Source organism: Pseudophryne corroboree, assembly GCF_028390025.1.
Source record: "Pseudophryne corroboree isolate aPseCor3 chromosome 3 unlocalized genomic scaffold, aPseCor3.hap2 SUPER_3_unloc_9, whole genome shotgun sequence".
Taxonomy (NCBI): Eukaryota; Metazoa; Chordata; class Amphibia; order Anura; family Myobatrachidae; genus Pseudophryne; species Pseudophryne corroboree.
Genome location: NW_026967585.1, coordinates 2,740,899 through 2,812,987, shown reverse-complemented (window position 1 = coordinate 2,812,987; position 72,089 = coordinate 2,740,899). Strand labels below are relative to the sequence as shown.

At 48.8% G+C, this 72,089-nt stretch overlaps 1 protein-coding gene across 1 annotated transcript; it reads right to left on the bottom strand.

Annotated features, from left to right (window-relative positions):
* Positions 1-25,463: 25,463 nt before the first annotated feature.
* Positions 25,464-68,474, bottom strand: LOC134984888 (oocyte zinc finger protein XlCOF22-like). The gene is made up of 6 exons (XM_063950363.1): positions 68,401-68,474; positions 29,803-29,989; positions 29,290-29,368; positions 29,073-29,170; positions 28,454-28,946; positions 25,464-27,410 (listed from the first exon to the last, which is right to left on the bottom strand). Exons 2-6 carry the CDS (start codon positions 29,866-29,868, stop codon positions 26,350-26,352), a joined length of 1,797 nt encoding a protein of 598 aa, XP_063806433.1. The 5' UTR covers positions 29,869-29,989; positions 68,401-68,474; the 3' UTR covers positions 25,464-26,349.
* Between the last annotated feature and the right edge of the window lie 3,615 nt (positions 68,475-72,089).

Below are 72,089 nucleotides of genomic sequence, written 5' to 3'. Positions count from 1 at the left end.
GCATGCTATGCGTTTTCCCTGGTTACCAGCTCTGTAATGACAGAGACACGTGATGTTTCCAGCTGTACAGGCAGGTGACGCAAGCAGGAATCAAGGTGGCGGGTAAGTCAGTGTGCGGGGGGTATTTAAATTGGATTTGTGTGTGTGTCTGTTGTGGTCTGTATTGAGGTCCTGAGGAAGGGGGAGACCCTGAAAACGTTAGGTTAGACCTACATCTTGAAATACAGTGTTTTTATCTGCTGCATGTCTCCTTGAGTGCCTCATTTTGGATATATATATATATATATATATTGTCCCATCTATAGAATGTATTCTGTGGCTGTACCCATGCTATATGCCCCAGTAACCTATCAGGATTATTTTATATATGCTTACATTTCTTTATTGATTGTTTTTAGCTTGACATAAAGCTACACGCCAGAAGCCTCCATACCAAAGAACTAGTGTTGAGTTGGATTTTGTTTCATGCTTCAAAATGGCAGCTTCCATTGTGAGCTGGTGACAGGGGAATTTTAAAGGCAAGCTCACAGGGATCTGAGGAGTACTTCTCATACAAATCTGTCCTACAAGCACACACGGGCTGGAGTGTATACTTCATTGAGTCTTTATTACTTATTTTTTCTATAGTCAGCTATAAATAGAAGCAGATTTTATTCTACAGTCACTCAGTCGTGAACAGTGGGATCATTGTTTAGGTTCATCTGCTTTGCCATGGCGTCTACAAGTAAAAAGCATAAAACAAGTGAATGTTCCCGGCTTTTTAATCAAAGGTGGACCAATTTGTACTTTTTTGTGGAGATTGACGATAAGCCAGTGTGTTTAGTTTGTCGTGAGTCATTGTCAGTATTAAAAGAATACAATATAAAGCGACACTATGAGACAAAACATGCGTCCAAGTTCAATCACCTTCAAGGGCAACCTCGTGTGGATAAAGTGAACGATCTCCAAAAAGATCTAAAACGCCAGCAGGGTACTTTTAAAAGGCATATGGAAGAGAGTGAAGCGTGCGTCAAAGCAAGTTATGTAATAGCTGAAAAAATTGCTAAAAAAACAAAAGCCTTCTTGGACGGTGAGTTCGTAAAAGAGTGTCTCATCGCTGCTGGGGAAATTCTCTATCCAAAGAATAACGAACTGTTTAAAAAATTGAGTTTGTCTGGTGTAACTGTAGCACGACGTGTCGAAGAACTTGCCAATGACATTGAAGGAACTTTAAAAAAACGGCTGTACGCATTTAAGTCATATTCACTTGCTTTAGATGAGAGCACAGATGTGAAGGATACAGCACAACTGGCTATCTTTGTCCGTGGCATTGATCAACACTTCAATGTGACAGAAGAGCTGCTAGCGCTTGTACCTATGAAGGGAACGACGAAAGGCACTGATATTCTGGAAGCCACCAAGAAAACACTCCAGCGTTTCGACTTCAGCTTATCCAACCTTGTGGGAGTGGTAACTGATGGTGCCCCTGCTATGGTGGGAAGGAATGAAGGGTTTGTTGCACTTTTAAAAAAAGAACCGGAACTAGAAGGAAAAGATCTCATCCAGTACCACTGTTTAATCCACCAGGAGAATTTGTGTGCGAAAACGATTGGATTTGAGAATGTAATGAAAGTTATTGTGTCTGTAGTCAACTTTATTAGGGCACGAGGATTGAATCATCGTCAATTCCAAGAATTTTTGACACAAGAGTGCCAAGCGGATCACGGCAACGTGGTTTATTATAGTGAGGTGCGTTGGTTGAGCAGAGGGAAGGTACTTAAGAGAGTCTTTGACTTAAGAAGTGAAATAGAAGAGTTCATGCATACCAAGGGGAAGCCGATTGCAGAATTTAATGATCCAAAGTGGATTTCAGATTTTGCCTTTGTGACCGACATCTCCTTGCATATGAATGACCTAAATACGCGGCTACAATCCAAGGATCAGCTGGTGCACACTCTGTTTAATCACATTAAAACTTTTGTAGAAAAGCTCAAACTTTGGGAGGCACAACTCACGAAAAAAGACTTTACACATTTTAAGCTTCTCGGTGAGTCCAACTGTTTGTCTCCTGGTGATTACGCTACAAAATTAAGCATGATGCGAAGTGAGTTTGAAGACAGATTTAGTGATTTCCGTAATCAACAGTCTTTTTTCGATTTATTTTCTATGCCTTTTACTGTCAATGCTGCCAATATGCCAGGCTCAGTACAAATGGAGCTGCTTGATCTCCAAAACAACTCATCTTTGCGAGAAAAATTCTTCAATGTGCCCTTGTTTACGTTTTACAAAGACTACATTTCTCAGGACACATTCCCTTATCTCTGGCAGCACGCTTTGAAGATGTGTGCTTTGTTAGGAAGCACATACTTATGTGAGCAATTCTTCTCAAGGATGAAGAACGCAAAGTCCAAGACAAGAACTCAGCTTACAGACCAACATCTTGAGAATACTCTGCGCATAGCGACTTCTAACATTGATGCCAACATCGACAAGCTGGCCAAGCAAAAACAATGCCAAGTTTCCCACTGATATGAACTTATTATAATAACAAAGGTAAAGTAGACCATGTTTCATTCATTAAATTACAATAATTATCTTTTGAAGTCTTTTTTATGGTCTTATGAGTCTAGAAAAGGTCTCATTACAATCATAAATTAAAATTTAGATTCTAAATACCGCAGTATAGCTTAGTGGCCCTCGGCTTCGTTTCATTTTTTTATGTGGCCCACACTGTCTTAAAGGTTGAAGACCCCTGCTCTAGTGTTTACTATAGGGTCTGGAAAAAATTCATCTCTTGGTCTGGATCAAGATTTAATCCATTAAAAGCAGAAACTTCTCAAGTTTTGCAATTCCTGTTTGAAGGTTTTGAGAAAGGATTGGCAGTGTCCACTATTAAGGTTTAGATATCGGCTCTGAGTATTCTGTTGGATCGGAGATTGTCTGAGGAAGACTTGGTCAAGAAGTTTTGTCAGGCAATTAAAAGAATAAGACCTCGAGTTAGGCCAACTCTTGCTCCTTGGGACTTAAATTTAGTTCTCAATTCTTTGATGCTGCCTCCGTTTGAGCCTCTGCAGGATATTTCGCTGAAGTTCTTAACTTGGAAAGTTGTGTTTCTGGTAGCCATCACAACGGCCAGAAGAGTTAGCGAATTACAGGCTCTGTGGTCGGAAGAACCTTATCTTAATTTTTTCCCAGATAAAATTGTTCTGAGAACCAATCCAGATTTTTTGCCAAAAGTTGTGTCGGAGTTTCACCTCAGTCAGGACATAGTGTTGCCATCTTTCTATCCGGATCCGCAGAATGAGGAGGAAGAAGCAATGCATAAGTTAGATCTGATAAGGGCAGTTTCGATCTATATGGAAAGAGTTAAACAGTTCCGTAACACAAAACATCTGTTCGTGCTACACTCTGGTGTGAAGAAAGGTGAAAGGCCAACAAAGCAGACCATTTCCAGATGGATTACAGAGCTTTTGACATTTGTATATGAAAGAAGTGGTCGCAGAGTCCCAGAAGGTTTAAAGGCACACTCTACTAGGGCCATGGCAACTTCTTGGGCTAAGAAGGGTCGCGTGTCGGCGAGAGACATTTGCGCAGCAGCCACGTGGTCTTCGATGCATACATTCTCTACTCATTATGCTTTAGATATTGTTGGGAAGCAGGTCCTTCAAGGGGCTTTGCAATAAATAAGTATTATTTTCAGCATCAAAGCAAGGCTTCCTGTGTATTATATTGCCCTCCCTATACGAGCGTTGGTATATCCCAGTAGTTATGGCTGCCATGAAGTAGCGTAGAAGAAAGAAGCAAATTATACTTACCGATAATTTCATTTCTTCAAGATACTTCATGGCAGCCTACAAAATCCCTCCCTTATTGGGTTTCTCAGAGAGGCTTGTCGTAGGAGACACTCAAAAGACTAAGGAGGAAGGGGTGGAGTGCGATTATATACCCATAGTGGGTGGGCCCTAGTGGATTAAGAAAACTCCCTGTCTAAAGTTAGGAATAGGGATACAATCCCAGTAGTTATGGCTGCCATGAAGTATCTCGAAGAAATGAAATTATCGGTAAGTATAATTTGCTTCTTTCCAGTGCTATCCTTCATGTTCCTGTCCCACCTGAACCGGCCTTTTGGTTGTTGATCCATTCCACTACCCCACTCTCTACCTATAAGTCATCTCTACTACGACACCTTGGCAATGCCGCCCGGGCAGTAATTCCCACTCTGTGGAGGTCCTCCAATCCTCCCACGTGGCATACCTGGTTCTCCAGACTGGATTATTCTATGAATATGGAAGATATATTACTGAGTGCTGGAGATAGACGGTCTGAGTTTATTGCTATATGGCTGCCTTTGATAGAATAGAAGACCTCTGAGTCGTACAAGACCCATAATTCTTCTGCGAAATGAGATGAGAATCTATTTGTCATTTGTCTCGGGTTTGCATATTTGAATATATCTGTTCTTTTCACGCATCCTTTCCTTCTCTTCTTTGCATTCTCGGCTCGGTCACCTTTTTCTCTGTTATTTTCTTTTTTCCATCCTGTGTCTATTTTCTTCTAATGGCTCCTGTCTCAAAAAATGTTAGTGCAGACTTTGTATATACTGAACACGCTGCTACTACCTCGTTTATACTACTGTACGCCACTATATTAAGCCGTTTTCTAAGTGTCAGTTAATGTGTTCTTACGTGTTTATATATTGGCACATGTCTGTATTATATTCAATAAAAGCAGATTATACGGAAAAAAATGGGGGTGGCCGAGATTGGGAATCTCACTCAGTGCGTGTCGTGCATGATGTATGCGCACCTGACACAACAGTCCAAGTGTGGGTATATCTGTGCGAGATGTGACCGTACGGCCGCCCTGGTAGCCCAGGTAACTGATCTAGAGCGGACCGTTATGCGACTGAGGAGCATTCACAATCTCAAGCAAAGGTTAGATAGAATGGTGGAGGAGTTGCAGGGGGATCACTGGTAGATGAGGAAGATCAGGTAGACAGCTGGGTCATGGTTAGAAGGAAGAAGAGGGGGAGGGGGAGACAGGACATCTCCAATCTGCCAAACCCCAATAAATTCACCTGATTGGATGAAGATTCTGAGGATGGCAGTGAGAAAATGATGGAACCGGAGGAGACAGTTTCCTCTAGCAACCAGAGGAGCGGTCCCTACGATGCAGATGGGAAAAAGATAGTGAAGTACCTAGTCAGATTGTGGTGGTAGGGGATTCTATTATCAGGAAGACAGGGCAACCTACTACCGTGACTGTGATCACCGTAATCTGTCTTCCGGGTACTCGGGTACGACACATCATGGACAGGGTAGATAGATTGTTGGGAAGGGCTGGTAAAGACCCGTCAGACTTGGTGCATGTTGGCACCAATGACAAAGTTAGTGGTAGGTGGGTTGTCCTTAAGAAAGACTATAGGGACTTAGGCAAGAAACTTAAGGCAAGGACATCTAGGGTAATATTCTCTGAAATATTACCAATACCACGCGCTAGCCCAGGGAGGCAGAGGGAGATCAGGGAGGTAAATGTGTGGCTTAGAGACTGGTGTAGGAAGGAGGGGTTTGTGTTCCTGGAACCCCGGGCGTTCTTCTCAGTCAAGTGCCATCTTTGTTGCGATGGATAGCAACTGAATGAGGAGGGGCTGCGGTGCTGCATGGTCAGAAGGTTGGAGCTTTTAGACTAGGAGCCTGGGGGGAGGTTTTAGTTAGAAGCTGCGGGTTAATTAGGGAAAGCAGTAAGGATGGGGGTAGTGAACATTTTGAGGGTGGAGAAGGGGAGAGTGTAAGATCAGATGGCAAGGGTATTTGCATGGGTATTGACACCAGAAATACTGACACATGTATTGCCAAGATATTCCCAATGTATTACCTAATGACAAATATGGCTTAGCAACACAGTATATAGAAAATAATGTGCATAGCATAAGGGAGGATAATAACATCAGGGGGGGGGGTTAGAAAGTCTTATAGGTCAGATAGAGATAGTAGAGAGGAAAGCTGCATTAAGCATGATGGGAGGAAAGGGAGGGAGGAGAATAACAGTCAGTAAGGGTAAGTCTAGAAAGGCTCTTGTAAATATAGATAAGATACCACTAAAACAAATGGCCAATGGAGAGGCTAAGCTAAGATGTATGCTTGTGAACGCAAGAAGCCTATCGGGTAAAATGGGGGAATTGGAATGGCTTGTATCAAAGTCTCAGTATGATATTATAGGTATTACGGAACCATGGTGGGACGGACTCACGACTGAGTTGCGAATTTGGAGAGATATTCTCTTTTCAGGAGGGATAGGGCTACCAAAAGGGGAGGAGGGGTATGTCTCTTTGTTAAACCATCTCTAAAACCAAACTTAATAGAAGATATTTACAGGGAGGCTGGAGATAACGTGGAGTCGCTATGGGGTGAGATCACAAGTGGGGGCACAGAGGCAAAGAAACTAGTCATTGGCACGTGCTACAAGTAACCGGATATTAGTGTACATGACGAGGAACAACTCTTACACCAAATTGAAAAAGCTGCGGGAATGGGGGACATCCTAGTGTTAGGGGATTTTAACTATCCTGATATAAATTGGAGTAACGATTCATGTGTAAAAACTAGGAGCAGCAGGTTCTTAAATACATTAAAGGATCAATACTTAACTCAATTAGTCGAGGACCCAACTAGAGGTAAAACTATTCTGGACCTAGTTATTACCAATAATGTGGACATTATATCAAACACTAAAGTTGGGGAGACCTTGGGAAACAGTGATCACTATATGAACACATTTGACATCAGTTTCAAGAAACATAGCTATAAGGGAACAACTAAACATTTAACTTTAGAAAAACTAATTTCAATATGCTGAGACAGGCACTAAATGACATTGATTGGGAAGTTTTGTTTCATGGTAAAGACACAACGGAAATGTGGGATGCTTTAAAAGGGTTGCTTGATAGCAATATTCACAAATTCATTCCCATGAGCAGTAAACGCAGGATTACTAAAAACAAACCAATGTGGCTTAATAAGGGGGTCAAAGAAGCAATGGCTAAAAAGAGGCGTGCTTTCAAAACATTTAACTCTAATGGAGGGGAGGAGTCATTCCAGCATTACAGGAAATGCAATAAAAAATGCAAAAAAGTAATAATCGCAGCAAAAATTATAAACGAAAAGCAAATCACTATTGAGAGTAAAAGCAATCCTAAAAAGTTTTATAAATACATAAACAGTAAAACGTTAAAGAAGGAGAACGTAGGCCCATTAAAAGATGGATTGGGAGCTTTGATAAACGATGATAAAATAAAAGTGAGGATCAGTCAGAGAAAGTAGTGCATAAAGATAGTGAAGGTAATGACTCTTGGCTGGATACTTGTTGTCCTTGAGAGACTAAGCAAAATAAAGATTAATAAATCACCAGGCCCAGATGGTTTTCATCCGAGGGTTATTACAGAGCTTAGGTCATAGCTAGCAAAACCCTTATACTTGATTTTCCACAGTTCAATCAGATCAGGCAAGGTACCTAAGGATTGGCGCATAGCGGAGGTAGTGCCTTTATTTAAAAAGGAAACTAAAAATAATCCTGGTAATATAGACCAGTTAGCTTAACCTCTATATTTTGCAAATTATTTGAAGGTATCTAGAGGGATAGCATAGAGGATTATCTGCAGGTTAATAAGATTATTAGCAAAAGTAAGCCTGGGTTTGTAAGGGACAGATCATGTCAAACTAACTTAATTAGTTTCTACGAGGAAGTGAGCGAGAATCTTGATCAGGGAAAAGCAGTGGATGTGGTGTATTTAGATTTTGCAAAAGCCTTCGATACAGTGCCTCACAGGAGACTGATCATCAAATTAAGGGAACTTGGTCTAGGATATACTATTTGTATATGGATAGGTAATTGGCTGGATAACATGACACAATGAGTTGTGGTCAATGGGATGTTTTCCAGCTGGGCACCAGTAGTCAGCGGAATTCCACAAGGGTCCATACTTGGTCCACTACTGTTCAATATATTTATCAACGATCTAGGAATACGCTTGGAAAGCACAGTGTCAATCTTTGTGGATGATTCTAAGCTGTGTAAGGTAATTAATTCAGATAGCAATGTGGAGTCTCTACAAAATGACTTATTTAAACTTGAAACCTGGGCGTCTAAATGGGGAATGAGGTTCAATATAGAAAAATGCAAAATTATGCATTTTGGGACAAAAAACACAATATTGTGTTAAATTTTGGTCACCATATTATAAAAAAGATAAGAGAACTAGAAAGGGTTCAAAGGTGGGCTACTAAATTGATTAAAGGGTTAGAGTCTCTGGAGTACGCAGCAACTAAGAGGTGACATTAATATCTTCACATATGTAAAGGGTCAGCACAAGGAGCTAGCAGCGGATTTATTAAAAGGACCCTGTATAGGACACATGGGCTCTCGCTGAGGCTAGAGGAGAGAAAATTCCATATACAACGTAGGAAAGGGTTCTTCACGGTAAGGGCAATAAAAATGTGAATCTCCCTGCCGGAGAAGATAGTAATGGCAGACTCTGTAAATGTATTTAAAAACCGATTAGACACATTTCTAACTGGAAAAGGAATCCAGGGTTATAGCATTTACCACAGTGACATTAAACTGAGAGTGGTAAGAATCATTGTTGTCAATTGGTACTAAGCCACTACATCAGCAGGTACATTATAATATGATCAGCTGATCACAGAATACAGGTTGAACCCAATGGGCATTTTGCCTCTTTTCAACCTCACTAATTATGTAACTATGTAACTATTACCTTATATAGGAGTTTAACCGTATTCAGACGCATAGCAAAAGAAACAACAGTAATAATTATTAGACTCGTATGCATCCGGCACTTATCCAACTATTCGTACTCAAAAGGTAGTTAGATACTTAGTGCTGTATTACCCGGCTCAGTAGAGTGTGATACAGGGAGACTCATCCCGCTTCCAGGACTGATCAATACGTTAGCGAACGCTGAGTGGATCCAGACACTAATAGTGTACACACTCGCCCCGTGACCTACAGTGAACACAGACGCACAAGAGAACACTGCCGCACCAGTCACACAGCCGCCTATGCTGCGACTGGGTCCTTTTAGATACACAGTGTCTCAGACGGAAGCCAGAAAACCATTCATGGCAGGAGACTCTGAGGAAACTGGTCATGAACCAGGGGAGGGGCAGCCGGGGGAGAGTCTGACTCTCCACTGCTGACATCAATCCCAGGGATCGTGGCCTCAAACTACCTCTGGAGCCTATGATCCCAAAGGCCTAGTACTATGATCATAGGCCTAGCCTATGATCCTGAAGGCCTAGCTACCACCCTAGGTGGCAGCCACATCAGTGACTGTTTGGTAGTCGCCTCCAAAACAGTGCAGCTGTGTCCATGTTCCCCCTCTAAGCAGAACTGATGCCTTACCTTCTCCCCATGCTCCGGCCACAGCCGGGTAACTTCTGCTGGACTTGCTAGTATGGTGGTCATTCCCAGTTGTTCGCTCTGTAATTTTTTTCGCATTGCAGCGATTTTCCACTTATTGCGCATGCGCAATGTTTACACTGCGACTGCGCCAAGTAAATTTGCTATGCTGTTAGGTATTTTACTCACGGCATTACGAGGTTATTTCTTCGTTCTGGTGATCGTAATGTGATTGACAGGAAGTGGGTGTTTCTGGGCGGAAACTGGCCGTTTTATGGGTGTGTGTGAAAAAACGCTACAGTTTCTGGGAAAAACGCGGGAGTGGCTGGAGAAACGGAGGAGTGTCTGGGCGAACGCTGGGTGTGTTTGTGACGTCAAACCAGGAACGACAAGTACTGAACTGATCGCACTGGCAGAGTAAGTCTCGAGCTACTCAGAAACTGCACAGAGAAGTCTTTTTGCAATATTGCGAATCTTTCGTTCGCAATTTTAAGAAGCTAAGATTCACTCCCAGTAGGCGGCGGCTTAGTGTGTGCAATGCTGCTAAAAGCAGCTTGCGAGCGAATAACTCGGAATGAGGGCCTTTATGTATCAAAGTTAACAATCAAGAGAAGACTTCACAAGAGTGAATATAGAGGGTTCACCACAAGATGTAAACCATTGGTGAGCCACAAAAACAGGAAGACCAGATTAGAGTTTGCAAACAACATCTAAAAATAAGATTTTACTTACCGGTAAATCTATTTCTCGTAGTCCGTAGTGGATGCTGGGGACTCCGTAAGGACCATGGGGAATAGACGGGCTCCGCAGGAGACAGGGCACTCTAAGAAAGAATTAGGACTACTGGTGTGCACTGGCTCCTCCCTCTATGCCCCTCCTCCAGACCTCAGTTAAGGAAACTGTGCCCGGAAGAGCTGACATTACAAGGAAAGGATTTTGGAATCCAGGGTAAGACTCATACCAGCCACACCAATCACACCGTATAACTCGTGATAAGCTTACCCAGTTAACAGAATGAACAAACAGAGCATCAGATAAACTTGATGCAACCATAAATTACCCCTTATATAAGCAATAACTATATACAAGTATTGCAGAAGAAGTCCGCACTTGGGACGGGCACCCAGCATCCACTATGGACTACGAGAAATAGATTTACCGGTAAGTAAAATCTTATTTTCTCTAACGTCCTAAGTGGATGCTGGGGACTCCGTAAGGACCATGGGGATTATACCAAAGCTCCCAAACAGGCGGGAGAGTGCGGATGACTCTGCAGCACCGAATGAGCAACACAAGGTCCTCCTCAGCCAGGGTAACAAACTTGTAGAACTTTGCAAAAGTGTTTGAACCCGACCAAGTAGCTGCTCGGCAAAGCTGTAATGCCGAGACCCCTCGGGCAGCCGCCCAAGAAGAGCCCACCTTCCTTGTGGAATGGGCCTTTACTGATTTTGGACGTGGCAATCCAGCCGCAGAATGAGCCTGCTGAATCGTGTTACCGATCCAGCGAGCAATAGTTTGCTTTGAAGCAGGAGCACCCAGCTTGTTGGATGCATACAGGATAAACAGCGACTCAGTTTTCCTGACTTTATGTAGCCGTTCTGGCTACATAAACCTTCAAAGCCCTGACTACATCTAATAACTCAGAATCCTACAAGTCACAAGTAGTCACAGGCACCACAATAGGTTGGTTCATATGAAAAGATGACACTACTTTTGGCAGCAATTTCGGACGAGTCCGCAATTCTGCCCTGTCCATATGGAAAACCAGATAGGGGCTTTTATGTGATAAAGCTGCCAATTCTGACACACGCCTAGCTGAAGCCAAGGCTAACAGCATAACCACCTTCCACGTGAGAAATTTTAACTCCACGGTTTTAAGTGGCTCAAACCAGTGTGATTTCAGGAAACTCAACACCACATTAAGATCCCAAGGTGCCACTGGAGGCACAAACCGGTTGAATATGCAGCACTCCCTTTACAAAAGTCTGAACTTCAGGAAGAGAAGCCAGTTCTTTCTAAAAGAAAATAGATAGGGCCGAAATCTGGACCTTTATGGACTCCAATTTTAGGCCCAAAGTCACTCACAACTGTAGAAAGTGAAGGAAACGGCCCAGCTGGAATTCCTCTGTAGGAGCATTCCTGGCCTCACACCAAGCAACATATTTTCGCCCTATACGGTGATAATGTTTAGCCGTCACGTCCTTCCTAACCTTTATTAGCGTAGGAATAACCTCATCCGGAATCCCTTTTTTCTGCTAGGATCCGGCGTTCAACCGCCATGCCGTCAAACGCAGCCGCGGTAAGTCCTGGAACAGACAGGGCCCCTGTTGCAACAGATCCTGTCTGAGAGGCAGAGGCCATGGGTCCTCTGTGAGCATTTCTTGCAGTTCCGGATACCAAATCCTTTTTGGCCAATCCAGAGCAATAAGTATTGTTCTCACTCCTCTTTTCCTTACGATTCTCTGCACCTTGGGTATGAGAGGAAGAGGAGGAAACACATAAACCGACTGGAACACCCACAGTGTCACTAGTGCGTCTACAGCTATCGCCTGAGAGTCTCTTGACCTGGCACAATATCTCTGTAGCGTTTTGTTGTGGCGGGATGCCATCATGCCCACCTGTGGCAGTTCCCACTGCCTTGCAATCTGCGTGAAGACTTCTTGATGAAGTCCCCACTCTCCCGGGTGGAGGTCGTGCCAGCTGAGGAAGTCTGCTTCCCAGTCATCCACTCCCGGAATGAACACTGCTGACAGTGCTCTTACGTGATTCTCCGCCCAGTGAAGAATTCTGGTGGCCTCCGCCATCACCACTATGCTCCCTGTGCCACCTTGGCGGTTTACATGAGCCACTGCTGTGATGTTGTCTGACTGAACCAGCACAGTTTTTTTGCGAAGCAAGTTCTCTGCTTGACTTAGGGCATTGCATATGGCCCTTAATTCCAGGATATTTACGTGAAGGCAAGTTTCCTGACTTGACCTCCGCCCTTGGAAATTGTTTTCCTTGTGTGACTGCCCCCAACCCTCAGAGGCTTGCATCCGTGGTCACCAGGACCCAGTCCGGAATGCCGAATCTGCGACCTTTGAGAAGATGGGCACTCTGCAGCCACCACAGGAGAGACACCCTGGCACTGGGGGATAGGGTAATTAACCGATGCATCTGAAGATGTGATCCAGACCACTCGTCCAGTAAGTCCCATTGGAAGGTCCTCACATGGAACCTGCCTAAGGGAATGGCCTCGTATGATGCCACCATCCTTCCCAGGACTCGAGTGCAGTGATGCACTGACACCAGTTTTGGTTTCAATAGATTCCTGACCAGTGTCACGAGCTCCTGAGCTCTCTATAATCGGGAGATAAACCCTTTTCTTGTCTGTGTCTGGGATCATGCCTAGAAGAGGCAGATGAGCTGTAGGAACCAACTGCGACTCTGGAATATATAGAATCCAGCCGTGTTGCCGTTACACTTCCAGAGAAAGTGATACGCTGTTCAGCAACTGCTCTCTCAATCTCGCTCTTATGAGATCGACCAAGAACGTGATAATAGTGACACCTTGCGTCCGCAGGAGCACCATCATTTCCGCCATTACCTTGGTAAAAATTCTCGGGGCCTTGGAGAGACCAACCGGCCACGTCAGAAATTGGTAATGACAATTCCATACCGCAATCGAGGTACGCCTGATGAGGTGGATAAATGGGGACACGAAGGTATGCATCCTTTATGTCCAGAGACACCATAAAATCCCCCCCTTCCGGGCTTGCGATGACCGCTCTGAGTGATTCCATCTTGAACTTGAACCTTTCCAGGTATATGTTTAGGGATTTTAAATTTAATATGGGTCTGACCGAACCTTCCGGTTTCGTGACTACAACATGGTCGAATAATAACACCCTCCTTGTTGAAGGAAGGGAACCTTGACCACCACCTGTTGAAGATACAACTTGTGAATTGCAGTTAACCCTGTTTCCCTCTCGCAGGGGGAAGCCGGCAGGGCCGTCAGTGAGGGGGCATCTTATCAATGTCCAGCTTGTATCCCGGAGACACAATATCTATTGCCCAGGGATCTAATAGGGAGTGAACCCACTTGTGGCTGAACTTACGAAAGTGTGTCCCCACCGGGCCTAGCTCCGCCTGTGGAGCTCCAGCGACATGCGGTGGATTTTTGTAGAGGCCGGGGAGGACTTCTGTTCCTGGGACCTAGCTGTGTTGTGCAGCTTCTTTCCTCTGCCCCCGCTTCTGGCAAGAAAGGATGCACCTCGGACTTTCTTATTTCTTTGTTCGGAAGGCTGCATTTGATAATGACTTGCTTTCCTAGGCTGTGCAGGAATATAAGGCAAAACATCAGAATTACCAGCTATAGCGGTGGAGACCAGGTCCGAGAACCCTTCTCCACACAATCCTCAGCATTCTATATGCCTCTTATGACGGCATCCTCTGTCCATTGCATATTGTACAGGACACGTCAAGTAGAAATCGACATAGCTTTGACTCTAGGACCCAGTATACACATGTCTCTTTTGGCATGCTTTATTATATATATATATCTTAAGACAGCATCTCCTATATATTTGCCTTAATCTGCGACTCTGTGCTGTAATGCTGGGCGGAGTTACAGTGCTGGGTGGAGTTATTCAAATGAGTCACAGAACTGGGCAAATCTATAGGAGACCAGCAGCAGAAGCAGATGGTATGGGCATGGCACAGGCAGGGGTGCATACCTCCCCAGCACTCTTCAGACAGAAGGAGGGACACACACACACACACACACACACACACACACACACACACAAAACACCACACGGCGAAAAGGGGGCGTGGTCAATGAAAGGGCGTGGCTTCACGGGAGGGCACCCGTTTTCGTCAGTGAGGGGGCATGCCCAGCGCTCTGTGAGCTGCTGGCATGCCCCCAGGGGCAGATTATGAGTCTGGCGTGGAGGAGCGTCACTTTCTAGCACACTCCACACTTCTTAGCTGCAGTTTTGTGGGGCACCTGCCGCTGTGCAGGTTCCTTACTGCCTCTGTTATCTCCAGCCCCGGCAACCCCACCGCTAGCTGCAGTGCTGCCGCCCGCAGTGAGGTTCGCCCAGATCCTTCACACACTTTAGCTGGCGGGCAGCGCTGCAGAAGTCTGCGCTGCTTGCAGGCTCCGACCCCCTCCTCCCTCCAGCCACAACGTCTCCTGGGGGCTAACCAGTCACTCCCAGTCTCCCCTTACCACAGTGCCCGGCAGCTGCGCAAGGTCTGCGGTGTGTGACTGAGGAGGGGGGGATGAATGCGGACGGGCAGAGGAAGCAGGACTCCAGCCTGAGAGAGTCAGCCATGCCAAGTCTCCACCAGCAGCAGATCCCAACAGGTTGGAGTGGAACAGCAGCAGCCAGCAGCAGTGACTCCGGTAAGACACATCTGTCTGTCACCACTGTTCTGTCCCTAATACCAATCTCTCCCGTGCCCCGTGTTCTGTCATGTCCCTGTCACCCCTGGCCTTGCCCTGCCACCCTTATCCTGGCCCTGTCACCCCTGTGCTTGCCCTGTCAACCCTATACTGGCCCTGTCACCCCTGTCCTGGTCCTGCCGCCCCTACCATGGCCATGTCACCCCTATCCTGTCCCTGTAATTTCTGTCCTGGCCCTGTCGCCCCTGTTCTGGCCCCGTCACCCCTGTCCTGACCCGGTCACCCATATTCTGACCCTGTCACCCCTGTCCTGACCCTGTCCTGGCCCTGTTACTGCATACCCTCCAACTACCTTTTTGGCAGGTACAGTACCCGTAGCGCCTCCAGACCCCTCCCCAATGCACCAAACCTCCGCACCTTCCCCTCTACCACATGCGGCACCCCACCCCTCCACCACCCACAGCACCTCCAGACCCCCTCCACCATCCATCCCCTATATATGTCTCCCCGCACACCTGCCTCCACCCGCAGCATCTGCAGACACCCTCCTCCATCCGCGGTGCCCCCCTCATCCACCCCTCGCCCACCTGACCCTCCACCACCTGCAGCACCTCCGGACCTCCTTCCCCATCCGCCGCACCACCTGTACCTGCCCCTCCCCTACTCACGGCACCTCCGGACTCCCTAATTGATCTTGAGCAGCACAAATCGTTAAATACATCTGCACATTGAAAAATTAACATATCTCTATATTTTATATATATTTTATTTATATATATATATATATATATATATATATATACATACATACATATATATACATATATGTTCATACTAGGGTCTCAATTAATCCACGCCGCCACAGCGCTATAAACCCATGCCGACCCAACCACCGTTCTGAGTAGTTTACCAGAATGTGTACGCTATCTGCAGGATCCCTGAGAATAGCTGTTACGTCAGGGTTACCTTTTGGGCAAACGTGACACCCTAGGGGAATATTCCCATCATATCCTGGCCCTAGTGGGGAAAGGATACTGCCTGAGAATTCTTTGTGGGAAGCTGCAGCTTCTTGTCTGAAGATTCCCGCTCTTTTTCCTCATGAGGAGGGACATTTACCTCAGCTTTCTTCCCCTTAAACATGTGTACCCTTGTGTCAGGGACAGATGAGTCATCAGTGATATGCAAATCATCTTTTATTACAATAATCATATATTGAATACTTTTCTGCCATTTTGGCTGTAACTTTGCATTATCGTAGTCGACACTGGAGTCACACTCCGTGTCGACATCAGTGTCTATTATTCTGGATAGTGAGCATTGTGAGACTCCGAAGGTTTCTGCTCCATAGGGACAGACATGGGTAGATTTCCTGTCTGTTCTCTAATCTTTTGTGCAATAAATTCACCTTAGCACTTAATTACACATATCCAAACAGGTGTCGGCGTTGTCGACGGAGACACCCTCTCACACACATATTTGCTCCATCTCCTCCTTATGGGAGCCGTTTACCGCAGACATGTCGACACACACGTGCCGACACACCACACACACAGGGGGTGCTCTATTTGAAGACAGTTCCCCCATAAGGCCTTTTGGAGAGACAGAGAGAGAGTATGCCAGCACACACCCCAGCGCTATATGTCCCAGGAATCACACAGTAACTTAGTGTTAACCCAGTAGCTGCTGTATACTGTTTTTGCACCAAATTTATGTGCCCCCCCCTGTCTTTTTACCCTCTTCTACCGTGCAGGGGAGAGCCTGGGGAGCTTCTCTCTGCGGATCTGTGGAGAGAAAATGGCGCTGGTTAGTGCTGAGGAAGAACCCCCTCCCCCTCAGTGGCGGGCTTCTGTCCCGCGGTTTTGTGTAAATACTGGCGGGGGCTCATGCATATATACAGTGCCCAGCTGTATATATGTCCTATTTTGCCAGGAGGTACTCAATTGCTGCCCAGGGCACACCCCCCCCCCCCCCTGCGCCCTGCACCCTACAGTGACCGGAGTCTGTGGGTGTAATGTGGGAGCAATGGCGCACAGCTGCAGTGCTGTGCGCTACCCATACTTGCCTACTCTCCCGGAATGGCCGGGAGGCTCCCGAAAATCGGGTGACCCTCCCGGCCCCACGGAAGAGCAGGCAAGTCTCCCGGAAACGGGGGTCCCCCCTGCCCGTCCGCCCACTTAGTATGTAAAGTGGGCGGTCCGGGCAGTTGATGACGCGATTCTTGCAGAATCGCGTCATCATAGCCACGCCCCCTGCCGTGTAATGCCGGTGATCGCGGCATTACAGAGCGGGGGCGTGGCTTAAAGCGGGTGTCAGCGTGACCCCGCCCTTGCTCCGCCCCAGCCCCGCCCTTGCTCCGCCTCCGTCCCGCCTCCTCCCCACGTCATATCCCTCCTCTGCCCCCTTGCTGAGCCGACCTGGCTGCTCTCTCCCGCAGAGAGCAGCCAGGATGTCGGCAAGTATGGCGCTACCTCATGTGAAGACAGGAGTCTTCTGCCACCGATTTTGACATCTTCTTGCTTCACCCGCCGGCTTCTGTCTTCTGGCTCTGCGAGGGGGGCGGCGGCGTGGCTCCGGGAACGGACGACCTAGGTTAAGTTTCTGTGTTCGATCCCTCTGGAGCTAATGGTGTCCAGTAGCCTAAGAAGCACAACCTAGCCGCAGTTAGTAGGTTTGCTTCTCTCCCCTCAGTCCCACGTAGCAGAGAGTCTGTTGCCAGCAGAAGCTCTCTGAAAATTAAAAACCTAACAAAAAACTTTCTTATTAGCAAACTCAGGAGAGCTCACTAAAATGCACCCTGCTCTGTCCGGGCACAGATTCTAACTGAGGTCTGGAGGAGGGGCATAGAGGGAGGAGCCAGTGCACACCAGTAGGCCTAATTCTTTCTTAGAGTGCCCTATCTCCTGCGGAGCCCATCTATTCCCCATGGTCCTTACGGAGTCCCCAGCATCCACTAGGACGTTAGAGAAAATAAGATTTTACTCACCGGTAAATCTATTTCTCATAGTCCGTAGTGGATGCTGGGACTCCGTAAGGACCATGGGGAATAGCGGCTCCGCAGGAGACTGGACACAACTAAAGAAAGCTTTAGGACTACCTGGTGTGCACTGGCTCCTCCCTCTGACCCTCCTCCAGACCTCAGTTAGGATACTGTGCCCGGAAGAGCTGACACAATAAGGAAGGATTTTGAATCCCGGGTAAGACTCATACCAGCCACACCAATCACACCGTATAACTCGTGATACTATACCCAGTTAACAGTATGAAATATAACTGAGCCTCTCAACAGATGGCTCAACAATAACCCTTTAGTTAAACAATAACTATATACAAGTATTGCAGACAATCCGCACTTGGGTTGGGCGCCCAGCATCCACTACGGACTACGAGAAATAGATTTACCGGTGAGTAAAATCTTTTTCTCTCTGACGTCCTAAGTGGATGCTGGGACTCCGTAAGGACCATGGGGATTATACCAAAGCTCCCAAACGGGCGGGAGAGTGCGGATGACTCTGCAGCACCGAATGAGCGAACTCCAGGTCCTCCTCAGCCAGGGTATCAAACTTGTAGAATTTTGCAAATGTGTTTAACCCCGACCAAGTAGCTGCTCGGCAAAGTTGTAAAGCCGAGACCCCTCGGGCAGCCGCCCAAGAAGAGCCCACCTTCCTCGTGGAATGGGCCTTCACTGATTTTGGATGCGGCAGTCCAGCCACAGAATGCGCAAGCTGAATCGTGCTACAGATCCAGCGAGCAATAGTCTGCTTTGAAGCAGGAGCACCCAGCTTGTTGGGTGCATACAGGATAAATAGCGAGTCAGTTTTCCTGACACTAGCTGTCCTGGAAACATAAATTTTCAGGGCCCTGACTACGTCCAACAACTTGGAATCCTCCAAGTCCTTAGTAGCCGCAGGCACTACAATAGGTTGGTTCAAATGAAAAGCTGATACCACCTTAGGGAGAAACTGGGGACGAGTCCTCAATTCTGCCCTATCCATATGGAAAATCAAATAAGGGCTCTTACATGACAAAGCCGCCAATTCTGATACACGCCTGGCCGAAGCCAAGGCCAACAGCATGACCACTTTCCAAGTGAGATATTTCAAATCCACGGTTTTAAGTGGCTCAAACCAATGTGACTTTAGGAAATCCAACACCACGTTGTGATCCCAAGGTGCCACTGGAGGCACAAAAGGGGGCTGAATATGCAGCACTCCCTTAACAAACGTCTGAACTTCAGGCAGTGAAGCCAATTCTTTCTGGAAGAAAATCGACAGAGCCGATATCTGGACCTTAATGGAACCCAATTTTAGGCCCATAGTCACCCCTGACTGTAGGAAGTGCAGAAAACGGCCCAGCTGAAATTCCTCCGTTGGGGCCTTCCTGGCCTCACACCACGCAACATATTTTCACCATATACGGTGATAATGGTTTGCGGTCACTTCTTTCCTAGCTTTAATCAGCGTAGGGATGACTTCCTCCGGAATGCCCTTTTCCTTCAGGATCCGGTGCAGAAATCGACCCAGCTGAAATTCCTCCGTTGGAGCCTTCCTGGCTTCACACCACGCAACATACTTTCGCCATATGCGGTGATAATGCTTTGCGGTCACATCTTTCCTAGCTTTAATCAGCGTAGGAATGACTTCCTCCGGAATGCCCTTTTCTTTTAGGATCCGGCGTTCAACCGTCATGCCGTCAAACGCAGCCGCGGTAAGTCTTGGAACAGACAGGGCCCCTGCTGCAGCAGGTCCTGTCTGAGCGGCAGAGGCCATGGGTCCCCTGAGATCAGTTCTTGAAGTTCCGGGTACCAAGCTCTTCTTGGCCAATCGGGAACAATGAGTATAGTTCTTACTCCTCTTTTTCTTATTATCCTCAGTACCTTGGGTATGAGAGGAAGAGGAGGGAACACATAAACCGACTGATACACCCACGGTGTCACTAGAGCGTCCACAGCTATTGCCTGAGGGTCTCTCGACCTGGCGCAATATCTTTCTAGTTTTTGTTTAGGCGGGACGCCATCATGTCCACCTGTGGCCGTTCCCAACGGTTTACAATCAGCTGGAAGACTTCTGGATGAAGTCCCCACTCTCCCGGGTGGAGGTCGTGCCTGCTGAGGAAGTCTGCTTCCCAGTTGTCCACTCCCGGAATGAACACTGCTGATAGTGCTAACACGTGATTTTCCACCCATCGGAGAATCCTTGTGGCTTCTGACATCGCCATGCTGCTTCTTGTGCCGCCCTGTCGGTTTACATGGGCGACTGCTGTGATGTTGTCTGACTGAATCAGTACCGGCTGGTTTTGAAGCTGGGGTCTTGCCTGACCTAGGGCATTGTAAATGGCCCTCAGTTCCAGAATATTTATGTGTAGGGAAGTCTCCTGGCTTGACCATAGTCCCTGGAAGTTTCTTCCCTGTGTGACTGCCCCCCAGCCTCGAAGGCTGGCATCCGTGGTCACCAGGACCCAGTCTTGTATGCCGAATCTGCGGCCCTCTTGATGATTAGCACTCTGCAGCCACCACAGCAGAGACACACTGGTCCTTGGAGACAGGGTTATCAGCCCATGCATCTGAAGATGTGATCCGGACCACTTGTCCAACAGGTCCCACTGAAAAGTCCTTGCATGGAACCTGCCGAATGGAATTGCTTCGTAGGAAGCTACCATTTTCCCCAGGACTCGCGTGCAGTGATGCACCGACACCTGTTTTGGTTTTAGGAGGCCTCTGCCTAGAGATGGCAGCTCCTTGACTTTCTCTTCCGGGAGAAACACTTTTTTCTGTTCTGTGTCCAGAACCATCCCCAGGAACAGTAGACGTGTCGTAGGGACCAGCTGTGACTTTGGAATATTTAGAATCCAACCGTGCTGTTGTAGCACCTCCCGAGATAGTGCTACCCCGACCAACTGCTCCCTGGACCTCGCCTTTATCAGGAGATAGTCCAAGTACGGGATAATTAAAACTCCCTTTTTTCGAAGGAGTATCATCATTTCGGCCATTACCTTGGTAAATACCCTCGGTGCCGTGGACAGACCGAACGGCAACGTCTGGAATTGGTAATGACAATCCTGTACCACAAATCTGAGGTACTCCTGGTGAGGATGGTAAATGGGGACAAGCAGGTAAGCATCCTTGATGTCCAGTGATACCATGTAATCCCCCTCGTCCAGGCTTGAAATAACCGCCCTGAGCGATTCCATCTTGAACTTGAATTTTTTTATATAAGTGTTCAAGGATTTCACATTTAAAATGGGTCTCACCGAACCGTCCGGTTTCGGTACCACAAACATTGTGGAATAGTAACCCCGACCTTGTTGAAGAAGGGGCACCTTGACTATCACCTGCTAGGAATACAGCTTGTGAATTGCCTCTAGCACAGCCTCCCTGTCTGGGGGAGTTGTTGGCAAGGCAGATTTGAGGAAACGTCGAGGGGAAGACGTCTCGAATTCCAGCTTGTACCCCAGAGACACCACTTGAAGAATCCAGGGATCCACCCGTGAGCAAGCCCACTGATTGCTGAAGTTCTTGAGACGGGCCCCCACCATAATTGGCTCCGCCTGTGGAGCCCCAGCGTCATGCGGTGGACTTAGAGGAAGCGGGGGAGGGCTTTTGTTCCTTGGAACTGGCTGTATGCTACAGCTTTTTCCCTCTACCTCTGGGCAGAAAGGACGCGCCTTTAACCCGCTTGCCTTTTTGGGGCCGAAAGGACTGTACCTGATAATACGGTGCTTTCTTTGGCTGTGAGGGAACATGGGGTAAAAAAGCTTACTTCCCAGCTGTCGCTGTGGAAACAAGGTCCGAGAGACCATCCCCAAACAACTCCTCACCTTTATAAGGCAAAACTTCCATGTGCCTTTTAGAATCTGCATCCCCTGTCCACTGCCGAGTCCATAACCCTCTCCTGGCAGAAATGGACATTGCACTTATTTTAGGTGCCAGCCGGCAAATATCCCTATGTGCATCTCTCATGTATAAGACTGCGTCTTTTATATGCTCTATGGTTAGCAATACAGTGTCCCTGTCAAGGGTATCTATATTTTCCGACAGGGAATCTGACCACGCAGCTGCAGCACTGCACATCCATGCTGAAGCAATAGCTGGTCTCAGTATAATGCCTGAGTGTGTATATACAGACTTCAGGATAGCCTCCTGCTTCTTATCAGCAGGCTCCTTTAGGGCAGCCGTATCCGGAGATGGTAGTGCCATCTTCTTTGACAAACGTGTGAGCGCTTTATCCACCCTAGGGGATGTCTCCCAACGTGACCTATCCTCTGGCGGGAAAGGGTACGCCATCAGTAACTTTCTAGAAATTACTAGTTTTTTATCGGGGGAAGCCCACGCTTCTTCACACACTTCATTTAATTCCTCAGATGGGGGAAAAACCACTGGAAGCTTTTTCTCCCCAAACATAATACCCTTTTTTGTGGTAGCTGGGTTAATATCAGAAAAGTGTAACACATTTTTCATAGCCTCATTCATATAACGTGTGGCCCTATTGGAAGTTACATTAGTCTCATTGTCGTCGACACTGGAGTCTGTATCCGTGTCGACATCTGTATCCACCATCTGAGGTAGTGGGCGTTTTAGAGCCCCTGATGGCTTTTGAGAGGCCTGGGCAGGGACGAGCTGAGAAGCCGGCTGTCCCATATTTGGTATGTCGTCAAACCTTTTATGTAAGGAGTTGACACTTTCACATAATTCCTTCCATAAATCCATCCACTCAGGTGTCGACCCCGCAGGGGGTGACATCACATTTATCGGCACCTGCTCCGCCTCCACATAAGCCTCTTCATCAAACATGTTGACACAGCCGTACCGACACACCGCACACACACAGGGAATGCTCTGACAGAGGACAGGACCCCACAAAGCCCTTTGGGGAGACAGAGGGAGAGTATGCCAGCACACACCAGAGCGCTTTATAACACAGGGATGAGCACTATAACTGAGTGATTTTCCCTTATAGCTGCTTATATATCACTACTGCACCTAAATTTAGTGCCCCCCCTCTCTTTTTTACCCTTTTGTAGCTTGACACTGCAGGGGAGAGCCTGGGAGCGATCCTTCCAGCGGAGCTGTGAGGGAAAAATGGCGCCAGTGTGCTGAGGGAGATAGCCCCGCCCCTTTTTTGGCGGGCTTCTCCCGCTTTTTTCTGGAACTCTGGCAGGGGTATTTTTCACATATATAGCCTCTGGGACTATATATTGTGATTTTTTTGCCAGCCAAGGTGTTAATATTGCTGCTCAGGACGCCCCCCCCCCCCAGCGCCCTGCACCCATCAGTGACTAGAGTGTGAGGTGTGCATGAGGAGCAATGGTGCACAGCTGCAGTGCTGTGCGCTACCTTGTTGAAGACCGAAGTCTTCTGCCGCCGATTTTCAGGACCATCTTCTTGCTTCTGGCTCTGTAAGGGGGACGGCGGCGCGGCTCCGGGACCGGACGATCGAGGTCGGGCCCTGTGTTCGATCCCTCTGGCGTTAATAGTGTCCAGTAGCCTAAGAAGCCCAAGCTAGCTACAAGCAGGTAGGTTCGCTTCTTCTCCCCTTAGTCCCTCGTAGCAGTGAGTCTGTTGCCAGCAGATCTCACTGAAAATAAAAAAACTAAATTATACTTTCTTTTCTAGGAGCTCAGGAGAGCCCCTAGTGTGCATCCAGCTCAGCCAGGTACAAGATTCTAACTGAGGTCTGGAGGAGGGTCATAGGGGGAGGAGCCAATGCACACTATGTAGTCCTAAAGCTTTCTTTAGTTGTGACCAGTCGCCTGCGGAGCCGCTATTCCCCATGGTCCTTACGGAGTCCCAGCATCCACTCAGGACGTCAGAGAAAAGAGTTGTAGATTATCTCAAATCCAGCAATTCACAGAATCCCAAACAGCATGGATTCACTGATAGGAGATCATGTCAAACCTTATTGACTTTTTGACTGTGTGACTAAAGTGATGGATAAAGGTGGAGCCGTAGATATAGCTTATCTAGACTTTAGCAAGGCTTTTGACACTGTTCCACATCGTAGACTGCTAAATAAACTCAAAAGCTTGGCATTGGATACTAAGATTGTTGAATGGATAAGATCTTGGTTACATGATAGAAAACAGAGAGTTGTAGTAAATTGAGTGCATTCCCAGGAGGGAAATGATACCAGTGGAGTACCCCAGGGATCTGTACTTGGACCAGTGCTTTTTAATATCTTTATTTGTGAGATTGCAAATGGCATTAAATCATAGTTTCTGACTTCTGGGCTGCTCTCTCTGGGAGAGAGAAGTCCGTCGGCTCTGCGGGATGGGGCGGGCAGTGAGCTGACGTGACAGGCCAGAGGTGGAACGTAGCATTATACAGCAGGGGGCGTGGTTACGATGACGTGATTCAACAAGAATCGCGTCATCGCCTACCCGGACCGCCCACTTTACTCGTTAAGTGGGTGGAGGGCAGGGGGTGACCCGCGGATATCGGGAGACTTGCCTGCTCTTCCGGGGGGCCGGGAGGGTCACGCGTTTTTCGGGAGCCTCCCGGCCATTCCGGGAGGGTAGGCAAGTATGCATTAAATACATAGTAGGCCTTTTTGCAGATGACACATGCAACAGGGTAGATACACCGGGAGGGATAAAACAAATGACTGAGAATCTAGGGAGACTAGAGGAATGGTCAAGAGTATGGCAATTACAGTTTAATGCCAAAAAATGCAAAATTATGCACTTGGGTCTCATAAATCTGAAGGCTAAGAACAGTATCACTTTTTCAGGTGACATAAAGACAGATAAGCAATGTAACAAAGCAATGAGGAAGGCTAGTCAGATGCATGGCTGCATTGGGAGAGGAATCAGCAGCAGAAAGACGTACAGGAAAAACTCAGAAAATTAGAATATCGTGCAAAAGTTCATTTATTTCAGTAATTCAACTTAAAAGGTGAAACTACTATATTATATAGACTCATTACATGCAAAGTGAGATATTTCAAGCATTTATTAGTTATAATTTTGATGATTGTGGTTTACAGCTTAAGAAAACCCCAGATCCCAAATCTCAGAAAATTAGATCACATAAAATCAATAAAAAAAGGATTTTAAATACAGAAATTTTGGCCCTCTGAAAAGTATAATCCTACATATGTACTCAGTACTTGGTTTGGGCCCTTTTGCATGAATTACTGCCTCAATGCGGCGTGGCATGGATTCTATCAGCCGGTGGCACTGCTGAGGTGTTATGGAAGACCAGGATGCTTCAATAGCGGCCTTCAGCTCATCTGCATTGTTCAATCTCATGTCTCATCTTTCTCTTGGCAATGCCCCATAGATTCTCTATGGGGTTCAGGTCATGTGAGTTTGCTGGCCAATCCAACACAGAAAACAAAGTCATTGAACCAGGTTTTGGTACTTTTGGCAGTGTGGGCAGGTGCCAAGTCCTGCTGGAAAATTACGTCCGCATCTCCATAAAGCTTGTCTGCTGAAGGATGTATGAAGTGCTCTAAAATGGCCTAGTAGGAAGCGTCTTACCTGGGCTAAAGTAAAAAAAGAACAGGTCTGTTGCTCAGTGGTCCAAAGTCCACTTTTCTGATTTGAACACATTTTGCATCTCATTTGAAAACCAAGGTCCCATAGTATGGAGGAGGAAGAAAGGAGAGGCACAAAATCCAAGATGCTTGAAGTCCAGTGTGAAGTTTCCGCAGTCTGTGTTGATTTAGGGAACCATGTCATCTGCTGGTGTTGGTCCACTGTGCTTTATTAAGTCCAGAGTCAACGCAGCCGTCTACCAGGCTTTGGGAGTGCTGTGCCCAAAGGCTGATTACTGCATCTACAACAGATATAGGGGCTTATGTGACAGCCTGTGAGATACAGATGTGGGGTGACACTGGTACAGCTGCACATATGTAAAGTGGCACTCATTATTAGGCAGAGAAGAGGTGTGTACCAGGAACGTGACAGCCAGACCGTATCCCCATCATTAGGTAATAGGCACTTACCCCTTCATCACCTCCAGGATGGTACTCCCACACTCCTCTGGGCGATCCAATTCCAGAAACTACCACTCATGCTAGAAAGTGACCCCCCTCCCTCCCCCCACACACACAATGAGAGCAGGTGATCTTACCGAACAGATAACAGGGAAACAACAGAAACATAAAACTACAGGTATAAGATGTAATGTGACACAAGTGATAGATGTGAGAGGTCACATAGAGCCGGGATCAGGATACGTTGTGTAATGAGAGGTCAGACAGAAGCTTCCCCCATGTTGGTTGGTAACGCTGTAGCCCTGCCTTTTGTAGGTGAGACGCTATCATAAGGACATGTTTCACCACAACTGGGTCACAGCCAACTGGTATCACCCACACCTGGAGCTCAGCTAGACAGCCGCTTAGGATTGGTATTGGGTTCCGAGTACACAGAGCAAAAAAGAGGTCATCAGGACAGCAGTAGTAGACCAGGGCATGACGTCTGATTGTTTCACTCAGTAGCAGCATGTATATTGCAAGAAGCATAGAAGATAGGACAGGACCTTGAGGAACACTGCATGGCAATGGTGATTAGATTAAAAAGGTTCCTCACCTGTGTGATGTCTATTGTGTGAAACAGCTGATTTACTTCTAACACTCAGAACATGTGTGACTTCTCTCATGTCTAACGAGATGTGATTTCTGTGCAAAACATTTCCCACACTCAGAACATGGAAATGGTTTCTCACCTGTGTGACTCCTCTGATGTGCAACAAGAACTGATTTCTGTACAAAACATTTCCCACACTCAAAACATGGAAATGGTTTCTCACCTGTGTGACTTCTCTGATGTGTAACAAGAACTGATTTGTGTACAAAACATTTCCCACACTCAGAACATGGAAATGGTTTCTCACCTGTGTGACTTCTCTGATGTGCAACAAGAACTGATTTCTGTACAAAACATTTCCCACACTCAGAACATGGAAATGGTTTCTCACCTGTGTGACTTTTCTTATGTATAAAAAGAGCTGATCTTTGAATAAAACATTTTCCACACTCAGAACATGGAAATGGTTTCTCACCTGTATGACTTCTCTCATGTCTAACAAGTTGTGACTTATATATAAAACATTTCTCACACTCAGAACATGGAAATGGTTTCTCACCAGTGTGACTTCTCTCATGTATAACAAGAGTTGATTTTTGAATAAAACATTTTCCACACTCAGAACATGTAAATGGTTTTTCACCAGTGTGACTTCTCTCATGTATAACAAGACGTGATTTTTGTATAAAACATTTTCCACACTCAGAACACGGAAATGGCCTATCACCTGTGTGATATCTCTGATGTGTAACAAAAGCTGATTTGTATGTAAAACATTTCCCACACTCAGAACACGGAAATTGCCTCTCACCTGCCTTAGCTGTCTGAGGGTTAATACGCTTTGTGTTCTGTGTAAAACATTTGGCATCTATAGCACATGGAAACTCTGTATCTACTGTCAGAGCTGTAACAGATGCACCAATATCAGAGTGATCAGGAGAACATTTCCCAGGATCAGAGGGATCAGCTGATAGAGCTGGATGTATAATTGGGGTAATGGGGTTAGCTCCTGGAGAATCCTGTCTACTGTCATTATCTTTTATGTCACAATCCGGGGATAACATTAGATGTCCTTCTGAGATATTCCTGCTTGTGTGTCCATCTGCTGGAAATAAAATACATTATGGAAATGTGTCATTTTCTGGAACAATATTAATCTTGTAAAGATTATAATTGAAAATGGCAAATTACTATAAAACGAGTAAACGAGACCCATGGTGTTACAGTGTATAATATACAACTCTATAAATGACATTATTACCTGTAAGCATTGCTTTTATGTTTATTTATTTTATTAAAACTAGGATGATTGGACTGGAGTATAACACTGAGAGATCATGTGGGATTACTACAGGTGACATGAGCTGCTGCCATAATGTCTACTTGAAGAAGCCCAAATCTTTCTATCAGTAGCTGGAAGACTTCCTGATGTAGGGACCAGGCCCTTGGACCATCCTGCCTCTGTCTCAGCTATTCGGCCACTGTATACTCTTAGCCTGCTACATGGAACGCGTGAGGTGACTCTCTCTACACAATATATCAGCTTTCCCACCTCTGCCACCTTCCCATTGCTTTCCTGGCACACTCGTTGTCTGAGAATACTCGGAGACTTTTCTCCAGTAACTACTGATGGAAACATTGATCAGTGTCCATACTGTTCTAACTTACAGGACATTTATGTGACGCTTCTCTTCCAGTAACTATATACCTTATACTATCGTCCTGTAACACACAGTGATATGATGTGAGGGGGAGAGCAGGAGTATAATAGGGGCTGATGTCTCCTGATGTATGAGATACACCAGAGAGTGTTGGGAGGAGACTGGTCAGATCTCTGGGCTGGTAACACAGTGACATGATGTGAGGGGGACAGCAGGAGTATAATAGGGGCTGATGGCTCCTGATGTATGAGATACACCAGAGTGTGTGGGGAGGAGACTGGTCAGATCTCTGGGCTGGTAACACACAGTGACATGTTGAGAGGGGGAGAGCAGGAGTATAATAGGGGCTGATTGTTCCTGACTCCCCCACTGGCAAAATACATTAGTCTGTACTGACAGAGGAGGGTGCAGGATAAGAGATTGCTGTAGTGACTGAAAAAGGAGAATATGTGACTCTTTTGTATAATAAGTGTTTATTACTCACCTGTGCTGATATCTGTAGGGATCTCCTCCTCCTTACACTGCTGATCACCCCTCACATATGTCTCTTCTTCTCCCTCTATATCTTCTGTCTTCATATCAGTCACATACGTCTCTTCTTCTCCTTCTGTATCTGCTGCCTTCATATCAGTCACATACGTTTCTTCTTCTCCCTCTATATTTTCTGCCTTTATATCAGTCACATACGTTTCTTTTTCTCCTTCTATATCTTCTGCCTTTATATCAGTCACATACGTCTCTTCTTCTCCCTCTATATCTTCTGCCTTCATATCAGTCACATACGTCTCTTCTCCCTCTAGATCTTCTGCCTTTATATCAGTCACATACGTCTCTTCTTCTTCCTCTGTATCTTCTGCCTTTATATCAGTCACATACGTCTCTTCTTCTCCCTCTGTATCTTCTGCCTTTATATCAGTCACATACGTCTCTTCTTCTCCCTCTATATCTTCTGTTTTAATAACAGACAAACGTTTTACCTAAAAACACAAAAATTAAACTGAGGTGAAACAGTATAATATCAGTGTATAAGACACACAGCTTCTCTACAGATCACATAGTGACAGTCACTTTGGTATATTGGAGAGACCCTAAATCCCACCTACCTGATCCTCCTGTGGGATCCTGTGATTCTCCTCTGTAGAATCCTGGGAATACAGAGGACGGGGACATCTCTCTGGAGAATCTCTGTTACTGGGCCCATCTGTAGGAGACACACAGTGACTGAGTACAGTGTATATATGTGATTATCAGATGATGTGTGTATATAGGGGGCCCCCATACCTGCTCTACCCTGTACAATACATGACAGTGTCCTCTTACCCAGTGATGTGAGGGGCCGGTGATTCTCCATCATCACGTCCATGTAAAGACCCCTGTGTTCCTCTATACACTCTCCCTCCTGCATGGAGACATAGACAGTGACATCCTGACACACACAGTGATACAGTCATCACCCAGACACATCCCCTGGTATTACTGTATAATGTCCCATTCCCAGCAGTCACCCCTCCAGTCATCACCCAGACACGTCCCCTGGTGTTACTGTGTAATGTCCCATTCCTAGCAGTCACCTCTCCATTCATCACCCAGACACATCCACTGGTGTTACTGTATAATGTCCCATTCCCATCAGTCACCTCTCCAGTCTCACCCAGCACGTCCCCTGGTGTAACTGTATAATGTCCCATTCCCAGCAGTCACCTCTCCAGTCATCACACAGACACATCCCCTGGTGTTACTGTATAATGTCCCATTCCCAGCAGTCATCTCTCCAGTCATCACCCAGACACATCCCCTGGTGTTACTGTATAATGTCCTATTCCCAGCAGTCACCTCTCCAGTCAGCAGCTGAATGATCTTGTTAGGGAGTTCCAGGATCTTCTGGTCAATGTGTCTCATGTGTCAGTGAGTGAGGTGGAGGCACCGTGATAGGGTTCTGGGTCCTGCGCAGTCCTCCTGACACACGGGGATGGCTGCTCGGTGTCTCACACTCACCGGATGTCTTAACTGCTGTGTAACTCTGCGAAATGGGGGAGACATCACTGTAAATACTCACAGATCCCCTCACCTACCCAGTTATGTCCCTGTATTATTAATATAGATATGTGATGTCACTGTGAACCTCCCAGGTCCCCTCACCTCACCAGTCATGTACCTGTATTATTACTATAGATATAAGTGATGTCACTGTGACACTCCCACATCCCCTCACCTCCCCAGTCATGTCCCTGTATTATTACTATTGTGCCAATAGACACACTCATCCCAACCCACACAGTGCACCTGTCCTGTAACGGGCACACTTACCTCTGCATTATGGTTACCTCCTTTCTACTCAATGTACCTACCAGACATACACACCAGGGACATGCGGTGAGGTACATTTATCAGGAGGCACTGGCTAGTACCAGAGCCAGATTTACACACAATATATGAGCCCAAGGATTACACACAGGTGCAGGAAGTATATACACGTGGGCATTAGACCCAGGTGCAGGAGGTATATACACGTGGGCATTAGACCCAGGTGCAGGAGGTATATACACGTGGGCATTAGACCCAGGTGCAGGAGGTACATACACGTGGGCATTAGACCCAGGCGCAGGAGGTATATACACGTGGGCATTAGACCCAGGTGCAGAGGTATATACACGTGGGCATTAGACCCAGGTGCAGCGGTATATACACGTGGGCATTAGACCCAGGTGCAGCGGTATATACACGTGGGCATTAGACCCAGGTGCAGCGGTATATACACGTGGACATTATACACAGGTGCAGCAGTATATACATGTGGGCATTATACACAGGTGCAGCGGTATATACATGTGGGCATTATACACAGGTGCAGCGGTATATACATGTGGGCATTATACACCGGTGCAGCGGTATACACACGTGGGCATTATACACCGGTGCAGCGGTATACACGTGGGCATTATACACCGGTGCAGCAGTATATACATGTGGACATTATACACAGGTGCAGCAGTATATACAAGTAGCATTATACACAGGTGCAGCGGTATATACATGTGGACATTATACACAGGTGCAGCGGTATATACATGTGGGCATTATACACAGGTGCAGCAGTATATACATGTGGGCATTATACACAGGTGCAGCAGTATATACATGTGGGCATTATACACAGGTGCAGCAGTATATACATGTGGACATTATACACAGGTGCAGCAGTATATACAAGTGGACATTATACACAGGTGCAGCATGTGGGCATTATACACAGGTACACAGTGTATAGCTCCTAGGCCCTGGTTCTTCTTAAAAGCCTGCAGTGTTTCCCCTGGGAGCCTCCCAGGGGAGGATGGATCCTCCTGGGGAGGAGGATGACGGAGAGTCCCTGGCTGCAAGGCCTGAGGGAGGCCCTGGGAATTCTGACCTACCGATTGCAGTGGAAGCCTCAGTGCTGGAGGATTTGGACAGTACAGCGTTTCCAGTAATTGTGGGTCCGGTGATGAAACAGGATCCCCAACTGGAGACCCCCAAACCACAGGATGCCGGCTCTCTGAGTGAGGTAACTCAGGGAGCTGATAAGGTGAATGAACTTGCCTGTGGTGAGGCGGGGGTTAGTGCTGCAGGTGGAGATGCTGAGGTTTCTGATTGCAGCCTGGAGGATTCATCATCCTCTAGTGATAAATACATGAATATGAGTCTAGAGGCATTAAGAATGGAGCAGAACCGTATATACTCCCGTATTACTTATAAAAAAAAAGAAGGCGTAACAGTAGCAGCAGATGGGAGAGAGTTGCCCTGAAAGATGAACTTTGGGAGCTGAATGACACTTTGGCTGCAGTTAAAAAGAGGATTAAAATGTTGCAGGATCAGGCTCTATTGCAAAAGGAAAAAGCACTGCTAGAGTCCATACCAGAACGGGTTCTGTGGCGGCATCTGGGCTCATAGTTCCAGTGGAAGACATGGAGGTGGGCAGCCAGACTGCGGAAGAAGTGATGGATATCGTGGGCCATGATGGAGGTGAAACTTCTGGGATTGTGTCTGGTGCCATGGATACAGAGGGGAACCCTGCGATGATGTCATCCTGTGCTTTCCATGAGGGGGAGGCGTCTCTCCCAGAGAGAGTGCTGGGTGGTGGCAGTGCAGGGGGCATGGTGGCTGCCGGGGTGACGGCGGGTGCCGGAGCTCTGGTGGCTGCTACTGCTTCCTGTGGACTTGCTCCCGATGCACTTGTCTCTGAAGCTGCGGATATGGGGACGGCGCGGGACATGGTAGATGCTGAGGCTGGTTCTCCCTGTAAGCCAGCAGCGACTGGCTCTGGCTTAGTCGCTGTGGTGGCTGAGGGGGGCGGGGCCAAAGACGCATCATGTGTGACATCACGAGTGACATCATTAACTGCATCAATGTGAATTCCGGAGTATGAAGCCATATTAAAAACTGGCCAAAGATTGGCCCAAAGACTGCCGGCAGTTGATAAGAGCAGCTTAACCCCTGAGGAGACTACACTAGAAGAAACAGTTTACGGAGATATGGATATGCCTGTGGGGGCTTTAGCGGCCGTAAGCTTGATCCAGGCAAACCAAACTAGGATGGCTGGTGGGGCTGGTAGTGCGGGTATAGAGGTCAGTAAGAAGGTAAATGTTCAAGCACCCAAGGGTCTCCCTGTAATCTCTCCTGTGTTTAGACCAGGATCTGGTTCATATGCCAAAACTTTGGAGGGCTCTGGTTGGGCTAGTACTGGTCCTCAGCTTGGGGTAAGTGGGGGTCAGCCTATAAAAAGGCGTAATGTGGTTCAGTTTAGATGGGTAGGGGAAGGGGAGGCTCCTTTAAAGTCGGAGTTCTTGGAGATAGTATTCTCGCTGGGTTTTAGGGCCGCAGACCTTTTTGTGTGCATCCATCCGGTGAGAACTCACGACTTTGATCTGAGCTTCCTCTCCCTGAATGGCTTGCAAGCTTTTGGCTCCCAATGGGAGAAGAACAAGACCAAGGAGCCGTACTGCCATTTTAAAACCAACACCATCTCCAGGCAGGATAGGGTAAAGATTACTGTTCTGGTGCGCAATGAGTCACTACCGTCTGCGGATATCGTATATTGGTTGTCCAGGTCCTGCACAGTGTTGTCCCCACTTTAGAAATCTGATTACACTAAGGTGGTCTGGGGTGGTGCCTATTCGACCTTTGTGAGGTTGCACCAGGTAGGTGCTGAGACTAAGCACATACTATCTGCTGCTTATATTGTCCGTGACCGGCTTCAGTGCTTCTATCCTGGGCAGCCCAGAACTTGTCACAAGTGTGGTGACTTTCGCCACCTTAGTAATGATTGTACGGTTGTTAAATGTGCTGTGTGTGGCCAGATGGGGCACGGGTCCCGTGAGTGTAATAGGGTGATGTGCAATCTCTGCGGAGCGGATGGCCATCCCTATAGTCGGTGCCCTAAAGCATTGCATAATCATGATGCAGGGGTGGTTGAGGAGGCACTAGAAATCAGGCCCAGTCATGAGGATAACATGGTGGTTGCTTTACAGCATCAGGATATGTTGAGGAAACTAGAAGCTGGTGGGGTAGGGAAAGTACAGGTCGAAAGGGGGGAAGCATCTTTTCAGGCAGTGAGTAAAGGCAGGAGGAAGAAGCTGAAAAAGAAGGGGGTGGACGTTGTATGCTCTAATAGGTTTGACGTTTTGTCCTCTGCTGATGATGAGGGGGAGGTAGTCATGGTTGGGGGAAAAGAGCTAGTGTTTGTTCCGAATACTTCTAAAAGTAAAAAGCCAAAACAGGCCTCTAATCTGTCTGTTGATGGGGTGGCAGTTACGGTCAAAGCTAAACAGGAAAAGGGGGGATGTGGTAAAGTTCAGAGCAAAACCAAGCACTTAGATAGTTCTCAGGGGGATCTAGAGTGGGATCCTACAGGGACAGAGTTAAGCCAGCCCTTGGTACCGTTATTAAATAAGGTTGAGGTAGTGCAGAGTTCAGAGGGGAAGGCCCCTCAATCTCCAGGAGAGGTGATGGAGGAGACTCCTAGCCTTGAGGCGGGGAACCTTAGCTATTCTCCTTTGGCATCCTCTGGTGGGGATGATCCTGGGGGCGGTTCTTGTATTATTGCCCCAAAAGTCCCTGATCCTCCCCCAGACAGGGTTGCAAATGGGGAGGGGTGTGATATTAGGGAGGGTGTTGTTGTACAGGGATCTAAGGGTCTGTTCTGTGACACTGCGGTCTCAGTTGTTGGTGGGGTGGAGGAGGGGGAGGTGGAAGAAATCTCTTTGTCCGATGAGGATGTTCTTCCCTTCGGGGTTACGTGTAAAAGAGTAGGATCCTCGGATGAGGATTCTAAAAGACAAGCAAAGAAAAAGTGAATGGGGTCCTACCTCTATAATCCAAGAAACCTGGATCCCCAACCTATACGATGTGCCACCATTAATGTGGCTTCCGTGTTTTCTGAACGTGCTCGTTTCTTGGCCTTCGATTTTTTCAACACGGTTGATGTTGACTTTTTATTTTTGCAGGAGACCAGGGTAGGTGACTTGGCCACACTCCATCGGGCCAAGTGTCAGTGGAAGCGGGGGCCTTCCTTCTGGTCTCTTGCGGCCGAGGCGTCCAGTGGGTTGGCAGTGCTTTTTACTGATATGGTAAACGTGCACAGGATTATAGATTTACAGGTAGGTAGGTGCATGGTTTTAGATGTCAACCTGAGAGGACATGACCTGAGGCTAATAAACATCTATGGGCCCCATTCAAAGTGGGACAGGAAATGTCTTTTCAGGGAGATAAAACGGTTTCTTTTTACGGCCCGGCAGATTGTCTTTGGAAGTGATTTTAACACCGTCATTAGGCCAAAAGACAGAGGGGACACAAAGGCGACCCTGGGCTATGATTCCAATTTTCTAGTTAGCATGGTTAGAGACGCTGGTCTGGTGGATGTGCACTTTCGCCATTTCCCAGACCTCACAGGTTTCACCTATCATTGTGGTAGTCGTAGGTCTAGGATAGATAGGTTTTTTGTTAAGGAGTCCTCGAAAACTTTGCCTCCTGAGACAAAGCCAGTAGAGTTCTCTGATCACGTTTTTCTGTGTGTTGCTTTGAACATCTCAGAAACCCCTCAGAAAGGGCGAGGCCTTTGGCGTTTGAATTCCGAGCTCCTAAAGGAGGAGGGAGTTAGACAGTCCTTTAGAGACTTTCTTCAACTATAGGAAACACTTCTGGAGGCTGGTTGGAGTAGGTCTGAGTGGTGGGAGGAGTGTTAAAAGAGGACTTGAAGGCTTTTTCAAAGGCTGGTAGCCAGGAAAAACTTGACAAAAAGATGTATCTACCAGAGCCTGAGAAAGAAACTGGATTTCTTGATCTCTGAGCGTGGAGATAGTGGGGAAATCTCCCGGGTGAAGGCTCAGATGAAGGAATATCAGTACGATCGCCTGGCTTCTTTGATTCTGGAGAGGGATTATGGAAAGTACCACTCGCCTGATCCCTACCAGAGTTGCAGAAAATCAGTTGATTTGAGGGAGGTCCGGGGCCTGTTTGATGACCAGGGTACTCTTCATGAAGACAGGGAGGGTATTTTGGGAGTCATCAGGTCCTATTACTCCAGCCTTTTGTCTGAGCAGCCACTCATCAGAGAGATGATGGGTCAGTTTCTGAGGGAGACACCTGGGCTTGAGCAACTTGATCCTTCTTTAGACTCTTTGGGCAGTGATGTGACAGTGGAGGAGGACAAGAGAGCCATAGACGGTTTGTCTATAAAAAAATCTCCAGGCCCAGATGGGTTAACATCTGAATTTTTTAAAGCTTTTTCAGACATCTTGGCTCCTCATCTCATGGAGGTATTTAATGAAAGTCTGGGTAAGGGATCACTCCCTCCCTCTATGAGATCCTCTGCTCTAATATTATTGTCTAAAGGTAGGGACCCGGTGCGTGTTGAGAACTGGCGCCCCATCGCTCTTCTCAATACGGACAGAAAGATTCTGGCAAAGGTACTTTTTAATCGGCTGATGGAAGTTTCCGGGCTGTTACTTTCTCCGTCTCAGCAATGCACTGTAAAAGGCCGAAGCACCTTTAGTGCTGTCCTTGGCATCCGGGAGGCTCTGGAGCAATGTCGTGCTGAAAAATGGGGTAAGATTTTGCTGGCATTGGATCAGTCCAAGGCTTTTGACCGAGTTAATCACCAGTACCTGTGGGCTGTGCTGGAGAGGTATGGTCTTCCAGCGAGGGTGGTAGATTGGCTACGTGTCATTTACAATCAGGCTGAGAGCTTCCCACTTGTCAATGGCTGGGTAGGCCCTGCTTTTGCGGTCGACTCGGGTGTCCGTCAGGGGTGTCCCCTGAGCCCCCTTCTATATGTATTTGCAATTGATCCTTTTGTGCGGAGGATTGAGAGCGGTGCTGTGGCAGGGGTTCAGCTGGGCCCTGGGTTGCCGCTGAGGGTGGTGGCCTACGCAGACGATGTTACTGTTGTCCTGTCATCTGTGGCAGAGGCACGTGGCATGGAACATCTCATCAGTGAGTACTCTGAGGCTTCGTGCTCCAGAATCAATCAGGATAAGTGTGAAGCTTTCTGGATGGGGGAGGAAGGTGATGAATTTACCCTTCCGGATAGCCTCCCCCGCGCCAGTCCAGAGATAAAAATTCTAGGTATCAAATTTGGCCATGGTGATTATGCCACTCAGAATTGGGAGAAGAGGCTAGAAGATGCTACCAGGAAGGTGCAGTCCTGGAGAAGGTGGCAACTTTCTCTCAGGGAGAGGGTTGACTTATGCAAAACCTATCTGATTCCGCTTTTTCTGTATGTCAGTTATGTGTGCTTCTTGCCACAGTCTTTGTGGACCAAGATGAATTCTTTATTCTTCCTGATGTTATGGGGGAATAGAATGAATCTGGTCAAGAGGGATCACCTACAGATCGAGGGAACAAGGGGGCCTGAGTATGGTCAACCCTGTGGTGTTTTTTGCTACAACGTTTTTAAAACTGAATCTAGGGAGTTTGTTTCTAAGAACTCCCCCTCGATGGGTAGAGAGTTTTAGGGCCTGGGTGTTTCCCTTCCTCAGGTTATGGATGGATGGTGGCCAAGTAAAAACCTTTCGAGTCCGGCATGGCTACCTCCCGATCTACGTTATACTGTGCTTGAAGATGACGAGGCTTTGGGGGCTGGAGGTGGGTGAAGTCAAAAACTTCTCTAGAAGGGAGTTGGAGAGAAGAATTTTGCGGACTCACTTTTATGCTCCGCTGTCGTTGAGGGACTGCCCAGGCAGTGTCTGCTCAGATGGGTTGTCTTTGATTAATTCTCAAAGAATCCCACTGAAGTTCAGAGATATTGCCTGGCTTTCTTTCCAAGGGAGGCTTTATGTGCAGGATAACCTCAAGTGTCGAAGGGCCAATGATCGTGGCTGCCCACATGAGGAATGTCTAGGGGAGGTGGAGACAATGGACCATTTCCTCCTTGAGTGTCCCTTCAATATAAAGGTTTACAGAGCGGTATCAAGGGCCTTACGCATCCCGTGCCTTTCGGGGCTTAGTTACCCTGAGTGGGTTTATGGGGCATTCAAAGGGTATAGAAGGTTTGATTTAACCACAATTTTTATAGTTAGTTTAGCAGTTAGGTTTCACACATGGGGTGCACGGTGTCAGGTTTCCCTCAGAGCAAAGGTCCTCCCCTGTGAGGAGGTGGTGGGAAATATTCTGCACGAGGTTGAGGATGATGGATATGGATAGGAAGAGGTTGGATGCAGTCAGGTGGTCCAGGCTCAGGCGCCACCTGAAACCCCCTTGAGTGGGTAGCAGAAGTCCTTTTCTTGTTCATCTTATGGCTTCATATCCTTCCCCATTCATCTTTTCATTGATTATGGTTATGAGATGTGTTGTTCGAATACAGTAGGTTGTTTTTTGCTTAGATGTTAAGCAATATTGACATTGCGTATAGTTATACAAGCTTTGTTGTTTTTTGGTTTGGATTATTGGGCAACAATTCAATGTATATTGTATGTCCTATTTTTATGAGTTTTACCATATTTATGTAATGTATGTTGCAATTTTTCTTAATAAAAGATAGCAGTATATACATGTGGACATTATACACAGGTGCAGCAGTATATACATGTGGACATTATACACAGGTGCAGCAGTATATACATGTGGACATTATACACAGGTGCAGCAGTATATACAAGTAGCATTATACACAGGTGCAGCAGTATAAACATGTGGGCATTATACACAGGTGCAGCAGTATATACATGTGGGCATTATACACAGGTGCAGCAGTATATACATGTGGGCATTATACACAGGTGCAGCAGTATATACATGTGGGCATTATACACAGGTGCAGCAGTATATACAAGTAGCATTATACACAGGTGCAGCGGTATATACATGTGGACATTATACACAGGTGCAGAGGTATATACACATCTGGGCATTATACACAGGAGTAGTAGTATACATTTGGTGAGTGCGGGTAAGGTAGGTGGAGGAAGGGGGGGGCACTGCCTCACCTACCATAGAATTTTAACTTCAGACTTCTGACTACAGAAATGATTAGAATAATACAAAGATGATATTTATATGTTCTTTGTATTTTACATATACTGTATACAGTCAAAACTGTGGCGTATATGTTAGTATGACAGGAACAGCTCTGTCTCCCCACACGTCACTGATACACAGGTACACCCAACCCCATGTGTGCGGAGCGTTCTACCCTCACTTCTACTGTGCACACTTCTCCCACCACAACCTAACTGTGATGTGTGCGCATCCTACCCTCACTGATGTGCCTACTGGTCACCTACCCCTCCCCCATGCAGCCACCTGACACCCCCCTCTCCCCCATGCAGCCACCGGTCACGCCCCCCTCCCCCATGCAGCCACCGGTCACGCACCCCTCCCCCATGCAGCCACCGGTCACGCTCCCCTCCCCCATGCAGCCACCGGTCACGCTCCCCTCCCCCATGCAGCCACCGGTCACACATCCCACCCTCACTGATGTGCCTACTGGTCACACACCCCACCCCCATGCAGCTACAATCACACATCCCACCCTCACTATGCTGTGCCTGCTGGTTATACCCCAATGCAGCCACCGGTCACGCAACCTCACCCCCATGCAGCCACAGGTCACGCAACCTCACCCCCATGCAGCCACCGGTCACGCAACCTCACCCCCATGCAGCCACCGGTCACGCAACCTCACCCCCATGCAGCCACCGGTCACGCCGACAGATGACGGCCAGGGGAGGGGGGGAAAGGGGGGCGACAGGTGACGGCCAGGGGGACGGACGACGACAAGTGACGGCCAGGGGGGGGAACGCCAGGTGACACGGCAGGAGATGAAAAGGGGGTGGCAGGAAAGGAAGATGTGTCAGGGTACAGCCAGGCAGATGCAGGAGAGGCAGGTGATGAGTAGGGGGCTGCAGGTGAGGCAGCAGGGTGCAAGCAGGAGAGCCAGGTGACGGACATGTGGGTGGCAGGAGATGCAGGTGGTGGAAGATGACGGGCAGGGGGTGGTAGAAGAGGCAATGGAGGAAAGGTACAGGCAGAGAGGCACAGGTAAGACAGGCGGTGGCAGGTGAAAGACAGCAGGTGGTAGTAGAGACAGGTTACAGGCAGGAAAGTGGCAGGTGATGGGCAGGGGGGTGGTAGGAGAGGCAGGTGGTGGCAGGTGACAGACAGGGGGTGGTAGGAGAGGCAGGGGGCAGCAAGAGTGTCAGGCAACTGGCAAGCGGCTGCAGACGACTGGCAGGGTACAGGACAGGGTGGTAGGGTATAGACTGAGGACGGCAGGTGGTGGCAAGAGAGGTGAGTGATAGACGGGGTGGCAGGGGGTGGTAGAGGCAGGTGGTGGCAGGTGACAGACAGGGGGTGGTAGTAGAGGCAGGTTACAGGCAGGAAAGTGGCAGGTGATGGGCAGGGGGGTGGTAGGAGAGGCAGGTCGTGGCAGGTGACAGACAGGGTGGTAGGAGAGGCAGGGGGCAGCAGGAGTGTCAGGCAACTGGCAGGGTACAGGAAGAGGGTGGCAGGGTTCAGGACAGGGTGGTAGGGTATAGACTGAGGACGGCAGGTGGTGGCAAGAGAGGCAGGTGACTTACGGGGTGGTAGGGTACAGGCAGGGGGTGGCAGGAGCGGTGGGTGACAGGCAGTGGGTGGCAGGGTACAGGCAGGGGGTGGAAGGAGAGTGGGTGACAGGCAGCGGGTGGCAAGGTAGAGGCAGGGTGTGGCAGGAGAGGTGGGTGACATACAGGGAGTGGCAGATGACATGCAACGGATGGCATGAGAGGTGGGTGACATGCAGGGGGTGGCAGGAGAGGCAGGTGACATACAGGGAGTGGCAGATGACAGGCAGTGGATGGCATGAGAAGTGGGTGACAGACAGGGGGTGGTAAGGTACAGGATGGGGTGGTAGGGTATAGACTGGGGGCAGCAGGAGAGGCGGGTGACAGACGGGGTGGCAGGGTAAAGGCAGGGGGTGGCAGGAGCGGTGGGTGACAGGCAGTCGGTGGCAGGGTACAGGCAGGGGGTGTAAGGAAAGGTGGGTGACAGGCAGGGGGAGGCAGATGACATTCAGGGGGTGGCATGAGAGGTGGGTGACAGGCAGGGGCTGGCAGGGGTGGCAGCAGAGGGGAGTGACATACAGGGAGTAACAGATGACAGGCAGGGGATGGCATGAGAGGTGGGTGACAGGCAGGAGTGGCAGGGTAGAGGCAGGGGGTGGCAGGAGAGGCGGGTGACAGACGGGGTGGTAAGGTAAAGGCAGTCGGTAGCAGGTGACAGGCAGGGGGCAGCAGGTAAGAGGGCATTAGGAGATTGTGAGGGGCAGCAGGTGAGGATTAGGAGAATGCAGAGGCAGCAGCTGAGGGGGCATTAGGAGAATGCAGGGGCAGCAGCTGAGGGGGCATTAGGAGAATGCAGGGGCAGCAACTGAGGGGGCATTAGGAGAATGCAGGGGCAGCAGCTGAGGGGGCATTAGGAGAATGCAGGGGCAGCAGCTGAGGGGGCATTAGGAGAATGCAGGGGCAGCAGCTGAGGGGGCATTAGGAGAATGCAGGGGCAGCAGGTGAGGGGTATTAGGAAAGGATGCGGCAGGATAGGGGGTATTAGGAGAGGATGGGCAAAATAGGGGGTATTAGGAAAGGATGGGGCAGGATAGGGGGTATTAGGAGAGGATGGGGCAGGATAGGGGGTATTAGGAGAGGATGGGGCAGGATAGGGGGTATTAGGAGAGGTAGGAGGCAGGAGAGGGGGTATTAGGAGAGGTAGGAGGCAGGAGAGGGGGTATTAGGAGAGGTTGGGGCAGGAGAGGGGACATTATGAGAGGATACGGCAGGAGAGGGGGTATTAGGAGAGGATAGGGCAGGAGATGGAGTATTAGGAGAGGTTGGGGCAGGAGAGTGGGTATTAGGAGAGGTTGGGGCAGGAGAGGGGGTTTTAGGAGAAGTTGGGGCAGGAGAGGGAGTATTAGGAGAGGTTGGGGGCAGGAGAGGGGGTATTAGGAGAGGTTAGGGGCATTAGTAGAGGATAGGGCAGGAGAGGGGGCATTAGGAGAGGTTGGGGCAGGATAGGGGGCATTAGGAGAGGTTGGGGCAGGATAGGGGGTATTAGGAGAGGTTGGGGCAGGAGAGGGGGTATTAGGAGAGGTTGGTGCAGGAGAGGGGGTATTAGGAGAGGTTGGTGCAGGAGAGGGGGTATTAGGAGAGGATAGGGCAGCAGAGGGGGTATTAGGAGAGGATAGGGCAGGAGAGGGGGTATTAGGAGAGGATAGGGCAGGAGAGGGGGTATTAGGAGAGGATAGGGCAGGAGAGGGGGTATTAGGAGAGGTTGGGGGCAGGAGAGGGGGTAATAGGAGAGGTTGGGGGCAGGAGAGGGGGTAATAGGAGAGGTTGGGGGCAGGAGAGGGGGCATTAGGAGAGGATGGGGCAGGATAGGGGGTATTAGGAGAGGATGGGGCAGGATAGGGGGTATTAGGAGAGGTTGGGGCAGGAGAGGGGGTATTAGGAGAGGTTGGGGGCAGGAGAGGGTATTAGGAGAGGTTGGGGGCAGGAGAGGGTATTAGGAGAGGATGGGGGCAGGAGAGGGTATTAGGAGAGGATGGGGGCAGGAGAGGGGGTATTAGGAGAGGTTGGTGGCAGGAGAGGGGGTATTAGGAGAGGATGGGGGCATGAGAGGGGGTATTAGGAGAGGATGGGGCAGGAGAGGGGGTATTAGGAGAGGATGGGGGCAGGAGAGGGGTATTAGTAGAGGTTGGGGCAGGAGAGGGGGTATTAGGAGAGGTTGGGGCAGGAGAGGGGTTATTAGGAGAGGTTGGGGGCAGGAGAGGGGGTATTAGGAGAGGTGGGGGCAGGAGACAGGTGGGATGAGGGGACATTACCTGGAGGATAAGGCAGCAGCTCACACCCTGGCCTGGACGGAGGAATGTGTACCGGAAGTGGGCGGGGCGGAATTTCCGTGGGATCATCAGCATAACGCATGGGATTATGGGTAGTGACTACCACGGTAACTCGGCAACCAGGAGCAGCCCCGCCCACTCACTGCTCATAGGTCGCAGCTTCCGGTCACAGTTAAACACAGCCCCGCCCTTACTTCCTCTCATAGGCCGCAATACTCCGTCACTCATTTACCTCCAACCCCGCCCACTCCCTGCCCATTGGACGCAGCGTCTCGTCACACAACAACCGCACCCTGCCCGTCCACTCTCCCGCCCATTGGCCGCTGTAGTCTATCACTCTCCTGTCCATTGGCCGCGGCCACGCCCACTCTCCTGCTCATAAGCCGCAGCTTCCAGTCACTGTTACACCCAGCCCCGCCCTCTCTCCTAGGCCGCAATACCCCGTCACTAAACTAGCTCCAGCTCCGCCCACAAAATGCAGATTCCCGTCACTCAGCCATCATAAGCCCCGCCTACTCTCTGGCCCTGTCTCCCTGCTACGTCATTATCAGAGCTAGCTCAGACTAAGCCAACATGGCGTCGCCCATAGGGAGTCGGGAACATGGCGCCTGCCCCGTCCTGATTCTGTGATGTGTGTATAAATAAGAATTTACTTACCGATAATTCTATTTCTCGTAGTCCGTAGTGGATGCTGGGACTTCCGTAAGGACCATGGGGAATAGCGGCTCCGCAGGAGACTGGGCACAAAAGTAAAAGCTTTAGACTAGCTGGTGTGCACTGGCTCCTCCCCCTATGACCCTCCTCCAAACCTCAGTTAGGATACTGTGCCCGGACGAGCGTACATAATAAGGAAGGATTTTGAATCCCGGGTAAGACTCATACCAGCCACACCAATCACACCGTACAACCTGTGATCTGAACCCAGTTAACAGCATGATAAACATAGGAGCCTCTGAAAAGATGGCTCACAACAATAAACAATACGATTTTTTTGTAACAATAACTATATACAAGTATTGCAGACAATCCGCACTTGGGATGGGCGCCCAGCATCCACTACGGACTACGAGAAATAGAATTATCGGTAAGTAAATTCTTATTTTCTCTAACGTCCTAGTGGATGCTGGGACTTCCGTAAGGACCATGGGGATTATACCAAAGCTCCCAAACGGGCGGGAGAGTGCGGATGACTCTGCAGCACCGAATGAGAGAACTCCAGGTCCTCCTCAGCCAGGGTATCGAATTTGTAAAATTTTGCAAACGTGTTTGCCCCTGACCAAGTAGCTGCTCGGCAAAGTTGTAACGCCGAGACCCCTCGGGCAGCCGCCCAAGATGAGCCCACTTTCCTTGTGGAATGGGCTTTAACAGATTTTGGCTGTGGCAGTCCTGCCACAGAATGTGCAAGCTGAATTGTACTACAAATCCAACGAGCAATCGTCTGCTTAGAAGCAGGAGCACCCAGCTTGTTGGGTGCATACAGGATAAACAGCGAGTCAGATTTTCTGACTCCAGCCGTCCTGGAAACATATATTTTCAGGGCCCTGACTACGTCCAGCAACTTGGAGTCCTCCAAGTCCCTAGTAGCCGCAGGTACCACAATAGGTTGGTTCATGTGAAACGCTGAAACCACCTTAGGGAGAAATTGAGGACGAGTCCTCAATTCTGCCCTGTCTGAATGAAAAATTAGGTAAGGGCTTTTATATGATAAAGCCGCCAATTCTGAGACGCCTGGCTGACGCCAGGGCTAACAGCATGACCACCTTCCATGTGAGATATCTTAATTCCACAGTGGTGAGTGGTTCAAACCATTGTGATTTTAGGAACCCTAAAACTACATTGAGATCCCAAGGTGCCACTGGTGGCACAAAAGGAGGCTGTATATGCAGTACCCCCTTGACAAACGTCTGAACTTCAGGCACTGAAGCCAGTTCTTTCTGGAAGAATATCGACAGGGCCGAAATTTGAACCTTAATGGATCCTAATTTTAGGCCCATAGACAGTCCTGCTTGCAGGAAATGTAGGAAACGACCCAGTTGAAATTCCTCTGTAGGGGCCTTCTTGGCCTCACACCACGCAACATATTTTCGCCAAATGCGGTGATAATGTTTTGCGGTTACATCCTTCCTGGCTTTGATCAGGGTAGGGATGACTTCGTCTGGAATGCCTTTTTCCTTCAGGATCCGTCAAACGCAGCCGCGGTAAGTCTTGGAACAGACAAGGTCCCTGCTGGAGCAGGTCCTTTCTTAGAGGTAGAGGCCACGGGTCCTCCGTGAGCATCTCTTGCAGTTCCGGGTACCAAGTTCTTCTTGGCCAATCCGGAGCCACGAGTATAGTTCTTACTCCTCTCCTTCTTATGATTCTCAGTACCTTGGGTATGAGAGGCAGAGGAGGGAACACATACACCGACTGGTACACCCACGGTGTTACCAGAGCGTCCACCGCTATTGCCTGAGGGTCCCTTGACCTGGCGCAATATCTGTCCAGTTTTTTGTTGAGATGGGACGCCATCATGTCCACCTTTGGTTTTTCCCAACGGTTTAAAATCACTTGGAAGACTTCTGGGTGTCCCCACTCTCCCGGGTGGAGGTCGTGTCTGCTGAGGAAGTCTGCTTCCCAGTTGTCCACTCCCAGAATGAGCACTGCTGACAGTGCTATCACATGATTTTCCGCCCAGCGGAGAATCCTTGCAGCTTCTGCCATTGCCCTCCTGCTTCTTGTGCCGCCCTGTCTGTTGACGTGGGCGACTGCCGTGATGTTGTCCGATTGGATCAATACCGACTGACCCTGAAGCAGAGGCCTTGCTTGACTTAGGGCATTGTAAATGGCCCTTAGTTCCAGGATATTTATGTGAAGAGACGTTTCCATGCTTGACCACAAGCCCTGGAAATTTCTTCCCTGTGTGACTGCTCCCCAGCCTCTCAGACTGGCATCCGTGGTCACCAGCATCCAATCCTGAATGCCGAATCTGCGGCCCTCTAGAAGATGAGCACTCTGTAACCACCACAGGAGAGACACCCTTGTCCTTGGAGATAGGGTTATCCGCTGATGCATCTGAAGATGCGATCCGGACCATTTGTCCAGCAGATCCCACTGAAACGTTCTTGCATGGAATCTTCCGAATGGAATCGCTTCGTAAGAAGCCACCATTTTTCCCAGGACTCTCGTGCATTGATGCACTGACACTTGGCCTGGTTTTAGGAGGTTCCTGACTAGCTCGGACAACTCCCTGGCCTTCTCCTCCGGGAGAAACACCTTTTTCTGGACTGTGTCCAGAATCATCCCCAGGAACAGTAGACGTGCTGTTGGAATCAGCTGTGATTTTGGGATATTTAGAATCCACCCGTGATGACGTAGCACTACCTGAGACAGTGCTACTCCGAACTCTAACTGTTCCCTGGACCTTGCCCTCATCAGGAGATCGTCCAAGTAAGGGATAATTAAGACGCCTTTTCTTCGAAGAAGAATCATCATTTCGGCCATTACCTTGGTTAAGACTCGGGGTGCCGTGGACAATCCAAACGGCAGCGTCTGAAACTGATAATGACAGTTTTGTACCACAAACCTGAGGTACCCTTGGTGAGAAGGAAAGATTGGGACATGGAGATAAGCATCTTTGATGTCCAGAGATACCATATAGTCCCCTTCTTCCAAGTTCGCTATCACTGCTCTGAGTGATTCCATCTTGAATTTGAACCTTTTTATGTAAGTGTTCAAGGATTTTAGATTTAAAATTGGTCTCACCGAGCCGTCCGGCTTCGGTACCACAAACAGCGTGGAATAATACCCCTTTCCCTGTTGTAGGAGGGGAACCTTGATTATCACCTGCTGGGAATACAGCTTGTGAATAGCTTCCAATACTGCCTCCCTGTCGGAGGGAGACGTTGGTAGAGCAGACTTCAGGAATCTTCGAGGGGGAGACGTCTCGAATTCCAATTTGTACTCCTGTGATACTACCTGCAGGATCCAGGGGTCCACTTCCGAGTGAGCCCACTGCGCGTTGAAATTTTTGAGACGGGCCCCCACCGTGCCTGAGTCCGCTTGTAAAGCCCCAGCGTCATGCTGAAGACTTGGCAGAAGCGGGGGAGGGCTTCTGCTCCTGGGAAGAGGCTGCCTGGTGCAGCCTTTTTCCTCTTCCTCTGCCCCGGGGCAGAAATGAGTGGCCTTTTGCCCGCTTGTTCTTATAGGAGCGAAAGGACTGAGTTTGAAAAGACGGTGTCTTTTTCTGCTGAGAGGTGACCTGGGGTAAAAAGGTGGACTTTCCAGCCATTGCCGTGGCCACCATGTCTGATAGACCGACCCCAAATAACTCCTCCCCTTTATACGGCAATACTTCCATATGTCGTTTGGAATCTGCATCACCTGACCACTGTCGCTTCCATAACGCCCTTCTGGCAGAGATGGACATCGCACTCACTCTTGATGCCAGGGTGCAAATATCCCTCTGTGCATCACGCATATATAGTAATGCATCCTTTAAATGCTCTATAGTTAATAATATATTGTCCCTATCCAGGGTATCAATATTTTCAGTCAGGGAATCCGACCAAGCCACTCCAGCGCTGCACATCCAGGCTGAGGCGATTGCTGGTCGCAGTATAACACCAGTATGTGTGTATATACCTTTTAGGATATTTTCCAGCCTTCTATCAGCTGGTTCCTTGAGGGCGGCCGTATCAGGAGATGGTAACGCCACTTGTTTTGATAAGCGTGTGAGCGCCTTATCTGATTCAGGAAAAACTACTGGTAGTTTTTTCACACCCCACATAATACCCTTTTTTGTGGTACTTGTAGTGTCAGAAATGTTCAATGCCTCCTTCATTGCCGTGATCATGTAACGTGTGGCCCTACTGGACATTACGTTTGTCTCCTCACCATCGACACTGGATTCAGTATCCGTGTCTGGGTCTGTGTCGACCATCTGAGGTAACGGGCGTTTTAGCGCCCCTGACGGTGTCTGAGACGCCTGAACAGGCACTAACTGATTTGCCGGCTGTTTCATGTCGTCAACAGTTTTTTGCAAAGTGCTGACATTGTCACGTAATTCTTTAAATACAACCATCCAGTCAGGTGTCGACTCCCTAGGGGGTGACATCACTAACACAGGCAATTGCTCTGCTTCCACATCATTTTCCTCCTCATACATGTCGACACAATCGTACCGACACCCAGCACACACACAGGGAATGCTCTGATAGAGGACGGGACCCCACTAGCCCTTTGGGGAGACAGAGGGAGTTTGCCAGCACACACCAGAGCGCTATATATATACAGGGATAACCTTATATAAGTGTTACTCCCTTTATAGCTGCTGTATTATATATTAGCTGCCAATAGTGCCCCCCCTCTCTTGTTTTACCCTGTTTCTGTAGTGCAGGACTGCAGGGGAGTCAGGGAGCCGTCCTTCCAGCGGAGCTGTGAGGGAAAATGGCGCTTGTGTGCTGAGGAGATAGGCTCCGCCCCCTTCTCGGCGGCCTTTTCTCTCGCTTTTTTCAAGAAAACTGGCAGGGGTTAAATGCATCCATATAGCCCAGGAGCTATATGTGATGCATTTCTTTAGCCACATAAGGTTTTTATCGTGTTTTATTGCGTCTCAGGGGGCTCCCCCCCCAGCGCCCTGCACCCTCAGTGACCGGAGTGTGAAGTGTGCTGAGAGCAATGGCGCACAGCTGCAGTGCTGTGCGCTACCTTATTTGAAGACAGGAACGTCTTCTGCCGCCGCTTTCTCCGGACCTCTTCACTCTTCTGGCTCTGTAAGGGGGGCGGCGGCGCGGCTCCGGGACCCATCCAGGCTGAACCTGTGATCGTCCCTCTGGAGCTAATGTCCAGTAGCCAAGAAGCCCAATCCACTCTGCACGCAGGTGAGTTCGCTTCTTCTCCCCTTAGTCCCACGATGCAGTGAGCCTGTTGCCAGCAGGACTCACTGAAATTAAAAAACCTATTTAAACTTTTACTTCTAAGCAGCTCAGGAGAGCCACCTAGCCTTCACCCTTCTCGTTCGGGCACAAAAATCTAACTGGGGCTTGGAGGAGGGTCATAGGGGGAGGAGCCAGTGCACACCAGCTAGTCATAAAGCTTTTACTTTTGTGCCCAGTCTCCTGCGGAGCCGCTATTCCCATGGTCCTTAAGGAAGTCCCAGCATCCACTAGGACGTTAGAGAAATAATAATGGGTGATGTATGGTCACAGCTGCGGTGTTACTGACCGGGCTGAGGCCAAGGAGGAGAATATAGTGATAGGGGGCCCATGGGGGGTGTATTGATAGAGGCCCATGGGGGAAATGTAGTGATAAAGCATACCTCCCAACTTACCAGGTGTCCAAGGAGGGACACACGCGCGGCGAAGCCTACGGAGGGGGCGTGACAAACGGAAAAGGGGCGTGGCTTCGAAGGGAGGACCCGCGATCGCGAACCACGCCCCCGTTTTCGTCACTGAGGGGGCATGCCCAGCGCTCTGTGAGTCGCTGGCATTCCCCCTCTCCCTCTGTCTCCAGTGAATAGACGCTGTGCGCATGCGCACAGCGTCTATTTACCGCTGCTCTGCTAAGCAGGGCAGCGAGAGACAGAGACTCCCAACTGCTCCCCCCACCGCGGGACACTGCGGCCCGGGGGTGGGACAGCGGGACAGTCCCCAAAAAACGGGACTGTCCCGCGAAAATCGGGACAGTTGGGAGGTATGATAAAGGCCCATGGGGGGGTATAGTGATAGAGGCCCATGGGGATGGGGGGTGTAGCGACTGAGGCCCATGGGGAGAAAGTAGCGATAGTGGCCTATGGGGAGAATGTAGTGATATGGGCCCATGGGGGATAGTGATAGAGGTCCATGGGGGTAAATGTAGCGACAGAGGCCCATAGGGGTGAAATGACAGAGGCCCATGGGGGGTTGTGATATAGGCCCCACATGATAGAGTGATAGAGGCCCATGGGGGAAAAATGTAGTGACAGGGGCCCATGGGGGGGGGGGGGGTGTAGTGACAGAGGCCCATGGGGGAGGGACATGTAGTGATAGAGGCCCATGGGGGGGTTGTAGTGACAGAGGCTCATGGGGGGAAAAGTAGTGACAGAGGCCCATGGGGGACATGCAGTGATAGAGGCCCATGGGGGACATGCAGTGATAGAGGCCCATGGGGGACATGCAGTGATAGAGGCCCATGAGGGAATGTAGTGATAGAGGACCATGGGGGAAATGTAGTGACAGAGGCCCATGGGGGACATGCAGTGATAGAGGCCCATGGAGGGGTTGTAGTGACAGAGGCCCATGGGGGAATTTAGTGATAGAGGCCCATGGGGGAATTTAGTGATAGAGGCCCATGGGGGGGGGGGGGTGTAGTAATAGAGGCCCATGGGGGAAGGTAGTGACAGGGACCCATGGGGAGAATGTAGTGGCAGAGGCCCATGGGGGAATGTAGTGATAGAGGACCATGGGGGAAAATGTAGTGACATAGGCCCATGGGGGATGCAGTGACAGAGGCCCATGGGGGGGTGTAGTGACAGAGGCCCATGGGGATGGGGGGTGTAGTGACAGAGGCCCATGGGGAGAAAGTAGCGATAGTGGCCTATGGGGTAAATGTAGTGATATGGGCCCATGGGGGATAGTGATAGAGGTCCATGTGGGGAAATGTAGCGACAGAGGCCCATAGGGGTGAAATGACAGAGGCCCATGGGGGGTTGTGATATAGGCCCCACATGATAGAGTGAGAGGCCCATGGGGAAATGCAATAATAGAGGCCCATGGGGGGGTGCAGTGAGGATAGAGGCCCATGGGGGGAATGCAGTGATAGGGACCCATGGGGAGAATGTAGTGACAGGGGCCATGAGGGGAATGCAGTGACAGGGACCCATGGGGGGAATGCAGTGATAGAGGCCTATGGGAGGTGTAGCGATAGAGTGCCATGGGGGTGTAGAGATAGAGACCCATAGGGGGGGTGTAGCGATAGAGGCCCATGGGGGGAATGTAGTGACAGAGGCCCATGGGCGGGGAGTTAGTGACAGGTATCCATGGGGGGGGAATGTAGTGACAGAGGCCCATGGGGGAAATGTAGTGATAGAGGCCCACGGGGGGAGTGTAGTGATAGAGGCCCATGGGGGGGTGTAGTGACAAAGGCCCATGGGTGGATGCAGTGACAAAGGCCCATGGGGGGTAGTGACAGAGGCCCATGGGGGGGTGTAGTGACTGAGGCCCTTGGGGGGGTGTAGTGACTGAGGCCCTTGGGGAGAAAGTAGCGATAGTGGCCAATGGGGAGAATGTAGTGATATGGGCCCATGGGGGATAGTGATAGAGGCCCATGGAGGGAATGTATTGACAGAGGCCCATGGGGGTGAAATGGCAGAGGCCCATGGGGGGTTATGATATATACATATTACGGCAGACAGCGTCCCCTTTTTTTACACATTACAGCAGACAGCGTCCCCTTTTTTTACACATTACAGCAGACAGCGTCCCCTTTTTTACACAGTACGGCAGACAGCGTCCTCCTTTTTACACATTGCGGCAGCCAGTGCCCCTTTTTACACATTACGGCAGACAGCGCCCCCCTTTTTACACATTATGGCAGACAGTGTCCCTTTTTTACACATTGCGGCAGCCAGTCCCCCTTTTTACACATTACGGCAGCCAGTCCCCCTTTTTACACATTACGGCAGACAGCGCCCCCCTTTTTACACATTATGGCAGACAGTGTCCCTTTTTTACACATTGCGGCAGCCAGTCCCCCTTTTTACACATTACGGCAGACAGCGCCCCCCTTTTTACACATTATGGCAGACAGTGTCCCTTTTTTACACATTGCGGCAGCCAGTCCCCCTTTTTACACATTACGGCAGACAGCGTCCCCCCTTTTTTACACATTACAGCAGACAGTGCCCTCTTTTTACACATTATGGCAGACAGCGTCCTTTTTTACACATTACGGCAGACAGCGTCCCCTTTTTACACATTACGGCAGACAGTGCCCCCCTTTTTTACACATTGCGGCAGACAGCGTCCCCTTTTTTTATACAGTACGGCAGACAGCGTCCCCTTTTTACACAGTACGGCAGACAGCGTCCCCTTTTTACACAGTACGGCAGACAGCGTCCCCTTTTTACACAGTACGGCAGACAGCGTCCCCTTTTTTTTTTTTTTAAATGATTTTTATTTTTATAAAATTCCAAGTACAAAGAAGAGAAGTCAAACAGATGTACATGAACAGAGGTCATAGAATGAGTACAGTCTTGAGCTGATTACAGTAGGTACAGTCCCATAAACCAACTCTGAATCTAACAGCTCAGTTCACTGATCGTGTACATTAATTCTCTTAACTATCAATCGTAACTATAACCTTGAGAATAATAGAATAGAGAGAGCAGTAGAGAGGGGAAGACACAACAAGACAATGACACAAGAGGGATATTTATAGAGAGGAGGATATGCGTATCTGGGGGGCACCTTCTCGAATATTGTAACATAGAAATAAATAACTAGTTAAATAATTAGTTGAATAGGGGGGCACCTGCACCACTAGGTATCATCTGGTTGTGAAGGATGCAGAATTGCCGTATCGATGGGATCACTAAAAATTATGGAGTGACCCTTTCTCTCCCGGAATTCACTCCATTTGAACCATCTCATATAAATAGAAGAGGGGGAAGAAGAATACGCACATCCCGCTGTTTCAAACAGAAAATGTTTGTGGGTATTATTAATAACCGTCTGGATGTGAGGTATGGACTGTGATTTCCACAGTTGACCTATTGCTGCCTTAGCTGATATTAAGACATGTCCTACGATATACCTATCACAGCTCAGGAAAGTGTGAGAGGGGTAGTGAAATAGGGCTAACAGTGGATCCAATGGTACTGTCGTTCCAACTAGCTCCCCCAAAAGAGAGAATACTTCCGTCCACAGAGGCCTCAGGGCAGGACAATCCCCAAAAATATGTAGGATGGAGCCTTCGCCACCACATTTTCTCCAGCATAACTGTGAAGTCGAGGGCCAGATGTGATGGAGCCGCTGCGGGGTGAAGTACGCCCTATTGCATAATTTATAGAACATTTCTGAGTGCTGGAGACATTTAGAAATTTTAAAGCATAGTGATGAGATTGTATCCCACTCTTCTTCTCGAAGTACGCTAGAGAGATCTCTCTCCCACTTCAACTGCGCAGGCAATTTCCCTTTTTTATTCAAAAGGACAATATACTGGTACCACCTGGATATCCCCCCCCTATGGCCGGGGGATGACAATCTGGAGAGCATAATAGGAGGTAGGGGGAGTGGTTCCTCAGTCTCGTTAACATACGGTTGGAGCCAATGGCGTATCTGTAGGTACTTGAAAAAGTCATGTTTTGAAATCCCAAACCGAGACTGAAGCTGGGAGAACAGGATCAAGCTATTATTCACAAAAAGATCTTTCAGTCTCACAACTCCAGCGTCAATCCAGGCGTCCAAAACAAGATCAGGGATATTACTAGCGACCGTTCTGATAGAGAGGTCCGCTGCCGGTAGTTTTATAGTTGGGTCAAATGCAACCACGGAGTGCCATATCTTCAGTGTACTTCTAATCGCGTCTCCAGGGCCTGTCCATTTCGGAACACTCTGTATAGGTAATAGAAATAGGTCTGTTATATTAATCGGTCCTAAGAAAGCTTTTTCGATAACTACCCATGGTTTGGGGGAATGGGCGACAAACCAATCTCGTGCCTGGCTGAGAAGGCACGCAGAGTGATATGCGTCTAGGTTGGGGTAAGCAACCCCACCAAAGCTCTTGGGTAATGACAGAACCTGCCTAGAGATCCGCGGTTTCGCTCCTTTCCAAATAAAGTGTGATAACGTTTTATTAGCCTTAATACTAAGAGCTTTAGGGAAATGGCGGGGGATAGCCCGAAATAGGTAAAGGAGTTTCGGTAGTAGTACCATTTTGGTTGCAGAGACCCGCCCCAGCCAGGAGATTTCATGTAGGGACCACTCTTTAATCAGTTTGTCAAAGGCGCTAAATAAAGGTGTGTAGTTACAATCGTAAAGGTCTTTATCGAGCGATAAATGTATACCTAGATACTTAATAGATCTTACTTGCCAAGCATATCTGTATCTATCTTTAAGTAAGGCCAGAATATGTGGCTGGATATGAAGTAGGAGAGCTTCCGTTTTGGAAGTATTCAATTTATAGAATGACAATCTGGAGTATCTGTCTAATATGGCATGGAGTCCAATAAGGGAGGATTCGGGGTTTGTCAAGCAGACTAGTATATCATCTGCGAAGAGACTGACTTTATTGCTCAGTCACCCTATCTCAGGGCCCGAAACTTCTGTGTCAGTCCTAATAGTCTCAGCCAGGGGTTCAATAGCCAAAGCGAAAATCAGGGGGGATAAAGGGCACCCCTGTCTTGTGCCGTTTAGAATTTCGAAACCCCTGGAGAGACATCCATTAACATATACCTTGGCGGAGGGGGTAGAATATAATGCAAAGATGGAATCCAGAAACCTACCCTGAAATCCAAACTTACCCAGAACTGATCTTAGATATCCCCAGTGTAGCCTATCGAATGCCTTTTCAGCGTCTAATGAAAGGACCAGGAGGGGTGTTCTATTAACATTACAATATTCAATGATATTATAAGCTCTCCGAGTGTTGTCCGGGGCCTGCCTGCCCGGGACGAATCCAACCTGGTCAGCAGCTATAAGGGTAGGCAGTAAGGGGCAAAGACGGTTAGCGATTAACTTCGCAAAGAGTTTGACGTCTGTATTCAACAAAGCTATTGGTCTGTAATTTTGAACGGATGCGGGAGATTTACCCGGTTTAGGGATAGCTACTATCCTTGCTTCGAGCATCTCTTTCGGGAACCTCCCAGTTTCTGATGCCTCGTTAAAGACGGCCAATAACACTGGAGTCAAGTCTGCTTTATAAGTTTTGTAGAAATTAGATGGAAAACCATCTGGGCCAGGTGCTTTATCTCGTGGAAGACCATTAATAGCTGCCTCAAGTTCAGACATCGTCCAGGGGGAGCCAAGGGACAGGCAGGTCTCGGAGCTCAGTGTCGGCAGGGATACATTTTTTTAAAAATGACTGAATTTCAGCTTCAATGGGTTGGGTGGTATCGGGGTCTGACTGTAAGTTGTAGAGTCGGGAGTAATACTCTGCGAAAGTATCTGCTATTCTAAATGGGTCAGAGACTCTTGAACCTGTGGGAGAATAAATATAATGGATTCTGGCCTTAGCTCGCCTACCTCTCAGTTTCCTTGCCAAAAGACGCCCTGCCTTATTTCCAAATACATAGAATCTCTGATTTAGTCGAGCTAGGTTGCGTTGTACTTCCCGCAGAGAAAAAGTGTTCACTCTTTCCCTTGCGGCCAGCAAAAGCTTAACGGCAGTTCTATTATGTGGGTCAGCTTTATGTGTTATTTCTAGTTTTGCAACTTCGCTCTCGGCTTCTGCTCGTTCAGCAAGTTGTGAGCGTTTCAGCCGTGAAGCGGCCTGAATGGCGGCCCCCCGCATTACAGCCTTACAAGAGCACCAATTGTTAAAGACTGAAGTGTCTTCAGGTTTGTTAGTTTCTAAATAAACCCTTAGGATTTGTTGCATGGCAAGTGAAGCTTCTTGATGGCCTAACAAGAAATTTCCTAGTCTCCAAGGGCTCGGAGTGACTCTACGGGCCTCAAGCTTCCACACGACCTTAAGCGGAGAGTGGTCCGACCATGTCATTGGTAGTATGTTAATTTTTATAATGGCCGGTAGTGACCTACTATCAGTTAATACCAGATCGATTCTAGAATATGAGGAGTGGACATGCGAATAAAAGGAGTAATCCCTAACCGTAGGGTGTTTAGTTCTCCACGCATCGTAGAGTTCGTACTCTCCTAGTAGTTGTCGAAGCCCAAGGGTATTATTAGGGGAAGTTCTGGATTTAGCCGAGGGACTTCTGGTGGGGTGAGATCTATCAACAGAGGGGTCTACAACTAAATTAAAGTCCCCCAATAGCATGACTGCACCTTTAGCGTGCTTCTGTATCAGGGAGAATAGATTCCTACAAAAGGAGAGTTGACCAGAGTTGGGAGCATAGCAGGAGGCCAGGGTGACAACAGTATCTTCCAGCTTTCCGATTAATATTAAGTACCTTCCTTCGGGGTCTACGATTTGGGATTCTAGAGTAAATTGGCAATTATTAGAGATTAGTATAGCCACTCCGGCTTTTTTTACGGGCCCATTGGCCATATAGCAGGTAGGGAAGTGATTATCATAGAATCTAGGAGGGTCTAATTTCCTAAAGTGGGTTTCCTGGATGGCGACCACATTCGCCTTCATTTTATAGAAGGAGGATAAGGCCAGTTTACGTTTCTGTGGGGAATTCAATCCCTTAACGTTCAGTGATACCAAGTTAACCATAATAAACTAAGCAGGAGGCGGCTCGTTCGCTGAAACCCAGAAATGTGATTAAAAGGTACATGTGTGGGAAGAAAATAGTCATGGGGGGGGGGGGGGGGAGAAGACACAAAAGGAGACGTACTGAGGGGAACACAGAGGGAAAAGAGAGAGAAATATAGCACACAAAACAAGGAAAGTCAACTCCGTATAGAGACGAAGTCATAGTAAGGCGCCAAAACATACAGCGCCTCACCAAGCAAAGTTGGGAGGTTAGTGGCCAACCTACCCGCAATCAAGTAAACATAGTATTAGTAAATTGTATAATCAATCGCACATGGCATATAAACGGGGTGTCATTAGGAATGGAATGATGTGTTAGTTAGTAATGAGTCACAGGGTCCCGGAACTGGCACAGAGCAATACTGTAAATACAACAATAATAACAATAAGAGGGCTCAGCGAAGAGCATACAGACCAGTCCGGGAGCCCGTGAAACCATCACGACCTTTAAGGAGAAATAAGAAACAAAGAACAAGAGGATAAACAACAACCCTGCCGTACCTTAGTCTAAGGAATATAAAGCATGTATTAACCAGGCATATAACTTGTAATAAGCCCTGAGGTTAGTATAATCATACGTAAACAACGCTAATCTTATAAATGGATATCGATGGCAGGGAAAACCCTGCAGTGATAAGGGCCTATTCTCCAACCGTCGACCAGTCCGGCTGAAGTCAGCGGTCAGGAGAGTCGGGCCCCTGGTCTCCAGCTATATTCCATTTGTGAAGAAGTCTCAAACCGTCCTCGACCGAAGACACTGCTATAGTGGATCTTCTCTAGAAATCAATAGACGTGTGGGGAAACCCCATCTATATACGATTCCAGCTTTCCTAAGGGCCACGGTGACAGGCTGGAAGGAACGTCTCCTGGTGAGGGTGTAGTGCGATAAGTCTCCGAAAAGCTGAAGCCGGCCCATAGCACTCGCCGTATCTGAGGTAGGTCTAGCTGCTTTAAGTAGGGATTCCTGAATATGAAAGAAATGGACTCTCATCAAAACATCTCTCGACGCTCCTTCGGGAGCACTGCGGGCCTTCGGGACCCTATGAATACGGTCCAATATCAAGTCCGCAGATGAAGCGGAGGGTAGCAGCTTCTTGAATATTTCGATTGTATAGTCATGTAGGCTGCTATTAGAAACGGATTCTGGTACCCCTCGGAGCTTGAGATTATTTCTGCGTGAGCGGTCCTCCAGGTCCGCTACTTTGTCCCGCAGAGCCGCCACCTCCCCTTCAAGAGTATCATGGGAATCGATCAAAGTGTTATGAGATCCCACTACCTCCCCCATCTTGGTTTCCAAGTGTCCGGTCCTCTCACCTAACTCCTCAACGGACCGCTGGCAAGACTGCAACATAGTACGAAATTCGGACGCCACCTCATCCTTAAACTGGCGTAGCAATAGCTTCATGGTGCCCACCGTTAAGGCTTCGCTGTCTTCCAGGCGAGGAGAGGGGGGGGGGATCTTGGGATGAAGATAGAGCCATCATGGGCGATGAAGTTGTGGGCGGGAGATCTGACCCGGAGGCCAAAGATCCAGGGCCCTGAGGTTTATTTCGATATGGGGAAGGTTTGAAAAAGGCAACTTGAGAGATTGCTTTGGAGGCTTTATTCTTTCTTGGAGCCATCATGTAATACTTTGAGGGTTCCAGTATAAAGGAGAATTCTGTCTAAGGTCTAGGACGGCAGGGATCCTCTTACGCCATGTGCGTGTTTACATCAGCTAAAATGATTGCGGGGAGTGACGCTGAGGATTAATTGAAGAGGGGGTCTACATTCTATATGTGCCGGAGCTTGCACCACTACAAGGAGCCAACGATATCCCTTTCTCGTCAAATAGTGCCCCTGTACTGCAGGTGTGGGAGATGCCGTATATGGGCTACCACCAGGGGGCTCTGGTGCACTATGTAGTGGATGAGGGTCAGGCAGTGCTTATAGAATGCTGGCTTTGCCTGTAGAGGTATGAGGTGTTGAATGCACCCTATATTCCAGCTCCCAGCACACACACAGCACCCAGCTCCTCAGTTGTAACTGTGCAGTGCTGGGGAGAATCTGCAGGGACTCTATAGCTAGCCTTGCCTCCTCCAAGATGGCCGCCGCGCCACAGCTCAAACGGGCCTCACCTTCCTCCGCCGCCGTCCGCAAGTTCGAATGGGGGCCCTATACAGTCTCCTCAGCCCACGGTCAGGCGCCAAGGGTGGGGTGTCCTCCGCCAACGGTGTTCTCAGCCTCCGCTGCTCTCCGCCCGCCTCTCCCAAGATGGCCGCCGCCACCGGGTCTTCCACGAGCAGGGCCGCGGCTCGTCTCGGCGGCTAGTCCGTAACTCCTGGGGTTCTTCTTCGCCTCCGCTGCTGCTCCCAGTAAGGCTTCTCAGGCCGGGGGTACGTCTGTGTAGCCAGCTATTGCGGGCTGTAGCGCCCGGCGCGCACCGGAGTCCAGTCGGCTGGCCCTTAAATTTAGGTCCCGGCTTCACCCTGGGTGGAGGCCGCAATCCGCAAGTGCAGGAGAAGCCTGCACTCCGGCTCCGCAACTCTCCTCCTTACGCTGTGGGGGTCCTGCGGGTGTACTTTGGGCAAGATCCTAGGTATGTGGGCAACCAAAAGGGCTTTAATTAGGTAGATCGCAGCAGGAGCTCAGGCACCATACAACCACTCCAGAGTCCCGCTAGGCCACGCCCCCCAGCGCCCCCTTTTTTACATAGTATGGCAGACAGCGTCCTCCTTTTTACACATTGCGGCAGCCAGTCCCCCTTTTTACATATTATGGCAGACAGCGTCCCCCTTTTTTACACATTATGGCAGACAGCATCCCCTTTTTACACATTACGGCAGACAGCGTCCCCCTTTTTACACATTGCGGCAGCCAGTCCCCCTTTTTACACATTACGGCAGCCAGTCCCCCTTTTTACACATTGCGGCAGAAAAGATAGAGAGAGGGAGGGCGAGAGAGATACTTACCATCTCCCCGCTGGCAGTCAGGCTCCTCGTGGTGGCAGCTCCCTCAGTGCAGGCAGGGGAGGAGGAGGGAGGGGGACTGGAGCCGCAGCAGCGCTATGTAATTGGTAGTAGCACCGCTGCAGCAGTCCCCTCTCCTTCTGTAATTGCTGCTCAGCGCCGCTTTGAATGCTGGGATGGAGGAACCGCATCCCAGCATTCACAGCAGCGCCGGGCAGCCAATACGGAATACAAAAAACAGGTGTAAATTTGGTGCTTCAAACGGAGTGCTGCAAAAACCTCTAAGCCCACCTGTAGGGCAAAAATGTAGTTTAAGAAGAAAATGTGTGATTTTCGCGCAATCTCCTGTTGTGATAGGGTGAAGTCACTATGTAAGTGGATTCGATGAATATCAAGATAAATTCACAGTTTATAGTTCCAAGAAAATGCCCAAAAACGTAATTCCCTTATTCTTTCTGTTGAGTCATAGATTAAGGAAAAGCATTCGAGTTCAATATCAGGAATTACAAATGTTATAGGAATCAAAATAGTGGAAAAACAATGGAGAAGGAAATCAATAGAAAACAATCTTGCCACTACTGAAATGAGAGCCATATATGAGATGAAAACCCTCCATCCAAAAGGAATTAATACGGATTTTGAAATCAAATGGTTCCTATAGTTTCATTGGTCCGATATCCATACACCTTTTTGTGAAGCTGTTGTCCCATTAGAAGCAATACATCAAATTATTTTTGCATAGGTGGGAAGAAATCATCTCCCAGTACAATTAACCTAATTTCATTTAATAATTGATCCACTCCTATGAGAATTATTAATAACATGAGTGGTTTTAAACAAATCCTTTTTTTCTTCAGAAGTTTCTTTTCATATGGTTTTATTATGATATTGGGTATAATGAGAATGAATTCCCTCTGTTTAATAAGGAAGTGACAGCAGATACCCCTACACCCAGCACTTGCGTTCCATACTGATTTTAACACAAAACAGGAAGTGCGGGCCGTGGTTGGAACGCAAGCGCTGAGGTGGAATGCAAAGCGGAAGTCTGTATACGACACTTCCGCCGGGGATCGTAATAGGGTAGCACACTAAACACCGCAAGAGCGGTGAACCAGTATCAACTCCAAGACTGGGGGAAACTATTATACTGAACACATGGTTTCCTGGACTACATCCGGAGAGATACCGGAAGTAGTTGTTTTATCATTTTAGACTTATTTTTTAGGATATTAAAAAATCGTTTTTGTTTAATAAAAATTTTAATGGAATGTATACCTAATAGAGATAATTTGTATAGCAGTGTTTCTGTATTTTGAAATAATAATATGCATTAAGGAAATTCACTTCCTGGAGTGAATCCACCAATGAACTTTCAGTAAGGGGTATATATATACCCATAGTAATATCAGCCCAAACACCTTGATAAAGGCTCAGGGGAGCCGAAACGCGTTGGTGAACAGCATCTGCCGGGACAGCGACCCAGCTTTGGATTCTGAAGGTGGATTCTTATACCAGGGATTCACCACAGACATTATAAACACGAGACTTGGTGTGCTATATACACCTTATTTTAAGGTACGCTGCCAGCCATATGTTTTAATACCTTTGTTCTTTTATTAAAATTTAGTTACACTATTGCGGTTTCTCCTATTTCTTCTTTTCATACATTGGAGATGAAGAATTAACATCCCTCTGAACCAAAATTTAAGAAAGATTTGGAGAATCTATGACTCAACAGAAAGAATAAGGGAATTACGTTTTTGGGCATTTTCTTGGAACTACAAACTGTGAATTTATCTTGATATTCATCGAATCCACTTACATAGTGACTCCACCCTATCACAACAGGAGATTGCGCGAAAATCACACATTTTCTTCTTAAACGGAAGGAGAGGGGGCTGCTGCAGCGGCACAACTACCAATTACATAGCGCTGCTGCGGCTCCAGTCTCCCTCCCTCCACCTCCTTCTCCACTGCCCGGCGCTGCTCTCTCCTCTCCAGTGCGGCTTACGGCACACAGCAGAGGCTTGACTCATTACATGCCGCTGAGCCCTCAGGGCAACTGCGCTGTGTGCCAGGCACACACGTAATTACACTCCTGCTCCCCAAAACAGAGCTGTACATGTGGGTAAGCGTTGTCACTACCCGGCGGGGAATTGTTGGAGCGACTCTTTCTAAGGTGCGTATAAGACGCTTTTTAGAAAGATCTCTTAAGAAAAAATAAGAATTTACTTACAGATAAATCTATTTCTCGTAGTCCGTAGTGGATGCTGGGACTTCCGTAAGGACCATGGGGAATAGCGGCTCCGCAGGAGACTGGGCACAAAAGTAAAGCTTTAGGACTACCTGGTGTGCACTGGCTCCTCCCCCTATGACCCTCCTCCAAGCCTCAGTTAAGATACTGTGCCCGGACGAGCGTACACAATAAGGAAGGATTTATGAATCCCGGGTAAGACTCATACCAGCCACACCAATCACACCGTACAACTCGTGATATTATACCCAGTTAACAGCATGATAACAGAGGAGCCTCTGAATAGATGGCTCACAACAACAATAACCCGATTTAGTTAACAATAACTATGTACAAGTATTGCAGACAATCCGCACTTAGGATGGGCGCCCAGCATCCACTACGGACTACGAGAAATAGAATTATCGGTAAGTAAATTCTTATTTTCTCTGATGTCCTAGTAAGGACCATGGGGATTATACCAAAGCTCCCAAACGGGCGAGAGAGTGCGGATGACTCTGCAGCACCGAATGAGAGAACTCCAGGTCCTCCTCAGCCAGGGTATCAAATTTGTAGAATTTTGCAAACGTGTCTGCCCCTGACCAAGTAGCTGCTCGGCAAAGTTGTAAAGCCGAGACCCCTCGGGCAGCCGCCCAAGATGAGCCCACCTTCCTTGTGGAGTGGGCATTTACAGATTTTGGCTGTGGCAGGCCTGCCACAGAATGTGCAAGCTGAATTGTACTACAAATCCAACGAGCAATAGTCTGCTTAGAAGCAGGAGCACCCAGCTTGTTGGGTGCATACAGGATAAACAGCGAGTCAGATTTTCTGACTCCAGCCGTCCTGGAAACGTATATTTTCAGGGCCCTGACAACGTCCAGCAACTTGGAGTCCTCCAAGTCCCTAGTAGCCGCAGGTACCACAATAGGCTGGTTCAGGTGAAACGCTGAAACCACCTTAGGGAGAAATTGAGGACGAGTCCTCAATTCTGCCCTGTCCGTATGAAAAATCAGGTAAGGGCTTTTATAAGTTAAAGCCGCCAATTCTGACACGCGCCTGGCCGAAGCCAGGGCCAACAGCATGACCACTTTCCATGCGAGATATTTGAAATCCACAGATTTAAGCGGTTCAAACCAATGTGATTTTAGGAACCCCAAAACTACATTGAGATCCCAAGGTGCCACTGGAGGCACAAAAGGAGGCTGTATATTCAGCACACCCTTGACAAACGTCTGAACTTCAGGTACTGAAGCCAGTTCTTTTTGGAAGAAAATCGACAGGGCCGAAATCTGAACCTTAATGGATCCCAATTTGAGGCCCATAGACACTCCTGTTTGCAGGAAATGCAGGAATCGACCCAGTTGAAATTCCTCCGTCGGGGCCTTCCTGGCCTCACACCATGCAACATATTTTCGCCAAATGCGGTGATAATGCTTTGCGGTTACATCCTTCCTGGCTTTGATCAGGGTAGGGATGACTTCCTCCGGAATACCTTTTTCCTTCAGGAGACGGCGTTCAACCGCCATGCCGTCAACCACAGCCGCGGTAAGTCTTGGAACAGACAGGGTCCCTGCTGGAGCAGGTCCCGTCTTCGAGGTAGAGGCCATGGGTCCTCTGTGAGCATCTCTTGAAGTTCCGGGTACCAAGTCCTTCTTGGCCAATCCGGAGCCACGAGTATAGTTCTTACTCCTCTCCGTCTTATAATTCTCAATACCTTGGGTATGAGAGGCAGAGGAGGGAACACATAAACCGACTGGTACACCCACGGCGTCACCAGAGCGTCCACAGCTATCGCCTGAGGGTCCCTTAACCTGGCGCAATATCTTTTTAATTTTTTGTTGAGGCGGGACGCCATCATGTCCACCTTTAGTTGTTCCCAACGGTTTACAATCATGTGGAAGACTTCTGGGTGAAGTCCCCACTCTCTCGGGTGGAGGTCGTGCCTGCTGAGGAAGTCTGCTTCCCACTTGTCCACTCCCGGAATAAACACTGCTGACAGTGCTATTACATGATTTTCCGCCCATCGGAGAATCCTTGCAGCTTCTGCCATCGCCCTCCTGCTTCTTGTGCCGCCCTGTCTGTTTACGTGGGCGACCGCCGTGATGTTGTCTGACTGGATCAGCAACGGCTGGTTCTGAAACAGAGGTCTCGCTTGGCTTAGTGCGTTGTAAATGGCCCTTAGCTCCAGGATATTTATGTGAAGTGAAGCTTCCAGGTTTGACCATAGTCCCTGGAAATTTCTTCCCTGTGTGACTGACCCCCAGCCTCGAAGGCTGGCATCCGTGGTCACCAGGACCCAGTCCTGAATGCCGAATCTGCGGCCCTCTAAAAGATGAGCACTCTGCAGCCACCACAGTAGAGACACCCTTGTCTGTGGCGACAGGGTTATCCGCTGATGCATATGAAGATGCGATCCGGACCATTTGTCCAGCAGGTCCCACTGGAAAGTTCTTGCGTGGAATCTGCCGAATGGAATTGCTTCGTAAGAAGCCACCATTTTTCCCAGGACTCTTGTGCATTGATGCACTGATACCTGACCTGGTTTTAGGAGGTTTCTGACTAGATCGGATAACTCCCTGGCTTTCTCCTCTGGAAGAAATACCTTTTACTGGTCTGTGTCCAGAATCATCCCTAGGAACAGGAGACGTGTCGTCGGGATCAGCTGTGACTTTGGAATATTGAGAATCCAACCATGCTGTTGTAACACTTCTTGAGATAGTGCTACCCCCACTAACAACTGTTCCTTGGATCTCGCCCTTATCAGGAGATCGTCCAAGTATGGGATAATTAAAACTCCCTGTCTTCGAAGGAGTATCATCATTTCGGCCATTACCTTGGTAAAGACCCTCGGTGCCGTGGATAATCCAAATGGCAGCGTCTGGAACTGAGTGACAGTCCTGTACCACAATCCTGAGGTACCCTTGGTGAGAAGGGTAAATGGGGACATGTAGGTAAGCATCCTTGATGTCCAGTGATACCATATAATCCCCTTCCTCCAGGCTCGAGACAACCGCTCTCAGTGACTCCATCTTGAATTTGAACTTCTTTATGTAAGTGTTCAATGACTTCAGATTTAAAATGGGTCTCACCGAACCGTCCGGTTTCGGTACCACAAACATTGTGGAATAATACCCCTTTCCTTGTTGCAGGAGGGGTACCTTGGTTATCACCTGCTGGGAATACAGTTTGTGAATAGCCTCTAACACCGCCTCCCTGTCGGAGGGAGTTGTCGGTAAGGCAGATTTTAGGAAACGGCGGGGAGGAGACGTCTCGAATTCCAGCCTGTACCCCTGAGATACTACCTGAAGGATCCAGGGATCTATCTGTGAGCGAGCCCACTGTGTGCTGAAATTCTTTAGACGGGCCCCCACCGTACCTGAGTCCGCCTGTAGAGCCCCAGCGTCATGCTGAGGACTTGGCGGAGGCGGGGGAGGACTTCTGTTCCTGGGAACTGGCTGTTTGCTGCAGCTTTTTTCCTCTACCTTTGCCACGTGGCAGAAAGGAAGCGCCTTTTGCCCTCTTGCCTTTATGGGGCCGAAAGGACTGTGTATGATAATACGGTGCCTTCTTTTGCTGTGAAGTAACCTGGGGTAAAAATGTGGATTCCCCAGCTGTTGCCGTGGAAACCAGGTCCGACAGACCTGCCCCAAATAACTTCTCCCCGTTATAAGGCAACACTTCCATATGCCTTTTAGAATCGGCATCCCCTGACCACTGCCGAGTCCATAACCCTCTCCTGGCGGAAATGGACATAGCACTTACTCTTGATGCCAGCCGGCAAATATCCCTCTGTGCATCACGCATGTATAAAAGTGCATCCTTTATATGTTCTAAAGTCAGTAATATACTGTCCCTATCAAAGGTATCAATATTTTCTGTCAGGGAGTCTGACCATGCCGCCCCAGCACTGCACATCCAGGCTGAGGCGATCGCTGGTCGTAGTATAACACCAGTGTGTGTGTGTATATACACTTTAGGATAGTCTCCTGCTTTCTGTCAGCAGGTTCCTTAAGGGCGCCGTATCCGGAGACGGTAGTGCCACCTTCTTGGACAAGCGTGTGAGCGCTTTATCCACCCTAGGGGGTGTTTCCCAACGTGCCCTATCCTCTGGCGGGAAAGGGTACGCTGCCAATAACCTTTTAGAAATTATCAATTTTCTATCGGGAGAAGTCCACGCTTCATCACACACTTCATTTAATTCCTCAGATGCAGGAAAAACTACAGGCAGTTTTTTCTCACCAAACATAATACCCTTTTTAGTGGTAGCAGGGGTAATATCAGAAATGTGTAAAACATTTTTCATCGCCTCAATCATGTAACGTGTGGCCCTATTGGAAGTTACATTTGTCTAATCGTCGTCGACACTGGAGTCGGTATCCGTGTCAACGCCTGTATCTGCCATCTGAGGTAGCGGGCGTTTTAGAGCCCCTGATGGCCTTTGAGACGCCTGGACAGGCACAAGCTGAGTAGCCGGCTGTCCTATGTCTTCAAACTTCTTGTGTAAAGAGTTGACACTTTCACGTAATTCCTTCCATAAGTCCATCCACTCAGGTGTCGACCCCGTAGGGGGTGACATCACATTTACAGGCATTTTCTCCGCCTCCACATCATTTTCCTCTTCATACATGTCGACACAGCCGTACCGACACACAGCACACACACAGGGAATGCTCTGACTGAGGACAGGACCCCACCTAGCCCTTTGGAGAGACAGAGGGAGAGTATGCCAGCACACACCAGAGCGCTATATATATAGAGGGATATCACTATACAGAGTGTTTTCCCCTATAGCTGCTGTTATATTAAATACTGCACCTAAATAGTGCCCCCCCTCTCTTTTTTACCCTTTTCTGTAGTGCAGGACTGCAGGGGAGAGTCAGGAAGAAGTCCTTCCAGCGGAGCTGTGAGGGAAAATGGCGCCAGTGTGCTGAGGGAGATAGCCCCGCCCCCTTTTTGGCTGACTTTTCTCCCGCTTTTTTAGACAATCTGGCACGGGTTAATTTACACCCATATAGCCCTGAGGACTATATGTGGTGTATATTCGCCAGCCAAGGTGTTAATATTGCTGCTCAGGGTGCCCACCCCCCCAGCGCCCTGCACACGTCAGTGACCGCAGCGTGTGGTGTGCATGAGGAGCTATGGCGCACAGCTGCAGTGCTGTGCGCTACCTTGGTGAAGACTGATGTCTTCTGCCGCCGATTTTCTGGACCACTTCTTGCTTCTGGCTCTGTAAGGGGGCCGGCGGTGCGGCTCTGGGACCGGACTCCGAGGCTGGGCCTGTGTTCGATCCCTCTGGAGCTAATGGTGTCCAGTAGCCTAAGAAGCCCAAGCTGGCTGCAAGCAGGCAGGTTCGCTTCTTCTCCCCTTAGTCCCTCGTAGCAGTGAGCCTGTTGCCAGCAGATCTCACTGAAAATAAAAAACCTAATTCTAACTTTCTTTCTAGGAAGCTCAGGAGCAGTGGCGGAACAAGCAAGGGGTGGGCCCAGGTGCGACAAAATGCTTTGGGGCCCCCCCATCCAAGTCCACCCCAGGGGCAGTGCGCGCCGCAGGCGCGCGCAAATATACATAGTGGCGTGGCTTCGTAGGGAAGGGGTGTGGCCACAAAATAATACCAACACAGTAGTCTCCATTATTCAAATTACGCCGCACAGTAGCACCACTACACCAGGTAGAGACCCTTTAACACCTTACAGCGAACAGATTCCTCTTTTTACACATTACAGCAGACAGCGTGCCCTTTTTACACATTACGGCAGGCAGATTCCTCCTTTTTACACATAGCAGCAGGCAGATTCCCCATTTTTACACATAGCGTCAGGCAGTCCCCCTTTTTTACACATTACAGCAGGCAGATTCCCCATTTTTACACATAGCGTCGGGCAGATTACCCTTTTTACACATAACGGCAGACCGCGTGCCCTTGTTACACATTACGGCAGACAGCGTGCCCTTTTTACACATTACGGCAGACAGCGTGCCCTTGTTACACATTACGGCAGACCGCGTGCCCTTGTTACACATTACGGCAGACCGCGTGCCCTTGTTACACATTACGGCAGACAGCGTGCCCTTGTTACACATTACGGCAGACAGCGTGCCCTTGTTACACATTACGGCAGACAGCGTGCCCTTGTTACACATTACGGCAGACCGCGTGCCCTTGTTACACATTACGGCAGACAGCGTGCCCTTGTTACACATTACGGCAGACAGCGTGCCCTTGTTACACATTACGGCAGACAGCGTCCCCATATTTACACATTACGGCAGGCAGATTCCCCATTTTTACACATAGCGTCAGGCAGTCCCCCTTTTTTACACATTGCGTCGGGCAGATTACCCCTTTTTACACATTGCGGCAGGCAGTCCCCCCTTTTTACACATTGCGGCAGGCAGGCACAAGCAAGAAAGAAAGAAAGAAAAAAAGAAGAATTATACTTACCCTCTCCGCCTCAGGCTCCTCGGTGCAGCGTCAGAGACGATTCCCGGGCAGCAGAGGAGGTGGTGGACGGAGGTGGAGGAGAGAGCCGCAGCAGCGCTTTGTTACTGGTGGAGGCGCTGCTGCTGCTACCCCTCTGCTTCCCTATAGGCTGTTCTCGGAAGACAGCCTATAGGGAAGCAGAGGGGCAGCAGCAGCGCCTCCACCAGAAACAAAGCGCTGCTGCGGCTCCCTTCTCCGCCTCCCTCCTCCTCCTTCCCCGTCCGACGTCCGTGCCGCTGGTCCTCTCCTCTCATCTGCGGGCGGCTGTGCGCTGCGGGCAGCGGTTGCCCGCAGCGCACAGCGGCATGTAATGAGTCAGTTTGACTCATTACATGCTTGGGCCCCTGGACAGAGGCGGGCCCCAGTGCAGTGCACTGCCGGTAGTTCCGCCTCTGCTCAGGAGAGCCTCCTAGTGTGCACCCTTCTCGGCCGGGCACAAAAATCTAACTGAGGCTTGGAGGAGGGTCATAGGGGGAGGAGCCAGTGCACACCAGCTAGTCCTAAAGCTTTCTATTTGTGCCCAGTCTCCTGCGGAGCCGCTATTCCCCATGGTCCTTACGGAGTTCCCAGCATCCACTAGGACGTCAGAGAAATAATAACAACAGGACACCACAGGATGCTCCTCCTATATAATCATAATATTATTAATAATAATAATACACCACAGGCTACTCCTCCTGTAAAATAATAATATTAAGAGGACACCACAGGCTACTCCTCCTGTAAAATAATAATAATAATAAGACACCACTGGCTGCTCCCCATTATTATTTTTATTATTATTATACAGGAGGGCCTATGGTGTCCTGTTAATAAAAAAAACAACAACAGCACACCACAGACTGCTCAACCTGTAAAATAATAATAACAACAACAGGAAACCACAGGCTTCTCCCCCTGTATAATACTAACTGGACACCACAGGCTCCTCTTCCTGTATATTAATAATAACTAGACACCACAGGCTGCTCCCCCTGTATAATACTAACAGGACACCACAGGCTGCTCCCCCTGTATAGTAAGACGCCATTACCTGATCTCTACGGACAATGAGTCCTTTACGTGTGTGGAATGGAGGTACAGTGGCCGGAAGTAAGGAGGAAAGCACAGGCAGGAAGAAGGGCATGATTGGCACGGGCCGCTTCCTGGTGACTGGCCCCTCCCCTCCCACACCACGCTCACATTACTATACTATACTATATGACTATTACTATACATGTCCTCAGTGCAGGAAGCCGGCGGCCATTTTCTTGTAGACCAGTCCGGCAGCAGCAATAGGTTCCCTGGCCGTGTAGTGACGTCAGGAGCGGCGGCCATTTTCCCCTGGTCTGAGCTCCTTCTATCATTCCCACAAGGCAGCAGGAGCAGAGAGCAGCCATTGCTGTGTCTGGCAGCAGGTAATGATATTATTATTATTATTCTATAGGCTGAGCAGCTCTGGTGTCAGGTTCTGTACTACAGGGGGAGCAGCCTCTGGTGCCTTGTTATAGTGCAGCTGGAGCAGCCTCTGGTGCTGCATTATCCCTGTACAGGTGGCTGACACTCTAGTGTCCTATTACCGTAATACAGGTGGCGCAGACCCCGCCGTTACCGTAATACAGGTGGCGCAAACCCCGCCGTTATCGTAATACAGGTGGCGCAGACCCCGCCGTTACCGTAATACAGGAGGTGCAGACCCCGCCGTTACTGTAATACAGGTGGCGCAGACCCCGCCGTTACTGTAATACAGGTGGCGCAGACCCCGCCGTTACCGTAATACAGGTGGCGCAGACCCCGCCGTTACTGTAATACAGGTGGTGCAGACCCCGCCGTTACCGTAATACAGGAGGTGCAGACCCCGCCGTTACTGTAATACAGGTGGCGCAGACCCCGCCGTTACCGTAATACAGGTGGCGCAGACCCCGCCGTTACCGTAATACATGTGGCGCAGACCCCGCCGTTATCGTAATACAGGTGGCGCAGACCCCGCCGTTACCGTGATACAGGCGGCTCGGACCTCGCCGTTACGGTAATGCAGGTGGCGCGGATTACGCCGTTACCTTAATGCAGGTGGCGCAGACCCCGCCGTTACCGTAATACATGTGGCGCAGACCCCGCCGTTATCGTAATACAGGTGGCGCAGACCCCGCCGTTACCGTGATACAGGCGGCTCGGACCTCGCCGTTACGGTAATGCAGGTGGCGCGGATTACGCCGTTACCTTAATGCAGGTGGCGCAGACCCCGCCGTTACCGTAATAAGGTGGCGCAGCCCCTGCCATTACCGTAATACAGGTGGCGCAGACCCCGCCGTTACCGCAATACAGGTGGCGCGGACCGCGCCGTTACCGTTACCGCACACACGAGACATTTATGTGTTCTGTCCTGTGGCATTGTACTATACAGGGGTAGCGACCTGTATTGTCTTGCTATACAGAGATAGGGGCCTGTGTTTTATTACTATACAGAGGGAGTGGACTGTGTTGTTCTAATATACAGAGGAGCTGTTTAATATACAGGGGAGCAGCATGTGTTTTCCTACTCTACAGGGGGAGTGGCCTGTGGCATCCTCCTATACAGGGGTAGTGGATTGTGACGTCCTACTATACAGGGGAGGGGGCTGTGGTGTCTTGTTACTAATATTATATAGTGTGAGTGGCATGTGTTGTCTTTCTATACCGAAGGAGTGGCCTGTGTTGTCATAATAGACAGGAGAAGTGGCCTGTGTTATAATATACAGGGGTAGCATCCTGTGCTGTCATAATATACAGGGGGAGTGGCCTGTGTTTTCATAATATACAGGGGTAGCATCCTGTGCTGTCATAGTATACACGGGGAGCGGCCAGTGTTGTCATAGTATACAGAGCGAGCGGCCTGTGTTGTTATAATATACAGGGGGAGTGTCCTGTACTGTCATAATATACAGGGGTAGCATGCTGTGCTGTCATAGTAAATGGGGAGCGGCCTGTGTTGTCATAATATACAGGAGTAGCATCCTGTGCTGTCATAGTATACAGGGGTAGCATCCTGTGTTGTCATAGTATACAGGGGGAGCGGCCTGTATTGTCATAATATACAGGGGGAGTGGCCTGTCTTGTCATAATATACAGGGGTAGCATCTTGTGTTGTCATAGTATACTGGGGTAGCATCCTGTGTTGTCATAATTTACAGGGGTAGCATCCTGTGTTATAGTATACAGGGGGAGTGGCCTGTGTTGTCATAATATACAGGGGGAGCGGCCTGTGTTGTCATAATATACAGGGGTAGCATCCTGTGTTGTCATAATAGAGAAGAGGAGAGGCCTGTGTTGTCATAATAGACAGGAGGAGCGGCCTGTGGCATCCTACTCTACAGGGGCAGCGGCCTGTGTTATAATATTTACTTCCTTTCGTTCCTCACACTCACTGCTTGACCCATTCCAGTCTGGCTTCCGTCCTCCCCACTCCAGTGAACTGCCCTTACAAAAGTCTGCAATGACCTCCATGCTGCTAAATCCTACTCTCTACTTGTTCTTCTTGACCTCTCTGCTGCTTTTGACACTGTGGACAACCCTCTCCTACTGCAAATCCTTCACTCCATTGGTCTGCGTGATACTGCCCTCTTCTGGCTGTCTTCCTGTCTCTCTGACCATTCTTTCTCTGTCTCCTCTCATGACTCCAGCTCCTCCCTCTTCCCCTAACTGTAGGTGTCCCCCAAGGTTCTGTCCTTGGTCCTCTTCTTTTCTCTCTCTATACGTCCTCACTAGGTAAGCTCATTAGTTCTTTTGATTTCCAATATCATCTTTATGCTGATGACACTCAAATCTATCTTTCCTCTCTCCGGACCTCTCCCCTGCTCTCCTCATATATATCCAACTGTCTCTCTGCTGTCTCTGTTTGGATGTCCCAGCGCTTTATTACACCTAACATGTCTAAGACCGAGCTGATCATCTTCCCTCCCTCCCGCATAACCTCACCTCCTACAATCTCATTATCTATTGATGGCACTACTATCTCCTCTAGCCCCCAAGTGCGCTGTCTTGGAGTAATCCTTCCATCCTCCCTCTCCTTCACACCACACATTCAGCATCTCTCACGGTGCTGCCGTTTTCATCTAAAAAATATTTCCAAGATTAGACCCTTTCTCACCTAGAATTCCACCAAGTCTCTGATCCACTCATTGGTCATATCCAGACTGGACTACTGTAATCTCTTCCTGACTGGCACCTCTAACACATACATAACTCCACTCCAATCTACCCTCAATGCTGCTGCCTGGCTCATCTTCCTCACCAAATGTACTACGTCCACCTCCCCTCTCCTACAAGCCCTTCACTGGCTCCCCTTCAGAATCCAATTCAAACTTCTCACACTCACTTACAAAGCCCTCACCCACTCCTCTCCCATTTACATCTCTGACCTTATCTCCCTTTACACCACCACCTGTCCTCTTCGCTCTTCTAATGCACGCCGCCTCCTCACCTCCTCCCACTCCTACCTACAAGATTTCTCACGAGCTGCTCTCTTTCTCTGGAATTCTCTACCTCTCCCCATCCGACTCTCCACCTTCCTACAAATCTTCAATTGGGCTCTAAAGACCCACTTCTTCACCAACCCCAGCCAACTATCCTCCTAACCGTTTGTCCACGCTCACAGTCTAACCCTTCTATGTCACCCTGGTGTCTTAGCCCTTCACCTTTTAGATTGTAAGCTCGCAAGAGTAGGGCCTTCTCCATCATGTGCCTTGCCTTCTCTTACTTACACTA

Excerpts from the sequence above, each read along its gene's own strand:
- LOC134984888 (XM_063950363.1), bottom strand. The coding sequence starts at position 29,868 with ATGAGACACATTGACCAGAAGATCCTGGAACTCCCTAACAAGATCATT. Across the intron at positions 29,369-29,802 it reads TTCAGCTGCTGACTGGAGAG|GAGGGAGAGTGTATAGAGGA; the intron begins GTGACTGCTGGG and ends GTCTCCATGCAG. Across the intron at positions 29,171-29,289 it reads CCGGCCCCTCACATCACTGG|ATGGGCCCAGTAACAGAGAT; the intron begins GTAAGAGGACAC and ends TGTCTCCTACAG.